Raw genomic sequence first — 72,089 nt, 5'->3', positions numbered from 1 at the left:
AGTTTGGAAATGTCTATCATGTGGAGTTAACTAAAGGTTTGCCACCAATAAGAGGAATAGAGCATCAAATCGACTTTGTGCCTAGAGCTGCGATTCCGAATTGGCCAACTTATCGAAGTAATTCGGATGAGACAAAGGAGCTTGAAAGGCAAGTGGACGAGCTGATAGCTAAATGGCATGTGCGTGAGAGCGTGAGTCTTTGTGTGGTTTCGATGTTGTTGGTGTCAAAGAAAGATGATACTTGGTGTATGCATGTTGATTGCCGCACTGTAAACAAAATGACAGTAAAGTATCGACATTCTATTCTTTGATTAGTTGATAGGTTGGATGAATTACATGGTTCTACTTTATTCTCAATGATAGACTTGAAAAGTGGATACTATCAGACTAGGATGAAAGAGGGTAATGAGTGAAAAATGGTTTTCAAAACAAAACATGGTTTATATGAGTAGTTAGTTATGCCATTTGGATTGATTAATGCGCCTAGCACTTTCATGAGGCTCATGAAACATGTTTTGCGTGCTTTCATTGTAAAATTCAAGGTTGTCAATTTCGATGATATCTTGGTATATAATAAGAGCTTGAATGATGATATCCATCATTTACGGCGTTTTATTCAAGCATTGTGACATCAAAAACTATATGTTAACTTGAAGAAATGTGCATTTTGCATGGATCGAGTTGTGTTTTTGGGATTTGTTGTGAGTGCCAAGGGTATTAAGGTTGATGAGGAAAAGGTAAAGCAATCAAGGATTAGCTAACGCTGAAATCCATAATCGATGTAAGAAGTTCTCATGGTTTAGCTAACTTTTATAGGCGATTTGTGCATGATTTTAGTACATGACTGCACCATTGACGAAAGTAGTTAAGAAAGATACATGTTTCAAATTGGGAGTGGAGCAAGAGCAAGCATTTAATTTGATTAAGGAAAGGCTTTGATCTACAACTTTATTAGTTTTACTTGATTTTTCGAAAAAATTTTAGATAGAATGTGACACTTCCTGGATTGGTATAAGGCTGTTTTGATGCAGGAAAAATTTCTCATTGCCTGCTTTAGTGAGAAGTTAAGTGGAGTTGCCTCGAATTATTCGACATATGACAGGGAGCTTAATGCTTTGTTGTGCGCATTGGAGGTGTGGCAGCACTACTTGTAGTTGAAAGAACTTGTCATACACATGGATCACGAATCATTGAAGCATTTAAAAGGACAAAATAAGCTGAATCACAAACATGCAAAGTGGGTCGAATTCGTAGAGATGTTTCCATACGTAATTTAGTACAAGCAAGGAAAGGAAAACGTAGTAGCTTATGCATTATCACGGAGATATGTACTCCTCTCTATTAATGCAAAATTTCTTGGGTCTGAGCATCTTAAGGAGTTGTACTTACATTATTCTGATTGTGGTGCTGTTTATAGCGCATGTGAAAGGGGTGCATTTGGTAGGTTTTATAAGCATGATGAATTCTTGTTCAGGGAGAATAAGTTATTCATTCCTAGTTTTCTATACATGAATTATTTGTACTGGAGTCGCATAGGAGTGGTCTTATGGGTCATTTCGGGGTAGTTATGAATTTGGATATTTTGAGAGAACATTTATTTTGACCGTATATAAAGAGAGATGTGGAGAGAATTTGCTCTAATTGTGTTACTTGTAAGAAGGCGAAATCTATGGTCAAACCCCATGGAATGTATATGGCTTTACCTGTTCCTAATGAGCCTTGTACTAATATATCCATGGATTTCATCTTAAGATTGCTTAGGTCTATTAAAGGTCATGATTCTGTTTTTGCGGTTATGGATCGATTTCTTAAGATGACTCATTTTATTCCGTATTGCAAAACTGATGATGCCATACATGCTGCTAACTTGTTCTTTAGGGAGGTAGTGCAATTGCATAGGATACCTAGAGCATAGTTAGTGATCGTGATGCTAAGTTCTTGAGTCATTTTTGGCATGTCTTGTGGGAAAAGTTGGGAACTAAATTGTTATTTTCTACTACTTGTCATCCCCAAACGGATGGGCAAACTGTGGTGGTTAATAAAACATTGTCCACTCTTCTTTGTACTATTATAAAAAGGAATTTAAAGTCTTGGAAAGATTGCTTACCGTTTATTGAGTTTGTCTATAATTGTACTGTGCATTCTTCCACTAACTTCTCACTATTGCAGATTGAATATGGTTTTAATGCATTAACACCTTTGGATGTGATCCATTTGCCTACGAGTGAGATTTTTAGTCCTCATGAAAAGAATAAAAAAGCATATATGGAGAAGAAGATTCATGAAGTGGCGAGGCAATATATCTTGAAGAAAAATGAGCAATATGCTGATCATGCCAACAAGGGACGGAAGAAAGTGACTTTTGAACCCGAAGATTGGGTGTGGGTTCATATGAGGAATGAAAAATTTCCGAATAAACAGAAATCCAAATTGAGTCCACGAGGAATTAGACCATTCCAAGTCTTAGCCAAAATCAATGATAATGCTTACAAATTAGATTTACCATATGAGTGTAATGTTTACCTAACTTTTAATGTTTATGATATTTCTCTTATTGATGTAGGTCTTGGTTCAAGGATGAATCCTTTTGAAGAGAGGGGGAATGATGAGGATTGCGGACATGTTGATGAGGTTGATGCACAAGAGCTTGAAAATCGAATCCGTGAAGAAGGAGCTGATGCACAAGATCTTAGAAACTTGCATGTACCAAGTGGACCAATCACACGAGCAAAGGCAAGACGAATCCAACAAGTTATGGAGAGCTTGATGGTGGCTTTTTGGGCCAAGAGGAATCTAATTCAATTGGGCATCCAAAGGGCTTTATTCAATGGACTTGCCATGAGATGGTCAATAGCTCGACCTAAATTGGAGTGGACGCATAAGGAAAGTCGAGAGGTGCTGAACTTGGATTAAATGAATGCCAACTATTCTAGGTGGCATTTCTTTAATTTCCTTTGTTGTCTCTAGTTTTAGGAAATTAAGGTTAATCTATTTATCAAGTTTATTTCTTTCTAATTGCTCATATGCTTATGTAAAAGAGGCTGAGTAGTTGATTATATGTTAGACTATTTTTGGTGAGATTTTCTCCTTTGTTCTTCATTGAACTCCTTCGAACGATCAAGTGTAATAGCTCGTGAGGTTCGGTATAATTTGATATTATTGATTCTTGTTTCTTCATAACAACATGTCAATAATTATTGTCTTGATATTATTGGTTTTTGTTTCTTTATAAACAGCGGGTCAATAATCTTCTTCATTTAAATTTGTATTTGACGATCTGGGAATTGATTCAAGTTGATTATCGGGTTTCATAATCCTTCGTGAGATCCGCATCACCGTCTTATTTAGATATTATGGTAGCAGAGGACTATAAGATGTACCATGAGTAATTTATTGTTTTGTACATGAAAATCTGATATAATATTTGATACATGATGAAATGAAGAATGGTTTTTGTTTGGCCCAAAAAAATTGCTACTTTGTTGTCTATAACAGTTGAATTCATGTTCTAATTTTTTTTTGCTCTTTCATTAATGCAATACCATATTGTATAGTTGTGAGATCCGTTTCTTATTAATCTATAATAACATGGAATGACATCCAATCGTTGGTATGCTGCCTTAGAGAATGTAAAATTAAAACATGAAAAAATATCTAGCATTCAAGTTTTGGTAGTCACGCGCTTCCCTACTAGTATACTTAAAAAAGAGTAGATGCAACTCTTTTAATCAGCTCTGTAATATGGGTTCAAATCCCACCACTAATGGTGCGTTTGGTTTCAAAGTTAAAGTAACTTTGATTTTGATTGTGGAAAAGGACAAAATGTTGTGTAGTGTGTTGAGTTAAAATTTTTGACTTGAAAAATATGTATTTTTGTTGTGTAGTGGGTTGAGTTAAAGTTAAAGTTAAAATTTTTGTGATTTTAACCCTGAAAACAAACGGGGCACCAGGGTCTGCAATCATCACTGTGGCCCCTATGATCACTGTTATTCGACTAGCTAGTTCGATCGGGAACCGTCACCCTCACCAGTCCGATTTAATGGGTTTATGGGTTTGCTTTTATTTTTTAATGAGGTATAAAATAAATATGTTGAAAGAAGGATTTGATCATGCGACCTCCCACTACCTGCTAATATAACAACTTACTCGTTAACCAACTACATTGTGCCACCACTTTATCTAATTTCTCAACTTTTAAACTTTTATAAGGCATCTCATAATTATTAGAGAAAGAGAGAGGTGTTCTATGAATGTATTTTCTTATAGTTCTTAGAGTTGTCGTTTGTTCAGCATCGATTTTCTTTATAATATCAATAGCATCTAATTTATAATTAAACCCGTGGTCTGACCCATCGAACATAGGCTTGACCAAAAAAACTCTGAACCCAAGCTTCGACCGATTCAACATCTAGTCTTATATTCTAAAAGCACTACCTATGATACACGACACAAGCCTATACTTTAGCTCTGAATACTAAGCTTGTGTTTCGTTTTCGAGTTGGATAATGATCCTTGATTTTGTGCAATGATTGCGAATATTGACAAAAATATTGATGTGTGAGAATATATATGTATATGTATATATAAATGTGAAAGTAGATGAAAAATTTATTATTAAAAAAATTATTATGCATATATAGATGTGAAATTAGTTAGAAAATTTATTATTAAAAAATTAAATATAAAATTATTAAAAAATGAGTAAGAGAATTTATTATTAAATTAGCGAAAAAGGTAAAAAATAAATGATTGTATTGAATTTATGAATAATAGAGTTGAGTTGGGTTGAGTAAGATATTTTACTCAAAAACCAAACGAAGCCTAACTGAGCTACCACCACATTAGTATCGATTGTTCATATTAAAATACTAACCCAATTTAATAACTCGGATGAAAGAAATTTGGGAAACACTATGGTATAATCGAATGCATAGTGCAATCAAAATAAATTAGTACAATTTATTAAATTAATTGAATTTTCAATAAATTTATTAAAAAGAGAAAATAAGTTCCACCCAAAAAGAAAAAACAAAAAGTAAACCGCACAATTTTAAAACAATTAACACACATTTCGTAATAAATCTTTTAATAAAATATTCAGGGCTTGTTTACTTTTAAGAATTGATTCTCACTTTTCATCTCTACTTTTTATTTTATTTTCTAAATTTATTTCTCCACAGAAAATTATAGAAATATGAATGTTAAAGTTAGTATAATATAATTCGTAGTAAATCAAACACTAGTTTAGTATTGAGTCCTAAATTTGGTAGAAATAAATGATGACTAACAAACAAAAAAGGAAAGTCAAATTAAAATTTGGAATTAGAAAGAATGGAATAAGGTAAAATTGGAGAACCAAAAAGAGAATATTTCTAATCTCTTACATAGTCGAAAAAATTTCTTAAAAAATCATTTCATTTTTATATAAGTAAACATATTTTACAATTCTCTACTATTAAGAAATTTTTCCTGAAAAATGCTTCAAAAGTAACTGGCTTTTAATTTTTATATGATCTTATTAATTTACTTAGTGCAGTGCAACCAAATTTATAAAATTCCCCAGGAGATTCATTGCTTGTTTGTTTTCAGGAAATATTTTTAACTTTAACTCTATTTCACTTATCTTCAATTCAACAATACAATCATTCATTTCTCTCAACTATTAATTATTTTTTTCACAATTCAACAACACAATTATTACTCTCTCAATTATTGATTACTTTTTCTAAAATTTAATGACACAAGTCATACAATCATTACTTTCTCTCAACTATTCATTAATTTTTTACATTTTTTTTCATAATTCAACAACATAATCATTAAAAAACAATTAAAATCAAAATTCAATTCTCAAACCAAACGCAGCATCAGGTTTCAACCCCATATATACGTGTATGTATATATATATACACAAATGGATTGCCCCTGCAATTTATGGAAAAATTAACAAATAAAATCATTCACAATATATATATATATATGATCAAAAATATATTACTTACTTCATAGTTAAATTCTACTTCAATTTGATTATAAAGTATGTGTAAAATTTGACAATTCAATATCCACCAACCATTATTATGCTATTACATTGATAAATTTTATCCATAATATTGTTAACTCATTCAAATTTCATAAATAACAATCCCTATTTAAATACTTTCTAAATTAAACTTTAAAATTAAATTAAGAATAGTTACATTACACTATATTTTATTTTATTATATTATTATTTAATAATATTTTATATTATTATTACTTACTTCACAATTTGAGTAATTTTTATATTTACATTAATTTATCCGTTTTTTTTAAAGAAAAGAAAAACTTGAAAGCATGAAAAGCAAATATACCCTCTATTAGAACTTTCAAAGTGCTTCCCATATATATATATATATATATATATATATATGTATGCATGCATAGCGGGACGGATATCTTTCTCGGTAGATATAGCACAACGGACATGAGTTTTGAGACGTGTCAAAATACCTTACTATATGTGGTAAAAAACGAATTAATTCATCGTTTTTGCTTTTCCATTATCTATATAAGGCAGGCCATTAAGCCTTCAGACATACTTTTTATCAGTGGCGAGTGCTTCATGTAAGATGCAAGACGATCGCAATGCTTGGGACATAGAAACTGCATTCCGATATACCTGTCAGTAACTTGCCAATCTGCACCATGCACCGGCATCCAGCTACTTTTCCGCAATGACAAGCGCAATTAATGGAAATACCATTCAATTCAAATCGCTAGCTATTGTGTCATTAGTATGACATTTAATCTTATGCAAGTTTCACATATATATGCAAAACATTGCCAAGACTGCATATCTTCTCAGCTCTCAGCAACTCTGAAGATTGTCAGCACAGCCAGGAAGAGGTTGATAATATCAATGTATAAAGCGACGGCCGCCCATATGTACTCATCGTATGTGAAGCGCTTGATGAGATTGTCCGTGTCATATATTATGTAGCCACAGAAGATAATCGATGCCAGCACCCCATAGATCATTAGTGAGATCCTGCCCAGAGGGAAAAGAATCTGCAGCCACCCAACCGCAGCAACAGGCATCTCAGAGTAAGATTAGAATCGCTACTAGTATAAAGGAACATACTGGGCCTGGCATGCTCAGATAGGTATTAGATATGGTACCTGTATAAAGGCAAAGACGAGGAGCACGATGATGGCACCGAATAAGAAGGGACCCAGGAAGCTGAAATCGTGGCCTCTCTTCGCTGCCCAGAATGTGTAGAGCGTGAGGCTCACCACCACGACGGCCGTCAGGATAACAGATTCCAATATGATTCTACCTGCCATGGATCATTCCCGAGGGTGAACATGAACCAATAACATCCGAATCATAAAAAAGAGATCTTGGAAAGGCAGCTGGGCTGCCTAACCGAATATTGCCATCGGAGCACACTGGTGGCAGAACATGGTGATGTCCATTAACTAAATGATATCACTCGACCCGCAGAAATTGAAATTCGCTAAAGATGGCACGATGGACATTTAGAAAGAAAGGATCATAGCAACAGAATGACGACTAGAGAGCATGCCCATGGATATTTAGAAAGAAAGGATATATCATACCGGCGGTGAAGGCACAAGTCAATCCCACGGCAAACGCAAGGCAAGTCGTGAAGATGCTGAGCAGAAGGTAGTTCACCGGGTGCTTCTGGTGATAGTAATACAATGGCAACAGCACTGCCAAAGTCCGAACCGACCAATTTCAGCACGATATAAAACTAACACAATAAATTGATCACAATCACATCTATATATCGCAAGGCGCAGTCTACATACCGAGGAGTGGCAAGATGATGATGAGGATGTAGAGGGCGAGGCCAGCGCCAGTGGTGACGAAGAACCGGGCAATGGGATGGACGAAGACGACGACGGAGGCGACAGCAACCGTGAGGAGGAGCTGGAGGGTGAGGATGGAGTATATCTTCCTGATGAAGGCCCACCGGAGCTCGGGACTCTCCACCATCGTTGGATAAAGCGGTGTCTCTCCCCCACCCTCCAAGTCGGTCTTCGGCCTATACACCGGCGTCCACATGGTTCGAGCCCGAGACAGGGTGAAGAACAAGCAAGTTCCTTCTACGCTAGTGTTTGCTTGCCCTGCTACTGCTAGTGTTGGTGCTTCTTTCTTCTTGGTTGCTTTGACTGGTGGGGTTTGGGAATACCCGACGAGGGGTTTTAAGGATGTTTGCGACTTACGAGTCTGACGGTGGGGACAGAAGACGAGGGAGAGATTGAGAACGTTCGAGAGGAATTGGGTTCCTTTGCAGTTTCACTGTGGAGGAAGAAGTTACTAGGACACTCTCGGCATCGAGTGGCTGACACGTGGCGGAATGTGGGGTTCTTCTCTAGATGTTTCTTCTTGGGTTGGGAAGAGGATTCTTCCTTGGTGGAGCAGCTAGGAAAAATTCTTAAATGAATGTCATGTATATTTTAAATTTATGTAATTATTTTTTGGGAAAAAATGAAAAAAAAGTTTTAAATTAGAAATAAATTTTAACTTTTTATCATTTTTGAATGTGTTACATAGATTTTAAATCTATGTGTCACTCATGGAAGCATTTCTCAACTGGTAGATGGCAATCCAAGTAGCAAATGAGCTTTTTTTGTGGGGGAAATGGTCACTTTCCAGGCGAAGATTTCAATTTGGGAAGTTGTTCGGTCTTCGGTCATTTTTTTTCGATTATAAGGGAGGTTTATAAGTCTAATACATTTAATAAAAATCTTAAATATCTAATAAAGAGATACAGGTAGTCCTACTGAGTATCGAACTTGAAATTTCTTGATCACGAGACGAGAGATGCACCACTACGCTATATTCTCTCTTGGTCTTCAAGCATGTTGGGCAAGTGCAAAAGGACTATACGAAATGTATATCTAATACTATTAATTAAGAGAATTCTCAGTTAATAAACCGTTATGTTAATGTTAATTCTTGAGAAAAACTACAAAAATTGCAAAATAATCCCTCCCCCCCACAACACACACACACACACACACACACACACACACACACACACACAACGTTCCGTTTACATTATTTCACTCCCCGCCCGTATCGCAACTCAGGTTAGAAAACGACTTCACTTTCTTACTTTTTTCATTTTGATTTTATTCCTCTGTTTATGAAGCTTCATTGTACGAAAAATCTTACTAATGAACTTCAGACAAAAGGCTTTCGCTTATTCTTTCACATATTTATACTTTTTATCTGTCAATTGCGATTTCTGAGAGGTTAACTTTTCGGTTTTCTGTTTCCTCTATAACAAAAAAAGGAATAAAGGCCAAGAAGCTATTCTGTGCACAATTAAGTTTTGGTACGCCAATAATTACTGATCAATCTGATACTGTGCAAGCTTCAAAATTCCTCACAAAGACAAATGATTTTGATGATCCCCTGACCTTACAGAGGTTCAGTGAATTCCACATCTAAGCATCATTATAATAGACATTACATTGAAAGGCTGGTGCTTCATTTTGTCCATAGCTCGAGTTCGAAAAGGACACCAGACTCTCGAATTTCATCTGCTGTACTTGTTTAAGCGCAAGGTTATTAATTAGTTTGCTGATCAATGGAGAGGCCGATGTTTCATTTGGTTCATAGCTCGACTTTTGAAAGGGCCACCAACTCATAATTTCACTTACTGTTCTTTTTGCATTAAGTAAAAATTGTTTAACTTTCTAGATCCACTGTTTCCAACTCTGATATTGCAAGCTGCATAAAAATTATGAGCCACGATGAAGGATTATATTCTCTTGGTGATGAGCTGTACATTCTCTGATTGGCAGGACACAAACTGGTATGTGATAGGGCATCAAAGTGGGGCTGTTAGACTGTGGCAGGATTGTCCATTGCTCAGAGGTTGAGATTGAGCTGCAGTGGGAGAGCAGAAACATGATAGAGGCTGATGTTATGTCTTTTGGTAATAGGGCAACCGAACACAGATTACTCCTGCGCGCTTCAAGTCCCATAAGTGTCCCGTGACTGCTCTCTGCCTCACGAGCGACATGAAGCAAGTGCTGACTAGGGATTCTGGTGGGTAATTGCTGTCATGGACTATTCCTGATGAGAGCACAAGAGGATCATTCAACTAGGGCTAATGTAAGAGAAATAACCTGTAAGTTTTGATCTTCTTGGTACTGGCAAATCTTGATTTTTTCTTGGGCTACTCAGCTCGGATTCCCAAAAGACTGGCTTAGTCCCGTAGAAACAGAAAAAAGGGTAAGTAAGGCAAAAATGTCATGGAGGAATTACATGAGAACAAGATCTGGAAGGGCAGTAATTGCTTTATGCTCAGGAGCTTCTCCTAAATTTTGACTTAGAAGACATAGTTAGGGCTACAACGGCACAAAAGGATCTGTAAGACATTTAACTGCCTCCACAAGAGAGAAAATTGACAAACAAGTGGTGTTATTATTAAGTAAAGAATTGCAGGGATGTTTCCGATTTTGCAGTTGAACCTCCTACTTTATTTGGTTGTTTCTTAACTTACAGTGTAATAAATAGGGAGATAGGTTTCAGTCGTGCAATATTTTATAGGAGGTAATGTGCTGTACTACAGAAAATTTGTTGTAAAAAATAGGGTTTTTACCCTATATATACCATGGTTTCACTTTTTGTTCAAATTTATCATCTGTTTTTAAAAGTGTTAAAAATATCCTATAATTTACATTTGTTTTTCAAATCTATTCTGCCATTGTATCTTCAGTCAACATTTAACGGTCTTGTCACTGTGGTCTTTTTGTTTGGGATAAATTTGAAAAAAAATTAAAATCATGTGATAGATTTGAAAAAATGATTAAAACTATATGATAGATTTGAGAACAAAAATTTAAAACCATGGGATAGATTTGGAGCTTACTTATGTTTCATTAATGGGATAAATTTGAAAAAAATATTTTTGACACTTTTAAAAGCATATGATAGATTTGAATAAAAGATGAAATCATATGATATATGGCATAATTTGCTATAATGTATATTTAACATTTGAGAGCACTGTTATCAGAATCGGATCGGACCGGCCAGTTCGACCGCTCGGACCGGAAACCGGACCTGTGACCGGTCCGGTTCTCTTAAAAACCGAAAATGCATAAAAAAACCGGTGAATCCAAAAAACCGGCCGATTTTTTTATAAACCCATCGAACCCATTCGAACCGGCCAGTTGGATGGGTTCTGGATTTTTAAGGGAAACCCGACCCAAATCTCTTGACCCAAATCGAAAATCAACCTAATTGCCACTGGAAACCCTAATTCATTTCAGCGTCTTCACCTTCGAGCTTCGACTTCCAGGCTCCAGACTTCAATCTTCATCTTCGACCCTCCTCTTCATCGGATTCCTCTTCATCTTCGACCTCCTCTTCATCGGATTCTTCTTACATCTGCTGGTGATTAGCGACTCGATTTACCTACTCAGTCGCCGGTTGCCTCGATCTCTCGATTCTCTCCCGTTGTTCTTCAATCAGTTGGTAAGTGGTAACCATCCTCCCCTTTTCCATCTGCTGGTGATTAGAGACTCAATTTACATACATTTTCCAGAAAATCGTTGCGAGATTTGCTGCTGATAACAATGCTTTGGAGTCTGGACACTCTGTTCTAATCTTTACGGGTCTGTTCTAATCTTTAGCATCGTATGAGTTTTGGGAAATGATCTTAGTCGTGTTTTAGTCTACTGATAATTCAGATTGTTGGCAACAAACATCAATCACGACTTACGAACTTTCAGGGTCCAAAATTTTTCTTGCTCTTCTCAGTAGTAGTCTTCTTTGATAAATGCTCCTTCGATTGGGTCTTGGATTCTCCAGTGTCTTGCTTTGCTGGAGTTTAAAGTTTAGAATTTCTCTGAAAGATGCAGACTTTATGAAACAGAATACAAATGTTTCTGCACCATTTGCTGTTGAAGTATATTTTGATTGCTGAACTCTTACTCAACTTAAAGCTGAGAGTCTTTATCTTGGAATTTTATTGAAGCACCTAACATGTGTGGACTGATACATGTGAATCCTTATGAATTATTTACCAGCTGCATAATTTAGAGTCATTCCATGTCAAGTTCACATTCTTCTTCTTTTACCATAATTTGATGTTTTTGTGCAAGTGCGATGTCTTTGAATTGAGGGTTACTTACTCTTAGCCATATCCAAAAAATAGAAAACTAGCTGACATGAACAAGGGAGAGATTAATTGAAAGGAACTTTGCCATTCTTTTGTGCCATTATTATGTTGTTTGCTACCTACTTTATTTTAAGACAGTTCTTTACTAACATTATAATCCATTGTTTTACAACTTTATTATTTGAAATAATTACAAATACTTGGACTTATCTGGATTATAATTTTGACACAGGATGACTGTTCATAACTTCATAAACATCAAGAATCCTAGGCAAGTTGCGGAGTTGTTGCGATGAATTCTACATAGTAGCGATGAACTTTCAAACTATTCCTTAAATGTGGTCGAGTTTGAGACCTTTATTGGTTGTTATTGCCCTGTTTTTCTTAATGTAGAGCTTGAAATATATATTTTTTTCATTGTTATAGACTGCTAGCTAGACATTGGGCACTGTCATAAATGACTATCAGTTCTCTTCTATGAGTCATTTGCAATTAGATGCAAATAATTTTTTTTTGTATTTTTTTGGACACATATTAATTATAATCTAATATTTATTTCTATTTTCTTGTATTTTATATTATTTTTTTTAAATAATAAATATTTATTTTTTTTATAATAAAACAAGCGGTCCGACTCATCGAACTCCCGGTTGAACCCATAAACCCATGAACCCATGCCTTGGCCGGTTCGATGTCCGGTCCGGCTCTGATAACACTGTTTGAGAGATGATGATGAGTAACCTTTGAGAGATGATGAAGAGTAAATTTGTAGTCTGCTCTATTCCTTTGATTCTTTCTGTATGTATGAGTTCTTTTTATTTTTTTTTTGGATGTATGCATATAAGTGATTATGCCAGCTGAACTTATATACGTATATAAGTTCAGTTTATTTTTATTTTATTTTATTTTGCTTGAAATGTAATATATCTAATTTACTAGCGCATGCGCGGTTGCTTTCGGGCTCGGGTGCAAACTCGAATAACGCTTTAACAGTCCAAATTCCTGTTCTAAAGCCAATGAAGAAACTCGATTATGGAATTACAGTACAAAATATTACAATATTCCCTTTCACAATAAACAGCTCCTCAAGTTTGTACGAAAATACACAAATAAGTTTCTAGGCACACCACACCACGGCATGTGTGTGTGTGTGTGTTTTTTTTTTAGATTTTAATAGTGTAGGCCGCGGCGTGCATAGCATTTTATTTGTGCATTTTCGTTAAACTTGAGTAGCTATTGATTGTGAAGGAGAATATTTTAATATTTTCTATTGTTAATTCCATAATCGCGTTTGTTTATTGGCTCCAGAACAACAATTTGGACTGGTAAAGCGTTATTCGAGTTTGCACCCAAGCCCGAAAGCAATCGCGCAGGCGTGAAGCGCGTGCATGAGGACTAGTATATATAGAAAATAATTTGAGAGATTCAATAATTTTTTAAGATATAAAACACTTTTTTAATTGGTCACTAAAAGATTATGTAGACATTTCATTTTGTGAAGTCCAAATGTCCTAATTTTTTTTCCCCGGTGAAATGTAAGGTTATACCAATAGATAACCTTCTTAATTATGATTTTAGACTTATTCAAACATGAATTTTTTCCAACTAATCTTTTATTTATTTATGCATTTTTTTTACTTTTTATATTCATTCCATATACTATTAAGATAGATTCTGGTCTTTTCTGCCACATCCGTGTATACTTTTCGAGATGAGGTTAATATCAGAATTTTCAATTAAGTTTGTAACTTAATAAAATTACAAGAATTATAATATTTGATATTTATATGTTTATTGTACTATTATAATATAGTTCATCTTCTCATCACTACAATGCACCCAATATATTTTTCGCCTTCTAATTGCTAAAAGAAAAAAATTCTTCGTAATATATATGAGGATATTCTAACCAGATATCACAAATATGAGACACTTAACACAGAGAAATTAGCTAGAATTATATGTTAATAAATATAGTGGCAATTTTATTTGTAATATAGATAGATATGGTATAGTTATGTATTAATATTTTCAATTGTATAAAAATAATTGAGTTCCTAGCATGTATATGTATATGCGTAATTCTCTCCCTTGTACATGCTATTTAATCACTATTTCTAATGTTTTATATGAACATTTGCTTTTTAGTTTTTATCATATTATCATATAATTAAATTTCTCATTTTTCCTCGATGGCCATATGTTCATTAAATTAAGACAATTTCGAAATTAAAGTTTTCTGTCAATTTTAAAATAAGTTACGCTATAATAATTTCTTAATATGTTAAGACTTTCTAACATTATTAATATCATTTGTCGTATTTCTATCGCATGGAAAAATGGTTGACACTATCCCAGTCATTGTATTTTTTTCTCAATATTATCACAGCCCATGGAAATGACACGATGCATCCCAATGTATAGGGTGACGTCTCAAATTCATTCCACCGTCAACATTCCGTCCATTTTAGATGGAAATTCTGACATGGTACATAGCAGTGCTGACATGGTAATGTGTGGGCCCATTCTATGTTGGCTGACTTGAAGAGTTCATCGGACCAACTTCGAGCTAACCGTCACCTTCGCTCAAGCCACCAATTTGTGAGTTTTTGGATGCTACGAGAATCTCATATATAGGATTACAATTTAGAAACAAGTTTTGAGTCAAAAAAGTGAAGATTCGAGCTAGAAAACTATTGTTCAAATTCGGATTCGGTTTTCATCACACAAGGCAAAAACTCTGCAGAGTTATATTTCTCGAACCGTACAACGAAATAACGAGTCGTCAACTGTTGTAGCTTCATTGCCGTTAATGAAGAGTTCATCGGGCCAGCTTCAAGCTGACCATTCTCATCGTTCATACCACCAATTTGCGAGCTCTTGTAGCTTCGTTGCGATGTGAGGAATATGACTAAGCAAATTGTTTGGACTAAAATCGATTCTAATGGAATTTGCCATTACATTTCGAGTTTTCTCTCTCTAATGGCGAATTCCATTAGAGTCATTCTTGGTCGAAAAATTTACATGGTCATATTCTTAATTTCACAAGAAAGTTACAGCAATTGACGGCTCGTAATTTCATTGTACGGTTTAAGAGATATAGCTCTACAAAATTTGTGTGTTGTGTGATGAAAACCAGATTTCAACAACAGTTTTCTAGCTCGAATCTTCACTTTTTGACTCAAAACTTGGTTCTAAATTGTAGTCTTAATAATGAGTTTTTCATAGCATCAAAGAACTCGCAAATTGGTGACCGCAATGGTGAGAATGGTTAGCTTGAAGTTGGCCCGACGAACTATTCAAGTTAGCCAACGTGGAGAAGCCCACACTGCCACATCAACACCGTTGTATGCCACATCAAATTTCTATCCTAAATGGACGAAATGTTAACGGTGTGATAGATTTGAAACGTCACCCTATACATTCAGATGTCTAATGTCATTTTCTTAGACTGGGATAAAATTGAGAAAAAGTGCAAATGTTATGATATATAATGCTATTTACGCTATTATCTTATCATCTAATTAAATTTCTCATTTTTTCCTCGACGGCTATATGTTTATTAAATTAAGACAATTTCAAAATTAAAGTATTCTATCAATTTTAAAATAAGCCACACTATATTAATTTTTTAAAATGTTATACTTTCACACATTACTAATATCATTTCTTCCTTCTATCATATGGAAAATGGTTGATTGAGAACTTTTTTGGAGATCCGCGGCATTATGTGGGCTCATTCATAGTAACATATGATTCCCTACTTGCATAAAATTTACTCAAATTTTTGAATCCATAATTTACATAAGAATACCTTCTATAAAATCTGAAATTATAAATTTCTTTTTTTTGTTGAGTGTAAATGGCGGACAATAGTGACGGCAACATGCAATGTTCTGGCTTTCATGTTCAATAACAAACATATCAGACGAACTAAATATAGCACCACCAAAGGCCTAATATAGTTTACAGAAGTCGATGTCCCCCAAGCCTAAACGAAGAGCACACTTCTAGCAAATGTTTTGGTACAAATGCATAGGAGAGATTCGAACCCGAGACCTTGAGATTATCAAACCACATAGGAGTACATCATTTGGTGTCAGAGCTTGAATTTGATACCTGGAGCATGTCATTTGGTATCAAAACTTGAATCTAGCACCGAGAGCACATCATTAACAGTCCATTACTAACTTGACTAGTGTAGCCTGATTCACTCTTCAGCGGGAACTTACCGTAGGGCTTCGATTATATCATCTCTCTTTATGGATCTCCTTCTCAACCTTTCTCTTGATCACCAAAGCAACCTTAGCTCCTCCCTCCAGCCACCACAAACCACCATCCTTCGCACCAATAGGTTAGCCAACCAACACTGGCATCTCTATACACTCCATTGACCTATTTTTCATGGTGGTGACCGGTAACGATTTTCGATGATGATGGTCAGTTCCTATAACATGTCACCATGGTAATGTGAATCACTAATAAAACTAACGAGATCACTAACAGAACAATCCGCTGGTATTCCATCGATTTTTTGTCGGAACAGGCCTTTGCCGATGGAATAATAATAACCGGCCAACACGAGTAAGACTTCCTTCTTTATCAAAAGGATTGAATCCATTTGAACAGAGTCAAAGCTGAACAGTACGAGGATCACCAGAAAAATCCAAGTGAACGAGGTCAAATAGCTTTCAAGATTTCCCATTAAAAGGATGACACATCATTTTTCGGCCGGTGATTCTCATAGTGTCATCTCATATTGGTAGATGAGGGGCTGCCGCATAAAGCCTTTATAATATGGGGTAAATTACAAAAAAAAAACCTGAATTTTGTAAATCATCTCAGTTTTGGCTAAATTTTACTTTGTAACAAAAAAACCATATGTTTTAATAATCGTCTCAAATTTGGCCTCAATTACTATTTCGTTAAGATTTCCATCTATTTGCCAACGTGAACTTTATGGGACCCACCAAATTTGCACATCATTTGATCATATTCTACTTTATTTACAAAAATAACCCAAGTTTTCATAAAAATCTTAATTTTGCTCTAGATTTTGATTTGTAATTTTTTAAAAAATACATGTCAGCATCTCCTTTTGGTTTACCGATTCCAGGAGAGAACATCAACAGCATTTCTGATTACAACCCGGAAACTATTACAGAATAAGACCTAGCAAACCCCGAATTACTATTCACAGTCGGGTCAGCTGGGCTACTTCCCACCGATGGATGATAGAAATGATGATTTTGCCCCTCCACCTTATGATCATGCTAGGTTGTCGATTTCGAATTTTCCTCGTGCTATGATCCTCCGTGCATTGCTCCCGGGGCCGTCCGGTTGACATGGCTAACCCGATTGTGAATAGTAACTCAGGGTTTGCTGGGTTTTCTTCTGTAATAGTTTTCGGATTGTAGTCAGGAATGTTGTTGATGTTCTCTTCTGGAACCAGTGGACTAAAACGGAGTGCTGACATGTATTTTTTTTAAATTATAAATCAAAATCTAGAACAAAACTAAGACTTTTATAAAAACTTAAGTTATATTTGTAAAAAAAAGAAGGTGATCAAATGATGTACAAATTTGGTGGGTCCCGTAAAGTTCACGTAAGCAAATAGATGGAAATCTTAACGGAGTAGTAACAGAGGTCAAATCTGAAATGATTATCAAAACATGTGATTTTTTTTGTTACAAAGTAAAATTTAGGATAAAATTGAGACATTTTATAAAAGTCATGCTTTTTTTTGTAATTTACCCTTATAATATAGGGATGAAAGGCAAGTGGTGCAATTATTTCTTCGGCTCTACCTTCTATTGCTCTTAGCATCATAACGAACCTTGTACCTCGTTTGGTTGTAGAATTTGCTCTTAACAACACTAACTTGTTCGCTTCGTAGAAAAACCTAGGGATGTTGTTCATATTTGGAACGAGACCTTGTATCAGTTCGAGGTCATATATTGCACCTTGTGCCCCATTATAATCACATCTCACGCTCAGTAATTTAGTGGCAATACTCAATGCTAAATGTTGCTCATAGCCATGCCATATGAGCTAGTTATAGTACTATAGAAGTTTGTAAAACTTAAATGCCTCCGAATTTGAATCTCTTGAATAGACATCGGTGCTTCGACACACATATCAATCCCATAACCCTGCCTCATCGCATCATAAACCATGTCCATGTACCTATCATTAGATGCTCAATGCCCCAAGATGTAGGGGATCTGATACTACAGCTGAAGTAAAAGCAACATAATATCAACCTCCCTATGATCAGTCCAATATCAGTAATTAGGTTTGAAACCAGACTCATAATAATGAAGACACACTCATTTGAGTCTTATCAAATGACCTTTATAATGGCACTTTAGGCATGGACATATAATTTTCCCTTCCAACTAGTAACTTTTGAATTTCTGAGCGTGCTTAATGAACTTGTCCGCCCCGGTAATGAACTCATCCCTAATACGTACACGGTTCAGATGATTCCTATTGTCTGTCCAAGACTGATGTGGAGGAATATTCATCTATAACCAGTGATTAAGAAACACAAAGAACTGGCAAACAACATGCCATCAATCCAGGCACATATAATTGTAATTCAAATCTCCTTATTACTCCGTAACAAAAAACAAACAAAACTATATCAGAATGGGAAGGCTGTATCACTTCCACAAATCCCATCCTCTCTCCATAATTCTAACATGGCGACTAATTTAGGGTCATATAAAATCATTGTAACCTGAAAAAGAATATTTCAATTATCAGTAATGTACTTAGGATGCTCGAGAGTTTGGGGGCGGGCAGTGGGTGGCCGAACTGGGCCGAGTTTACTCTTTAATTCGGATCGGGGACGGGCAGTAGGCAGCTGCACCTAGGAGCAAAGGGCGAATAGACAAGTTAGAGCTGAGCAAAAGTTGGGGGTAAGAGGGACTGAGGCGTGAGGAGGGGCTATAGGTGTGGCAGCCGAAAGGAGCGGCGACGCTCGGAGGAGCAGCGGTGGCAGAAGGATGGTGGAGGAGTTGATGGGCAGAGGGGCAGAGAAGCAGTGGGCAGCGCCGACATAAAGAACAGGGAAGGAAAGGGTTGGGGGTTTCTTCTTGTTTTTTTTTATTTTTGGGGTGGGGGGGGGGGGGGGGGGGGGGGGGGGGGGGGGGGGGGGGGGTGTGGTGGGGGGTGGTTGTGGAGGGAGGAAGTAACGGGTCAAGGGTCTTCACTCGTACCGGCGGGTTAGCAAAGGGTCGTTCCATCGCATCACTTGTCTTTTTTTTTTTTTTTTTTAACTTACCAAGGAAACTACCGACGGAATTTCTGTCGGTAACTTACAAATGAAATTAGCTACCGACGGATATTTTGCCGGTAGTCGGTCAATAGTTCCTCGGAATTATTTATGGAGGAACTACCGATGGATTATCAATGGAATGTTAACGACAGAACAATTGCGCCGGTAAATTTTGTCGGTAATCCCGGTAATTCTAGTATTGAATGGATACTCCTACTGCTGGAAACTCCCGAATGGTCATGGTAGCCATCGTCAGTTACGATGGCCATTGGCGATTTAACATATAGATTGTCGGGTATGTTGAAATACAACGACCACCGAGTTGGTGTACATATGCAACATGGTGTCCAATACCGCATTGATGGAAGCTGCCTGTGAACAACTATAATGTTGTTTTTTTATCGTTAATAAAAAAAATTGGAAATTCAATTTCCTATAATTAAGAAATAATAGTTTTTTATTATGATTACTTATTCCTAGAAATGAGGATAGAAAAAAGATAATCACCGTCTCTAAAACTAAAAGATATAGTTGTTGTCTATAATTCATTTATATATTTCCTTTCAAGTACTAGTTTTTTAAATTAATAAAATACATGTTACCAAAAAAAATGATGAAAGATAGAAGAGCATCCGCATTATATTATATAAAAGAATGTTAGTTGGAGTAAACCTTACTGTTGACACAAGCATTTATATATATATACATATAATATAAATATATAGAAAGGCATATTATTTTATGCGGAATATCCTTATTTGAACAGATGTTTTTGGGTAGAGCCCATTTGCATTGGCTCCAGCGAAGAAACAATAATTGTTAAAAATTAGGAAATTCTGCATAAAATAATATGCCCATTATATATTTTGCTTGTGCCAACTGTAATTCATTCTTTAAATAATGTTTTATGTAATTTTTTTTTGCTGGATGATGATAGTAGGGTCCTCATATCTTCATTTCCTTTACTTAAAGTTAAAATATATTCTCTTATTAATCAACCAACTCGTACATGGAAATAAATATATAATTGTATTTAGATGTCAACTATATCCGTTAATTTAGGGACAGTACGTTTTACTCAGCAAAAAAAGAAAAGGGATAGTACGTTTTTTTATCCACATTTTTATCCTCAATTTTGGAAAGTTGGTTAAATTTGGGAATTTAGTTAAATTTGAAAAGTTACTTAAATTTGGAAAGTTATCTTTTTTTGTTAACAATTAAAAAAATAATACAGTCGCTCAGGGCAGCCTCCATCAACCGCACTATAGGAAACCACATGCAGCAAGCGGCCACTACGTAATGCAATATATCTGACAATGTACAATAGAGTGAATCGCCAATGGTCATTGTTAGCCATCACCACGTGGTGGTCGTCAGCTTGCAATTTATCCGAAGAAGGCACATTACAGTGGATCGCCAGTGGCCGTCGTTCCATTCTCTGGCTATTTAACAACGTAAATCACAATGAATCGCCAGTGGCCAATTGTGATGTTCTCCGGCATGAAGTCTTAATTAATACGCGCAAGTATTAACTACGAACGCGTTAATGCAAATTCATGAGAACTCAATAAGCATGAGGACACTCAAATCATAATTTAAACAATCGCTCAACAAAATCTAAATGAGATATATTTAGATTTTCATACCTCATTATTGATCATCAAAATCTCATACTTAGGGCAAGAATAATAAAAATATACATTCCCCAAGCTTTTGTGGAGCTGGAGATGAGAACCGAGCCGATCAGCTTAAGCTTCACGATTCTTCAAGCTCTGTGATTGTGCGACTTCACTATTTTATCCTCGGATCGGCTGTTAGTCTTCTCCACTAGCCCCTTTTCCTCTCATTCGCAGGCCAAAACCAAATTCTTCCCTCTGGCAGTCCACCCTCTCTCCCTCTCTCTCTCTCTCTCAATAGAAACCGTTCTTCTAAGCTTCCCCATGACAAGAATTTTTAGGAATGGAAATTAATGGAATTTAATCCAGTTTCATTTTATCAGAAGGAGAGGTGGACCTTTTGAAGCATTTGATTGATTTGGACAAATTCGCACCTCTAATTTTTGGAAGGTGAAACAACAATGCACATCTTTTTCTTTTTTTAATGTGTGAATTTTGGTATCCGAAAACTCAATAGACCCTAATTAATTTAGTTAAGCCGGATATATCCACTAAGGGTAAAACTCTCTTAGCTTGGATTTTCTCCAATCACAAGACTCGAATCTGAGATCTTGTTTAAGGGGAATAAGCCTAATCGCTTGAATTAACTCTCATTGGTAGTCTTTGATCAAGCGAATAAGTCACCCCTAATTTTCTTTCTGATTCCATTCTTTTCTTCTTCTTTTTTTTCCTAATCTTTTACTGTTTATATTTTCCTTTTCTGATTTTCAGTCTTAATTTTGCCAATATAGATCAAGTGAGAAAAGTCAACCAGGAAATGGGCTCGGATATTTGGGCTTGAGCAAACAAAAATTTGGATAATGGTCTGAACTCTCAAGCAGAAACTAATGAGTTGAAACCTTACGAACAAGCCCTGATTGAACTTTGCCCTTCCCCATCACATGCACGCCTTACAAAAATCGGACAAGTCCTGCCAATTGCCATTGATTGTATTTGTATGAGATACTCTAGGGAACCAACCTGTCGCGTGCATCAATGCACCTACATCGGCGATCCATTTCTGATTCTAGATCAGCATAATTGAATGTCTTACTATATAGATGTTCATTTGACCTATTGTCGGGTCTAGTCAGGCTCAGTAGTCTCTAAAGCTAGCCCTCTTAGAAGGTCAGCAAATTGAGGCCATTGTACCGTTGTTTCTCCCTTGCCTGGGCAACATCTGATGATGTTGGGCCCCTCTGCTAGGCTGAGCACTTTGTCGCTCCTGTGCTTTTGCCTTTTCCCTTTTCCCTTTAGCCTTTGCTTTGTGCCCTTGCCCGACCATCTCTTGCTACTCTTCGTGAATGACCATGAAGTAGGATTGCCAAAATCTGGCATGGCTATCCAGACTAAAAATGTTTGAGCAGACCGTCTCGAAAGTTTCGGGAGTCTTAACTACGTTCTGTTCTACCCAAAATGTTCCGCGAGAACTCTCCGGCACACGCGTGTGGCCATTAGGATGTCAGGTGTGCCATAGCGCGATCCCAAGATAATGAGGTAGCGGAACCACCTGCTGTCCTCTCCAGTCTAGTGCGTAGTGCCTCGGTCCTTGAGGTCCAAATGACTAGCCGGTTGCTAGGTTTCCACGAAGATGAGTAGTTCGGGGTGCGTGATGGTTGGATGAACATCAAACGATGTCGCGGCCACGAGGGAAAGACCGCTTTGGTTCTCCCAATGTACTTGTGATTGTTGTAGCCCGACTCATAGTAAGAGATGGCCCGGATGCCGGTCTTGAGGCTAGTTGTTCACAGTCCAAGGAGGCCTGTGAGCTAGCGATTGTCGGCTACGGATAGCCGAGAGAATTGAGCTAAAGGCTGGAACCTTAGCTCAATGACCACCTTGACCCGAAAGCCATGACCAAATGTAGTAGTTGATGGATCAGCGGAAGGGTGACTTCAGAAGATCGATAGGGTTGCTCCGAAAAGCGATTTAGTGCATGAAAGATGAAGGGAGCGAAAGTGCAGTGTGATAAAAGTAGGGATATAAAAGATAAGTGCATTTGATTGATGTACCGAACGGGAATATAATGAAAGGACTCGACTTATATAGGCCAAACATGTGTGTGCCCAAGATAATAAAACCGGGAAACAAACGACTAAACTTAGTCAATAGTTAACCCTACGCTATGTGGAAATAATGTCCACTTATTTAGAGAATATTAATAGCCTAAGTAGGAGCAAATAGAAGAGAAATAAATCTTAAGTAAATTGGTAATCCATCCATGGCCGAGCCATACTTCTAGAAGTCGCCTTTTTTTTTCCTCATTGCATGTGCAATCTTCTAATTTCCTTTCCTTCAATGCTTGGACGTCCACCTCCTTGGAGATTCTTCCATTATTTGTTTCCATACATCTCCATTTACTTAATAGCCAATTAATAACTCAAGCAATTGCGACTTTTGGAAATTGGAATTGTCCAAATCTTCTTAGTGTGGAAATAATGCCATCTCCTTCGGCTGCCATATTCGCACGTTCAGCGGACCAAATCGGGTTGTGCTGCGAGCTAATAGGTTCAACATTACATGGGCCTTGGCATCTATCCATTGAATCGGTTCAATTGTGGGCTCCATTAAATCCATTACACGTCAAAGCCCACATTTACCGCGAAGTGCGAAAAATGGGTGTAAACACGTTCTTTTATAGGATTCTCATGTGTGTAGCTCTAGGATGCGGAAGAAATTCTCTAACTAATTTCGGAGACCCTTCAATTTCGAGTATTTACTCAGCACACTGCTATATGGACTTTCCTTTATTCAGCCTAATCACATTCACGGCAAGATTTTCATAATCGCGATTCTAGGTAGAATCGGTCGAGGGTCGTAGAATTGTGAATTGCGATTCGAATCGTGAATCGTAAGATTCTACCTATAATTAAAAAAAATTAAAAAAATAGCATATATATATATGTAGCATACTTTCCTGAGCAAAAAAAATCAATCCTTGTTCATTCAATCAGTTCGGGCTTATCGCACATTATGAACACTTGAGTTGCCATTTCCTTTTGGTAATCTATCAGGCCATTTTTCATATGATAAACGGAAAATAACCAGGACCTGGTGCTTACTATATATTCAATACGAGAAGTTCCACAGTTCATTCCCTTAGCATTTCAGCAGTCATAAAAATGAACGAAGTGCCTCTGCAAGCATCAAACGTTAGAACCGTAAAATATAGCAATCCCAAAACAAAAATAAAAAAATTAAGCAGACTGCAAGGTAAGATATATAGAATTGGGCATGCCTTCCGGTGAAGAGTTACAAAATTCTGAATGACTTTTGAGTTCTCGTAAGCGAGTGCTGAGGCCATGATAATGAGGTCCATGAGAACCCGATTACCCAATTCTCTTTTCGCAATCTTCCCCAGAGATACTAAATCAGTGCACTCTTCCATTGGGTTCATTCAAATCAGTCCTGGACGCTGGGCGATCGAAGGCAGTGGGCAGACTCTGGACTTTGGACCAAGCAACCGAACCGAGAGATCAGCTTGGACGGAAGTCGAGGCACAGTCAGCTTGGATCAGATCCTGGACGCTGAGCTCGAGGCACAGTCAGCTTGGACGGAAGTCGGTTGAAGCTCGGAACACCTTGGGTAGAAGTCGTAACTACAGACTCATGCTCGTCGGAGACTTGGGCAGTTGAAGCTCGGGCCGCGTCAGCTTGGACTAGTCTGGTTGAAGCTTGGAAGTCGGAACAACTTGGGTAGAGCGGAAGTCGAAACTACGGACTCACAAAGCTCGTCGGAGACTTGGAACAACTGAACAAGAAGAAATGGCTAAATCTTCACCTCGGACCGTCGGAGAGTCGGACGAATCGGAGACTAGGTAGTGGATTAGGGCACAGAATTATCGGGGACTCGGGGAGAAAGGGTACTGCCGGAGAAGAAAGGGAAAAGGAGGGGGCAAAAAAAAGAATCAGTCGGGCTCAGGGCCAATGGGCTGGGCTTCGGCCCGACTCTGGCTTGCCCTTCACCCAAGGGCCGGAATGAGGCCTGGGCTTCACCCGACTCTGGCTTGAATCCGGAATCGCAGAATCGGCCCGATTCCGCGATTCCGCGATTCACAGCCCGATTCACTTCCGATTTTAGATTTTCCGAGTCACCCCCTTGAATCGGAATCGTAGGACCCCCTTTGAATCGTAGAATCGTAAGATTCTACGATTCGAATCACGATTCTAAAAACCATGATTCACGGTACCGTAGATGGATCCTAACTGGTCCCTACCACGTAAGGCATTTCATATCACAAGGTACTAGGTTGGGTAATGATCACGTTGAGTTGGCAAGATGTCGTAAAAGTGTCGGATTGTCCGGAAAATAGAGGGTAAAAGCCTAACAGGGTATTAGCTTGTTTTGACGTGGCCATGTTTCCTGTGCTTTATGGTTCACTCAAGATGTTCTTAGATACGGTATTGTGATACTATGTAAAATTTTAATCAGATGAAATATATTGATCGTATTGATGAAAGATTATTGTACATATACACAAAAAGCAAGCCATATCAACATCAAAATACAAATACAGATATATACCCAAAATCTCATATTCTCCATGTTAATGAATTAACTTGTTATTCAAACATCAAAAGAGCGGCTTGCACGGCCTTGGTCTAGAGCATTATGCCCAAACTGGATACCAAACGTACAATATGAGGAATCGACTTCTCCTATGCCAAATGATGAAAATGGAAAATTGACCGATTACTATTCACATTACCTCTTATATGAATCAAAAGAGGATGCAGCGCAATGGCGCACGCTCTAGCCTGTTGACCTACAGGTCGCAGATTCGATATTTGGTGGAACTATCCATACTCTTATATTAGTTATTCAGAATTTATCTTGTATTGTACTAGTTCTCGTGCCTCCTTTATAATCGAATAAAAAGGAAGACAGTTTAATTAATTAACCACAGTATTCCTACTGCATTGCTCATTAATTCGCCTCTTCAAAAATATGGTTTATTGTAGTCAAACTTACCAATCAGAATCAGAATCCAATGAAATGCGGAGAAGAGAAGTTTCTGTTTCCATAAAAGCTGATCAAAAGAAGAAAAACACAGCTTGTTGATCACAAAATTAAAAATAAATAAATAAATAAAAAGAAGAGGTAATCAGACTTTTTTTAATCTAAAGGGAGATAGATAGGAAAAGAAGAAGAAAACCTGGGAAACAAGAAACTTTATTCCCATACACGAGATAAACATGGGATATGGTTTAATTCGTTCGAATGCATTCTTTTTCATTACATGCAGCTAAGCCAACCTGGCCTAATGGTCTCACAGTGCCTGGATTATTCAGTAAAAATCTTCTTGAATTTTCGGATTTCATGATTTTTTTTCTTTCAATATTTTATTTATTCAAAGTTTGAATATCAAACTTTCAATATTAAGTTAAAAAAAAAGTTGTAATGAACATGGATTGGTCCAGATAGTTTGGTGCATCTTCCCAATAAGTAACATATCGGATTCAAGTCGTATGAATGAGGAATTCACGATTGAAAAGAGTTTTACTTCTTAATGAGCTGACCCGGCTCGAATCTGAATTAATTGAGACTCATTGAACTTTCGTAAATTGGGTGGTGCAGTTGAAAAAAGAAAAAGTCGTGATATGTACGACATTTTCCATGGAACATTTTAGTAGAAGTTTTTCAACTTTTAAGTTTATCTCAGGCGCCGTTTGGATTCAGAGTTAAAATTACTTTGATTTTGATTGTGGAAAAGGACAAATGAGATGTGATTATAAATTTGATTTGTAAAACGTGTGTTTTTATTGTGTAGTGTATTGAGTTAAAGTTAAAGTTAAAATTTTTGAATTGGGAAATGTGTATTTTTGTTGTGTAGTGTGTTGAGTTAAAGTTAAAATTAAAGTTAAAATCAATTATCTTTGAATGCAAACGGATCTCAATATTTTTTGGGATTGGAACTTTTAGTTTTGCCTTTTTAACCAACACTTATTTGGACGGTGAAATCAGGAGGAATGTGGAAGGACGGGGTGGGGAAAGAAATCCCATATTTGGAAATTGCGTTTCAGAAAGGGGAAGGGATCTCAAATCCCTCCAAACTCTGCCAAATCTGTCATATATATATATATATATATTCGATTACAAGGGCAACAAATGACAGTATAATGAAATAAAATCCTAATATTTAATAAATGGATATATGTAGTCACACTAGGTATTAAATCTAAAACATTTTGATTACCAGATAAATGCGTGCGTGACGTTACTGCGTTACACCCTCTCTGATCAAATCTGTTATATTTTAATTTCGCCGTAAATCAGAAGGCATTTTGACAGAAATTGATAACTACAATGTCATCACGTCCCTCACTTTATTTGCTACCTAAACAAGGTTAGGGAGTTGGTAGATTATCTTTTCCCATCTCACCCCTTACTAATGCAAACCAAATATAAAATTCAAGAGTTTGGTCTAATAGTTAAGGAGGAGCTCATGTATCGACCTGATTTCGGATTCAAAATTCATTGTGGCCACCAGAACACCTTTGGCAATATCACTCGTTCCATGCTTCGTCAGGGATTAACGAAGCCTTTGGGATTAATCAGCACAGACACCCCGGTCAGGAAAAAAAATGCAAACCAAATATAAGTTATCTCCCTCAACTTTCCCATTCCTCCCTTTCCCGCCCCACCCCTCCATCATTTAATTTGGTATTTAAACAAAACCTAAATTCAACGAAATTTGAAGTGCTCGGCTTGTTTGGTTTGTGAAAATGATTTTAGAATCATGATTTTGATTTTAACTCTATCCACTACACAACAAAAACACACGTTTCCCAAGTCAAATTTATAATACAATCTCATTTGTCCTTTTCCACAATCAAAATCAAAATCAAAATCAAAGTTACTTTAACTCTGAAACCAAACGCCCCCCTATATTCCTTCTGTCGTAAATGATACGGTTTCCATCCTAGCCACATGTCACTCCTTTATTTTCATCACTAATTCCTGTGGTAAATTTTTTTGAGATTCATGAAAATTTCATAAAAAAAGAGAATCCCTGCCATTCAAGAAAATTCAATAGGGAGGATTCTCCGATCAAGTTGTAACCCCGTCAACACGCAAGTTGCATAGCTAGCATAAATTAGAGAATTAATTACCTTTCTTTTAGCAAATTCTGTTTAGCTAGGAAGCTAATTTCTAATATTTTAAGTAGCACAATTCCTTATATTAGAATTAAAGGTTTCGTGTTAAATTCTTGTTAGTAAAACTTTTTGTGCTTTTTATTAGTTTTTCATTTTTTTTATTAGGTCTATGAACTTTATAATTAAAAAAATAAAGTTATTTTATTATATAATGCATTTAATATTATGGTAACTTTCTTTTTTAAGCATCTAGGTTTATCGAGGCCAGGACTAAATCTATATACAGAAGACTCTTACCTTATATGAAGAGTTAAATAAATAAATTCGATACCCGATAGTACTATCCGTGCTCCTTTATTAATTATTTAGTCATAATATATTCGATATCTGGTGGGACTAAATCTAGTACAAAATTTCTCGTGTACTAGGCCTTTGTCTCCTTTGTAACCAAATAAAAAAGCAAATGAATAGGATTGAGCTGAGTGGTACTAGTAAGGTTATGGAATTTTCGATGAGAGATACTGGATTCGATTCTCTTCTTTGACTCCTAGTCTTTAGTATATGGCTTGTTGTAGAGCCTTTGTACAATTTGGGATATGAAGATTCGCCTCGCTGCCCATTTAAAATCCCACACTAATGAGAACAAAATCCAAAAACTTCTTATTTCCGGGATGAAAGTGAGCCATGCTGTCCGAAATACAACTTGTACTCTTTTACAAAAGGAATTTCATCCAAAAAGGGGAAGCCATAAAACTAGCGTTAATTTGAGATTGAAATGGAGGCGACCGTCACGGCGCTGTACCCCTTCATCAGCAACTTTTGACTGTTGCTGTCGGACAAAATAAATCCCTTGAACTGTCGCGTTTAACTCCAACAGTTGCTGGTTCAAGTTAAAAAGCAAAAGAGTCTAAGGAAATCATCAGGTGCAGATATTGCATCAATCTCCAAATCATTACATCCGGAGGACCGACACCCAACCCCACCACCCCCGCGCCCCCCCCAACCCCCCCCCCCCCCCCCCCCCCCCCCACAACAAAAAAAAAAAAAAAACAACAACAACACCAAAGAAGCACATGATTCAAGAGGTACTACTGTTAACCACTAAACTTAATAAATTGAGCTCTCAATGGACGGATTTCACTAACTGTAGAGCGATTCCAAACTCGTTCGAAGACACATTGTGGCTTTGGCTGAGTTGACGTTCGAACGTAATTAGTTTTAGTCGATACACTAAAAATATCTCGTAGTCTCACCCAAAAAATATCCTCCAAAAAATATATATAGACGCATACATACAATTTGCAAGAAAGAGAAGTGAGACGACAATGGACGCGGAAGAGATCAAGAAGACTCTGTTCAACAGCGCCATGAAAGGAGAGTGGAACAAGGTGGTCGAAATCTACGGGGAATTCCCGGACGCCCACGATACAAGGATCACTCGCACCGGCGAGACGGCCCTCCATGTGGCGGTCTCTGATGGCCAAGAGGACACTGTCGAGGATCTCCTCGACCTCATCATGGCTGCTGCTGGCGAGGGTAGCAACCGCACCAAAGCCGTGCTAGAGATCAAGAATGACAGTGGCAATACACCGCTGCATTATGCTGCCTCGGTTGGGAGCGTGAGGATGTGCCAGTGCATTGCCCAGCAGGATCCATTGCTGGTTGGGGCCCGCAACATCGAAAGTGAGACCCCTCTTTTCATGGCCGCTCTCCATGGAAAGAAGGATGTTTTCCTGAGGCTGCATTATCTCTGCAGTTCCAAAAACGAGAAGGATATTTCGTATTGCCGGAGGAAGGATGGACAGACTGCACTTCATTCTGCCATTAATGGGGACTACTTCGGTACAATCTGCTTATTTTATGCTCTTTGGATAATCTGGATTTCATATGTAACATCTGGTATGGACCTTATAGATCCCGAATCTTGCAAATTATAACATGTCCGGTGGAATATGCCTTGTAGCAGAAGCCGAATAGGGACGAACAGGGGATTTGGATCAGGAACAGGTCGTATATCAGTGGAAAATTGACCTGAGTGAGGAATCATCGTCTGCATTCAGAGAATGAGCTAGGACCTTATTGTATTCATGAGCCTGACAAATGCCGTCTATGAAACATTTGAGAACTATCTTACTGCTTTAACCGTGTTTTTATAAAGTAACGATATTTTATCCTTTTTTTAGATTAGTCTCTGATCTTTGGCCGGACATCAGTTGCATTCACTGTGATTGGTATACACTGAGATCGTTAATTTGGCTTGGATGGACTATTTTGTTTCTGGGTTACATCAATGGAGGCTTAATAAATTTGGGCTGAAGGATGCAGTGATGGTTGTATTGTTGTCAGATGAATGCGCCATCGGGCAAGAAATAAATCACTTGCATTTTGATTCTTTTGTGTGTTGATAACTAATTACCTTCTGTCAAATAAATGGATTTCACGCACAGATTTGGCGTTTCAAATTATACACCTGTACGAGGATCTGGTACACTACGCGAACGAGCAAGGGCTCTCCCCTCTTCATCTGCTAGCGACGATGGCCTCGTCTTTCGGAAGTGGGACCCACCTTGGATGGGGCAGAAGTACCATTTATCACTGTAAGCATCCCCATTCCGCATACCGAATTTAGTTGGGCAGAATATCGTCAACTCAGTCAGATTAAAGTTGGGCTAATTCTGTTGGAAGGTATATTTGTGGATCAACTCAAGGAAGAGCCATTGGATTACCAAGCTTTGTCGGTGAGGAACTTGGAGAAAGAGAAGAATTCTCATTTTCCGGAGAACTACAGGACTTGCGTCCAGTTCTTTCAATTGCTCAAGAGTTTTGTCGGCGTGAGTAAGTGATACTAAATCCACGATGTTTTGATCAAGCTTTCTTGCTCTGTTCTGTAATTCTCCATCCAAAGCTTGTAATGCAGTTTGATAAAAAACTATCAGCGTACTTTTATCCGTATGAAACTTCAATTCATTATCCATTTTTGAAGTATAAAAGCATAATAGATTTCATTTAGAAATGGGAGGATTCTGAATTTGCACTGACAGCAACCTTCGGGAAGAGACCATTGCTGGTATCTGACAAGAAAGCTCAGACAGAGAAACCAAGAATCGACATTGACCAACCGCATGGACAACCAGGTGAGCTACTGCAAAAGCCTTGCCGCCCAAGACTATGTTCGAAACCAAACTCTTCCATGACTGATGGACTGAACCGATATCCACTTGTACATGTTTTGTAATATGACAATACCCTATAATTTGGAGCAGTTTCAAATTCGCCTTGAAAATACTTTCTGAGAAATGCAGGGCAAGAAAAAATGTCCTATGGTTGATATTCATACTTTTTCATGTTCAAGTTTGATTTCTAACTTGTCTTTATTTCTGTTTGCTGTTAATTAGTACTTCATCAACGACCAACCATACATAAAGCTCGGGATAGACAGTTACTTCCATCGAATTACTTGACATGCCTCGAGTTCATCAAGTTCCTCTCCAAAATTATGCTGGTCATACTTGGGCTTGGTACACCTCAACTCACACGACCCAAACTAAGTATCAACATCTAGCTGCATTCCGCTTTCGTGTTTGGTTCACGGTGATTCCATGACATATTTGTAGGATCAGAGAAAATAAAGAAGATTCGAGAAAAGAAAGAGAAGAACACATGGTCTGCTCAGGTCATGAATGAGCTGATCAAAAGGGCTTTGGTGCATGAGTATGACGACAACGGAAGACACCCTCACCATGTAATTCACAGAGAAGGAAAGGAGGAAGAGACTTTGCCTTATCGAATTGTAGATGGCGGCTCTGCTGTTCTCTTCGATAACTTGGAGGATTCGGGACCGGAGACATCTAAGGGCAACTTTTCAAAGGCTAAACAAGGGGATGGTGCAGAAGGTAATCCAATCAACATCATAGACAACTCGCCAAAATTATCAATACAAAATAGTAAATCGAGTCATGTAGAGCTAGCAATAAGTAAAATAACGCATCATAAACAATGGAATTAGTGGCCATCTGACACAAGAAAAGCAGGTTTTTTGTTTCATTCAATGTGCTTTACGGAATTGTCAGGGAAGAAAGTGTTTACCGACGATATGTTGAAAGGGGAGACAGCAATACCGCTTGCAGCGAAGAACGGAGTCACAGAAATGGTGGAGAAGATACTTGAGGATTTTCCCGTGGCAATCCACGACATGAACTCAGAAAAGAAGAACATCGTCCTTCTGGCAGTCGAGAATAGGCAACCCCATGTATACAAGCTTATGCTCAAAAGAAACATCCTTAAAGACAACATATTCCGTAGGGTTGATAACAAAGGAAACAGCGCGCTGCATCTTGCAGCAATGCTCAGAGACTACAAGCCTTGGCTCATCCCAGGGGCTGCCCTTCAGATGCAATGGGAAATGAAGTGGTTCGAGGTAAGTTTGCTGTATTACTCTCAGTTTCAGATACGATCACATCATGGGCGCATTGCTTTTGTTTTGAATCTAAAACTTAATACATATTACCTATATCAACATAAAAGAAGCAAAACTCTATCAAAATAGGGATAGTACAGTGGAGCACGCTTTTATCCGTTGACTTAAAGATCGTAGGTTTGATACCTATGAGACTACTATTAAATTTCCATTGGGCTTATACGGGTTCGGGCCCATATCCACTTAAAAGCTCAAGCTAATAAGTGGTGGTACCCAAACCATATATTAACCTATGGATTTTCTTTTTTTTTCCGATGTGGAATTTATCCCATTTTACTCCTCAACACCCGCCCTCACGTGCAATGTGTGGTCTATTTCTGCCTACACGTTGTCACGTGCCCTTAAATACCCGCCCTCAACAATTGACCTCGAGCCGGGCTCATCTTCCGTGCTCGGGCGAGGGGGGATACTAACACGAGGCGCACTTTTGGCTGCACTCGGATATACTGGGCCTGGCATGGTGTGAATCCATGCGCATACGCGCGTAGGCATGCGGAAGCATAACCCGCTCTGATACCATATTAAATTTCCATTGGGCTTATACGGGCTCGGGCCCATATCCACTTAAAAGCTTAAGCTAATAAGTGGTGGTACCCAAACCATATATTAACCTATGGATTTTCTTTTTTTTTTTCCGATGTGGAATTTATCCCATTTTACTCCTCAACAACTATCATGCCCCTTTATCAGTTATTGAAATTTATCTTTCATTGTACTAAAGTTTTCTTTGTAAACGAAAAAAAGGCGAAGAAGCAAAACTCTAAAATTTTCACCCATACAAAACGATGACGTAACCTCCAAAGTTTAGCACTTCTGGTTGAGCACGACTCACCCTCCCGTGCATAGCATAAGAAGTCGCAGGGTTGTCCCACCCTGCAGCGAAAAAACCCTTTAAGGGCCACCCGTTACGTGTAGTATTGTGCATAGTATGCACCCGGTCCCATGGGAGGTTGGAGTCTATGGGCCCCAGGATTAAACCTGGGTCATAAAAAAAAAATCTGAGCATGAAGGAAGATTGTCTTTGAAAATGAATTTATGATATCCTTTTTGAACTTTTCTCTGTTATACAGCCATAAGAAAATGAAAATTACAATTAGAAAATAAAAGTAGAGAGCTTATCTTACAGAAGTAATTGTATAATCTTTCTAAAAGAAGTAAAAATGGTATTGGTCTGTTCTGCCCTTTTGATAGCAGCAAGTATCGTCAACTCCGATCACCGATCATCAACACACTAGAGATCAACATAGTTAAATAAGATAATAAGAACGAAGAGAGTAGGCGGAGCGAGCAACTCTGGCTGGGGGGTTCCCATCCAGGCGTTGCTCCCCTAGACAAGCTCATGGGAGATCCGAGAGGGCTCCGAAGACCTCGTCTGAAGTAAGTTGCGTGACCACCCCTGCTCCCTTCGCGTGTAATTTTTTCTTAATTATTTTTTTGAAGATTTTGTATATAACTTTTATTTTTAAATTAAATAATAATATGGATAATACACTAACTTATCGGCCCCCAATGCTGAGTTATTAACTGCCACGTTAGCAGAGTAGGGGTGTGAAGTGTTTTACTTTAAAAGGAAAGTGTCACTACATTATGTGAAAGTATATAGAGTGCACTTGAAACTTATCCTATTTTTCATTTTGAAAAGTCCCATGAATTTATTGAAGTTTGGAAAAGATGAAATATTAGAGAGTTGTGAATAAAGAAAACTTACGATTATGGGAGTTGTATTTCTTGATGGGCCGACCCGATTTGAATTTGGATTAGTCGGGATTTGTTGGATTTTTAAGTACCAAATAGTGTATATATATATATATATAAGATAAAATGAAAGAGGTACTATAAACCCCACTGACAAAAATTTTCAATTGAAGCACATATTTCCAATCAATTTAATAAAGAAGGCGCACTAAGCAGGTATACATCTAGTATATATGTATTTAATATTATGTTCAACTCGAAATGCAAAACATCCAAGCAATGTTATTAAAACCGGACCGGACGCTGAATCGGTCGAGGTATGGGTTCACGGGTTTATGAGTTCAACCGGGAATTTAATGGGTCGGACCGCACGTTTAATTAAATAATAAATAATGCATATAAAATTAAGAAAGACTATGATATATTAATATATACATAATAATTAAAATAATTGAAATAATGAATGAAAGAAAATTTTTTATTGAAGTTGTTTCTTCCTTTATTATGCTTAAAGAGATAAAAAATGATAAAAAGTAAACAAATATGGCTATTGCCTAAATGACTAAGAGGCTAGGCATGTGGCTCTTAATAAGGTTGAGGTTTTTAGTTAAAGTCTCCATGCATGCAGTATTAATTTTTCAATAAAAGCAAACCCATAGAATCGGCCGGTTTGTATGAGTTTAGTCAAAAAATCGCTCGGTTTAATGAAGTCACCGGTCTAAAAGTGCAATTTCGATTTTCCAGAGAATCGGACCGGACAAGGTACCGATTCCCGATTGAACCGGTCTGATCCGTTTTTGATAACAGTGCATCCGAGTCCTAAATATATGAATTTCTGAAGACATCTAGTCTAGTATATATGAATTTAATATTATGTTCAAAAATAGGAATGTGAGTTATCTATAAAGATTATTTAATATATGTGAGTACTAGTCATATTATCTATGCGGTACATAAAACTATTATTTGTGATATAAATTTATATATTATAATATGTAATTGGATTTTTTTTAAAATTAACTAGTTTACAATCGTAAAATTAACTTTTATAATCTTCAGGTTAACAATGAAAAATTTTCATCATATTGAGCTGACTCCACTATATACATTATTTTACATAAAAGGGCCATCTTATTCACTCAAAAGTGTTAATTATATAATTTATAAATTAGTAAAATCAAATGATTAAAATCATTTTCATCAAGATTGATGTAACTAATTAAATGTCCTTAGTTTCTCAAAGAGACTCTTAACAACAAAATTATAGAAGATAATTTTTATTTTTCAAAATACTTGCCTTTTATACAAATGAATCGCTCAAAAATTTAAATATTTTAACTTAAAATAATATTAAATTATCTTATAGATTATGTGGTTTACTAATCTTTTTTAGTGCATTTTGTTTGAAAAGCTGCATTTATAGCCTTGTATTTAGTGTTTCTAAGTTCTTTTTTGACATTTTCCTTTTTATTATATATTTGCTGATATTTTTATTTACTCTTTGATTTTGGTAAGTGTTTCTCATCAAATGAATGCTGGTTATTCAATGAAAGATTTATAAATTATGGGTAACATTATTGGCAAATTCTAATTATTATAGATTTTGCAGGCAGATTACTGTCCAATAAATAGATTTTTATTCATTAACAATTGACTCATAAAGTCAAATTCAAGATTAGTAAAATTCAAAAAGATTCTTACATTTTATTTTTTCAAAGGTTTTTTACTTTGTTTTGAGATATTTCTTTTCAATTTTACCTCACCTTTTATTAATTTACTCCGAAATGCTAACTAAGTTAAAGTCTAGTAGAGCTATATATAGACGTATAAAAGTATAAAAATATTCTAAATTTATCATTTCTTTTAGAATTCTTTTTTTTACCAATTCCCTATCAACAAACAAAAAATTCTAGGTGTATTTATTGTTAACATAAAAATTCAAAAACTTCTTAAATTATAATTACTTTCTCTTCTTTTTGAAATAAATTTTATTCATAATTTAATTACTTTCTCTTCTTTTTGAAATAATTTTTATTCATAACTTATATTTGTTATTTCACTGTAAAATAATAAGTGAGAGTCATATATATATACACACACACATATATATATATATATAAGTTATGGTATGAGTATAAAATACATAAAAATAAAATTATTTTAAATACCATAATGAATGATGAATATTATAATTATTTCAAACAATAATAATGTTTCTTTCTTTTCTGCTCTCTTCTTACATGTAAAATAAATTATGCCAATTAATAAATGTCTGAAATAAATATTATCAATATTCTAAAAATAGATATCATAGTTAATCTGTACAAACAACAACTAAGTATATTATTGAAGAAATAGTCTATCTATATCTATATTATATAGTTAAAAAAATGACTATGTTTTATAATGAATACTATCAATAGACGCAATAACTATAATTAAAATTATTTTTAAACCAATGAATTATTTGATAAACAAATATGAATAAAGATATAGACTAACTAATACTCAATAATAATTTAATTAATTAAATATATGTACAAATTATCACAAATCACTAATTATATAAAGTAACAAGCATATTAAAAATAAAATTTAAGGAATGAGGCTTTTGAATAGTACTATTATAAAAAAATGCAAAACAAAATTTGTATCTCTGAATATCTATAATATAATTTGTTATATATATATATATATATATATTGACAGTCCATAAATATGCAATACATACTAAATAAAATAGTTAGTTACATATACATGATTTGTCATAAAACAATATTAGAAGATGTTAATTATATGAAATAGGGCCACATAAAAAGTAAATATTTAATAAATGAGAGTAGGGGTATCTTAAAAAAAACATTATTGTCAAAAGTGAATTTGCAAAATTAAGTTTGTACACTTGTACTTAATTTCTATAATAAATCCATATTATGTTAATAGTTAAATAAATATGCAATGTACTTTACGTAAGAGAACTATTAGCAAAATTATGATTATATAACTTAAAATTAATATAATATTTTATGGGTAAATTTATTTTTAAAATTTTGAATGATTGCTATGAGAACAAACCCATGCAACACACGAATTAGAACACTAGTTATGTAGTAAAGTTGACTATAATTTCAATAAATGATGTTAATGAACACAATAAAAATATTTTTAAAATTTTATTATCATGAATATATATATATATCAAGATAATAAATGAAACATCAACATGGATATTTAAACATAGTCATGATGTCACTTTTCTCATTAATTTTATCATGATGTTATTTTTTTCCACTAATTTGAAAATTTACTATTATGAATATCAGAAAATACTGTTAAAAATTAGGGGAAAAAGTGACATCATATTAAAATTGATACCAAATTAATAGTTGGTGTATTTCCATGCAAACGAATAGTTGGTGCAAACATTCGTAAAATGTTTAAAAATATGATTTGATTTGATCTTTTTGTACCTAACTCTAAAACATATAAATTAAAAGACACGTAGAGCTTATCTTAACTTTTACCTTACACCAGAAATCTTTTTTAACGAAATAAAACTTTATTTTATGTCTGTTCTTTCTCTTTTTTTGCTACAAGAAAGGCACATGGCCTATCATAATAAAATAGAATTCTTCATAGCTATTTAAAGGAAATGGGTAGTCTGATGTATGGAACCTCTTCAATATTTTAGGTCCATTCTTGCCCTTTGATAGTACTAAGGTACATTCTCAACTCTATCGACCGCAAAAAATATTTATACCAGTGATGTGCAAATAGCAATCAAGGATGATCCTACATTCAGTACTTCACATTAACACACTTCCGATTGCAAACTGCAGTTCGTCAAGAGCTCCATGCCGCGGCACTTCTTTGTTCGATACAACGACGAGGGAAAGACTGCAAACAACATCTTCACAGAGACGCATAGTGAGCTTCTGAAAAACGGCAGCAATTGGCTCACAAACACATCTCAGTCGTGCTCAGTCGTGGCGGTACTCATTGCCACAGTGGCCTTTGCCACCTCCACTACTGTCCCAGGCGGTGTTAGGGAGGAGAGCGGTAAGCCCACGCTTGAGGACGAGCCAGCTTTCAACGTGTTTGCCATATCTTCGCTCGTGGCCCTCTGCTTCTCCGTTACCTCTGTCATCCTTTTCCTGTCCATCCTCACATCCCGCTACGAAGAAAGAGACTTCGGGCGAGACCTACTGAGAAAGCTTCTTGTGGGCTTGACTTCTCTATTTGTCTCCATAGCCTCGATGCTAGTGTCCTTCTGTGCAGGGCATTTTTTCGTGCTCAAGGACAAGCTCAAGTATGCAGCATATCCAGTCTATGCCGTAACTTGCCTGCCTGTAACGTTCTTCGCAATGGCACAGTTCCCTCTATACTTTGATCTCGTATGGGCTACCTTCAAGAAAGTGCCGCAGCGCAGCTACAAGTAGTGAAGCCTTTGTTTGATCCATTTGAGTTTTTTCAGGGTAATGGGCACTATTTTCCGGTTTTGTGATGATCGACATTCATTGTACTCAATGTTCACCTAATACGTGCAATTCCTTTTGTTTCCTTAACTTTGTTCCAAATTTGTCTCGTGTGAGCCCTCAGATGCAGATTCTAATAGAGGCTTGTGCCAGACTTCCAACGTACAGTAAGAGATTACACGTTCTATTGCTGTTGCTTCTGATATCAGTGAAATGAAAAGACACGCGAAAACAATGTGATGATGATCTTAATAGGTCTTCCATAATGAATAGAAGAACTCTACATCTGTTTACTAATTCAGTAGGATTGGTTCGCATGCAAAGTAGGAGATGTACTGATAAGGGAAGTCATCGGTCGGGATATATCTTTATTAGATTGATCTCTTCCCAAAGGACCATCAAATTGTTATTTGAACAACGGTTGCTACATGTTCATCACACAGCTATCAAATTAATTTTGCATGATCTCACCAAAATTGTGATGGGGCAAGTTCCAAGAGAGATTCATCATCTAGGTAAGTAACAATACCATCCTCACAAATATTAATGTGTAATATCTAGAATGTCCTCCAGTATTTCCCGATCTCATACATGATCGTGGGAATGGAAACGAGATCCTTTTAGCTCAGGCGCCGGCCACCACCGCCCATACGAGGTTGTCGGCAACCTTTGATGCGAACCCCACGAGACCTTCGCAAGACCCGACAACAAAGACTGGAAATCGAACCCGGATCGCCAATAGAGGTTAAGAGTGATGGAATACTGACCCGATAGTTATAAAAAACCAAGAACCAATATTATAAGTAGCCGAGAATTACAATCATTCAAGCTTACAATCTCGAAAAGTTGCCGAAGAACAATTTAGAGAAAATTCTCACAATATCCTGAAAATAATCATCCCCTCACCCTAATGACCTAATGGAGTTTATGTAAAGCCCTCCACCATCAGATAATTCCTAGAGAATAAAAGTCAAAACAACAATTCTCAAGCATGGGAAAGAGAAAACAATATAGAAAAGAGAAGACAAGCAAATGAAGGTACTTGGGAGTCTTCTTGTTCTTGCATGAGAAGAAATCTGCCACATTCCTCCAAAATTCGTCCAAAATGTAGGTGGCAATAAATAAGGTACCCACTCAAGTCAAATCTGGTATTTTACCACCTAATTTATGCACTTAAGTGTGGTAGTGGGATCCGACACTTGTTCCTCCATGATTCTCGGGCTCAAACTTGTGATTTGGTCATCTTCGAGCTGGACTTGTATAATGTTCACATTCCTGACATGTATCCCCGTCGACGGTTCATCGAGAATGCGTAGCACCAATCCTTGCATGGTCTGTTGAAGTTGCTGGGCACGTGCTCTCGTAATCAGTCCGGTCGGAATGTGCAATTCATCATCACTAGTTCGAAGTCCTTCCAACCTAAGCTCGTCGGTTTGACCCGGAGTCGTATCAGCCTCTGGTGGCATCGACGAGCTCGTCTGAGGTGGTGGTGGCCAGCGCCAGGGGAGCCACAACCCCCTCTCTTTCTCAAATCCATCTTCTTCTCTAAATTGTCCCCACTTTTTCCTCTTTATTTACATTTATTTTCTTTTCAACTTTAATTGAATATTTTTAAATTTATTTTTAACTTTATTTTTAATTATTTATAATTTACAATTATTTATTTACAACTAATAAAATTTATTTTACAATAGATATTTATTTAAGGAGAATTTATCTAAAATGGCCCATGGTTTACCCGTTTTGTCAAATCTATCATATGTTTTTTTTGTCAAATTTATCCCATGGTTTACTTTTTGCATCACATCTATCCCGGCATTATATTTTTCGTCGACATCTAACGGTCGTGTTGACGTAGCGCCCACGTGGCAAGTGTGACCCACTATCTCTCCACTTGCCACGTCAGCACGGCCGTTAGATGTCAAGGAAAAAGATAACGTCGGGATAGATTTGATGCAAAAAAGTAAACCATGAGATATATTTGACAAAAAAAAGTATATGATAGATTTGACAAAATGAGTAAACCATGGGCCATTTTGGATAAAAACCTCTATTTAAAATAACTATTTCAAAGTATTTACTTCGAAAATTTTGAGTTCATAATAAATTTTTATTTTTACAGTAGTTAAAAGTACTTATTTGTACAATATTTATTTTATAATAAATAGATGGATATTTATTTGTTTATTTGATAATATTTATTTTTCTAATTTACAATATTCATTTTACGATTATTTAAAAATTTTATAATATTGTGCAATCATTTTATAATTATAAAAAATTGTAAAACTAATCAACTTTATATAATTTTATTGGGGAGTAGCTCGGTGAATCAAAGAAATAGGAGCTGTCCCGTTCCTCCACCGCCCTTCATGGAGGTTTGCCGACTTGCTGGCGAACGCTTTTTTACTCCTCTTTTTTTTTTGAACCTTGATATCCAGAAGTTCAATTTAGCATCGACTAATCTAGTCGAGCCAAGGCAGCCCACTAGGAGTAAAGCTCTCATAGCATATATTTTTTTTGTATCTACAGGGACTCGAACCCGAGACCTTACTTAAGCGAAATAAATACTGAATCGCTTGAATCAATCCACATTGGTGATGCATGTTTTTTTAATAGTTAACGAAAAAAAAAGGGTGATCGGACTACGATCGGATCTTTTGGTATAAAGCGTCAACATTACAATTGGATCCTTTGGTATAACTCGTGATTGGATTACATGGTACTTTATTTGGTCGGACTTGAAAACGCTAAAATGGGGGGAAATTTTTAAAAATGAAAATGAAAAAAAAAGCTTTATGATGGATCATTTGGCATAACACGTCAATGGGATTACATAGTACCTTGTTCGGTTTAAATTTGAAAACACAAAAAATATGTAACGTTTGACCCAACAATCGAACCATTTGGTATAACACGTCGACCGAATTATGTAGAACTTTATTGCTAACGTTATTAATTCACTAAAAAGACATAATGCGTCGATCTTACAATAAGATCTTTTGACGTAATACATTGATTGAACTACATGGCACATCTTCAAATCGAATTTGAAAACACAAAAACAAAGGGACGAAATTTTAAAAGTAGAAATTACGAAAATAACAAAAAAAGGGGGGACGGGAGCAAGTAAAAAAAAAAACTCACCCACTTCCCCCTCTGACGGACGGACCCATAATAATATCCTTATATAATATAATATAATATAATATAATATAATAAATTGCTAGGTTTTTATTGGATCACTATCCAAAACTTAAGGGGAAAAAATGGTATCTAAAATTAAGGGAAAAAAGTACAATCAGTAAGCACAATTTATTTAACGAAGGTAGTATATTCCTTACATAAAAGATATATTTGTGCCTACAAAATATGTTTTTACCTAAAAACAAAAAAAAAAAGAGAAAAGAGATTATATTTAATAGAATGGTTGGAGCTAAAATCCGGTCTCGTGCAAGCTAATAGAAACTTATAAAGAGGCACATTTGTTATTTGGATTGCAACTTGAAAAATATTGATCTAGCACAATTGAGTAAAGTATTCATACCATTATTAACTGAAAAATTAAAAATTAAATATTGTTCTCTTTCCGAAAGAAAGTTATTTTCATAGACCTATTTTCTAATGGAAATCGTGCTGGCAAATATTAACATTAGCGGAAATGATGTATCAGAAAATGCAAATGTTTTGGCTTGGAACAATCGAGAAATATCTGTATGCTAAAAAAAAATGTGATATTGATGCTCCACTTATGGAGAATGGAGACAAGGAAGGGCATTGATAAGCATGAAAAGAAGAATAAAGTAATCATCTGTCGTCGTTTCACCATAATGTGGTTTTTATCTCTTCGGGATTTTAATTAGGTGGCCCTGATTGAAGAAGACTTGGCGGTCATTGATATGTATAAAACTCTCGGTGACTGATTGATGTATCAACAAGCTCATTAGTCTAAATAAAAAAAATAACTCGTTTAGATAAATAAATAAATTAAATAAACAGTTTGATAAGCTCACGAATTAGAACTTGATAAGAAAGAAGGGTGGAGGGTAGAACCAACAAAACTCACTCGATCAAATGACTCGTCACGAGTAAGAAAAGTCGGGTTGATTCGCCACGTTCAAGGATGAACAATAAGAATCAGGGTTATTGCCACTAAACAAGGGACTTGTTTAGATAAAAAAAAAATAGAGGAAATGCTCTAGGTAATTTTCATTCAAATATTCATCAAATTCGTATGTCTGATGTTCTCTTACAATAAGGTGCATATTTATATAGAGGGAAGATATCCCTTGACTCTAAAATAGGATGCTGATATCTAATCTCCTCTAGATTACTTTCTTAAAATAAAATAAGGTAATAATCTGAAATATGAAACTTAAGACTACTGACTCAAGCTAATATAGGAAATAATATCTAATTAAGAGAAACTATATTATAGTAATATATGAAACTTAATATCTAATTAAGCTAAATTCTTATTCCGGAATCATCTAGAATACCTGTTTGGACCCGTAAATTTAAATACGAGTTGGGCTGTAATATGAATCACATCACAGTCTGTATCTGATTGGAGCGGACTGACGCATTTAATCGCTCAGGCTAATAATAAGAACTATTGGTAGCAATTTACTAAAAACATTGTCTGGAGCCAACTGACTCATTAGTTCAAGATAGACATAAACCTAATGCCAGTAAATTCCAGAGAGCATGTGCTTGGGAGAACAATGTAATATTGGCCAGAGCTAAGTTAAAAATTGTTGTACGTATGAGCTTGGACCCTATCGAGATACTTTGTTAAATAAAGGGCAAATTACAAAAAAAAAACCCAAATTTTGTAAAATGTCTCAGTTTTGTCCTAAATTTTGTTTTGTAACAAAAAAAATCATAAGTTTTCTAAAATATCTCAAAAATGACCTCTGTTATAACTTCCGTCAATTTTTGCCTACGTGTGACCTACGTGGACTGTTAAAGGGATCCACTAGCCTACGTGGACTGTTAAAAGGACCCACCATCAGCAGCAAAAATTGACGGAAGTTATAACGGAGGTCATTTTTGAGACATTTTAGAAAACTTATGGTTTTTTGTTACAAAACAAAATTTATGACAAAATTGAGATATTTTACAAAACTTGGGTTTTTTTTTGTAATTTACCCTTAAATAAATAGAAATGTACAATGTTAATGTGATGCACTAACTACCAGTGCTTTCCCGGATGCTAGTCCACATTGGCCAAATCATCATTTAACAAATTCACGGTGTTGTCCCAATTACACTACAAGTTAACATTGTGTGTTTATGCATGATGAACATTTTAAATTTAATATTTTGTCCTCCATGAGATTCCATGTAAGTTTTGAAGTAGAGAGACACGAGCAACTAGCAGAGTGATAATGCAAAAGTAATGTGGCAAACCACTAAAAGCAACGCCGATTATATTCCTAAAGTTGGAGTCAACCAACAAATCAGCCCAAGCAAATAAATGCAGTGATAATAAAAACAATAAAATCTTAGATTAGTTTAACTGTAAATATTATGAAAATCTAAAGTACAACATGAGATTACAAAGAAAACCAATCGAGCACTAGATATGATAAAAGCCGCAATAGGAAACATTCATAGAGAGAGCTAGAGATTTTACTAGATCAATAAATCAGAGATTATAATCTTCGGAGATGTCTTCTCAATCCCAGCCCCATTACAAACCCAATCTCAAAAAATATCTAACTCGATCTTTCAATTCTCTCCATTCTCACTCTAAACCGAGACTCTAAGAAGAAAACCCAGAGAATATCCCGAGAAGATCACACCATCACCAATCCTATGATTACAGACTCTTGTTTCATCGGTCCCCAAGGGGCCCATGACTCTGCGGCACCGATGCACCTTTTGCAACTCATACAAGATTCCATATAAAGACTTACAAGAGAATATATCATAACATCTCTAGAAATATCATAATATCTCTCCTAGAATATTTTCGAGAATATTTCCTCTTACGAATATAATTTGAGAATACAAGAAATTCCGAAAATATATGAAACAATATTTTCCCTCGATTTTTTCCTCGCTTTGAGTCTTCGAGTTTTTGCGATTCGGACTTAATGCAAGGCAATCTCACAACAATGAAAGTTTTAATAAAATATTCTGGAAATCATACATCCCGCATAAGTAGTTGCAAAAGGTCGGATGAAATTGTTGCAACATTCCCTTGATTATATGGAACACATTATGGTAAATTTTGCGCTGATCGAGTTTCCATTAAATAAATAAGGTTGAAACGAGCGAATAAAGCAAACGGCCCAATGGAACAAAATAATTTCCTTTTACATCGATTAAATCTAAAGTATGTTGGCTTGAAAAATATCTATATATTTTGTGGGAGTAAAATTAGGTAAGTAATCTTACTGAAAAATTTTGGTAAAAAATATCCTAGAGAAAATTGCGAAAAAAAATATTAATATGGGAGTTGTAACCGCGAAAAAAAGAAAAAAAAAATGAAATGGCCTCTGAAGACCTCCATTGTTCACGGCCGTCAACGGTGGTTGGCTGATGCTGCAGTGACCATCAGGGATAATATGCAAACGGAATCATTAATATTTCCATCGGAATGAAAAAGATCGAAATGGCATGTTGTGGATGTTCGTGAGCGTCTGCTTGGAAAACAATTAATGATGGCACTTATACATGCCATCAGAATTGAACATCGTTGTCTTGAAAAACCGCATCATCGGAAGCATTGTTGGCTGATTTTAGATGAAACTAAATCGATTTGAATAACAAAACCGTTAACTCTATGAAAATAGAGTTATTTGAAACTTTCTAGGGGTATAATTAGGGCTAATTTATTGAGTTATCATTAGTTTTAGTATGTTTTTGGTTTTATTTTTATTTTTTTGCTTTTTGATAGTTTTAGGAGTTTAAATTAGTTTTGACTCGTTTTTGTTCGAATTGGAGTTAATTTAATGATCTTCTTCAGCCTCTAAGTTCTTGATATTTTTGGACATATTAAACTCAATTTTTTGGTGCAAATTGCATATGAATTAAAAGCTTATCGAGTTAGGAAAGCAGCGGTTCAAACGGTTCATCGATCGGAGCCCGGTTGAGGAAGATATGACCCGATGAAGTTCAGTGCACAGAAAATACTGAACCGAACAGCCCCAGCCGCGATGGAAGAGGGCTGCAGCCATCCAATTCAGCCAAAACCAGGCAGCATTCATTCTCTCGAAATTTTTCTGGGTCCAAACATGTTTAGAGAAGGAAATTTGAGGGACATATTTCGATTTATTACTGGTAATTGTTATGAGGATTTTGGGAGATATGTCTAGAGTTTTAAAGGAGGAAATCATGGATTTCAAAAATGTCAAATTACAAAAAAAATTTCAAGTTTCATAAAAAGTCTCAGTTTTATCTTAAATTTTGTTTTGTAACAAAAAAAAACCATAAGTTTTTTAAAATATCTCAAAAATGACTTTCGTTATAACTTCCGTTAATTTTTGCTCCTGATGGTGGGTCCCTTTAACAGTCCACGTAGGTCACACGTAGGCAAAAATTGACGGAAGTTATAACGGATGTCATTTTTGAGACATTTTAGAAAACTTATGGTTTTTTCTGTTACAAAACAAAATTTATGACAAAACTGAGACATTTTACAAAATTTGAGTTTTTTTTTGTAATTTACCCTTTCAAAAATGGGAAACAATATTTTAGGATTTGTGAGAGATTTTCGGGATTGAAGGGGTTGCCTTTAGACATTCAGGAAGGGGGAGGAGGGGTGCGGCTCAGACTTCTGGAGACTTTTGGGTGTGACTTCTTGGAGAGTTTTGGAGAGTATTTGCAATCAAGACCCGGTGGACACTTGTTCTTCTTCATGATTTCTTTTTATTATTATGTTAGAATCATGTTTAGGATAAATTTTTGTACTTTCATTACTACAATTATGAACTAACTTCGTCATTCTAGGGTTGTGATGGAACCCGATATGTAGCTAAATTTTTCATTCTCTTTTGTATTAATGCATTGAGAGTTCCTTTTACTTATTCTATCTTGAACTTAATACTTTCAATTGTTTGGTCATTATTGTATTGATCGGTTAACCTATTTGAACTTGGAAAATGAATTTTAGGTTTAGAACTGGGATAGGATAACCTAAGTTCAATCTCTAATTAAGCTGATTAGTAGATAAGGTAGGAATATACTTACACACATTAGGTAGCCAATTCACGTTAGAACTTAATAAATTTAGCTTAATTACAATTTACATTGGAATACAGGAGATTGGTTACGTTAGATACTTTTCCTAAGCAACTTGGAAGATACTTAGGAAATACTAGGGCAATTGAGGTTAGTAAACGGGTTTTTGATGAATTAAGAATAAAGAGTATTGGAAATTCTAGCAAAGTATAGGGGGGAAATCATAATCCTAGGTTTTCTCCATTAATTGAATTTCTATTGGGTTACTTCTTGCTTTTAAATTTTAGTTCTTAAAAACCAAATACTCGATTGGCTTGGCTTTAATTAGGTTGCTTAACATCGAAAGCTAGTGAGGTTTTTAGGATGAATCTATGAAAATGATACTCAACCTATCATTATATTACTTGTACGGCCCGTGCACTTGTAGAGTGTTAAATCGAAAACAAGTTTTTGGCGTCACTGCCAAGGATTTGCTTTATAAAATGTCTACTTCTTTTGATACTAAGCAACTTAGTTATCGATCAAGTTTTATTTTATATTTTAGAGCATAAACTAGTTTTCTCACTTCTATTTTTGTAGATATCCTTATAAGATATGGTCTGATGATGATGAACCGTCGATGGAGAGCTTGATGGCAAGACATATAGTCGAGGGTTTTGCGAGTTGGAGGAATCCATCCAGTTTCATGTGGCAAGATCAAAATGTGGCATGGCCAAATTCGTTCGGTTTTGAACTACACCAATGGCTTCCGGTACAAGAAGATGAGCCAAGTAAGGAGGAACGCTTCGTGCATTATTTACAGTTGCAGTTGACTCACCTAGAAAAATCTAAAACGATGTTTCAGATAATGGAGAAACAAGTGGAGCTAATTGCCTCCATCCTTCGCAACTAATCTTATGAAGAGTTGTCAAGAGACATCGATTTCGATTTGAAGGAAGGAAGTATCGAAGAAGCCACGATGACCATGACGCGGTGCAAGCAACAATTTGAGGAACACAAGATCACAAGCGTCGACACCTTTGAACTTGAGGACGACACCACAGTGATGGAGGAAGAAGTTCGAGAGGGACCCGATACCATGCCACCTGAGAATGCAAGTGAATCGGAATATCCACTCGAGGATTTATCGCTTCCCAAAAGAGAATTTGAAGATGTGAATTGTTTTGAAGTCTTGAAGTGGCTAGAACCTACACCATGTTTGCCAAGACCGACAAATCCAGATGGACTTCCAATTTCTTTCAATTACCCAAATTGATTATAAATTTCGTGCCTTTACCAAGAAATAAACAATTTAGTGATTGGGCTGATTTGCATAGATATTTATTGCAAGCACCTTATCAAGAATTGAAAGAAAGGGTTCGAGGATGAAGGAACGAGCTAAATGGCAATCGAATGAGCATGGTATTGAGCAATTCAAAAACAAGACCTACATCGATTCAAGGGAGTATACTATGAGTATTTTTATTTTGTCCAATTGTCTCGGTATTTATACAGCATTTTAAATTATGGAGTTTGAGCAAATTCAACATAATTTTTTTTAATCTTTTTTAATCTTTCTTTTCCTTTTCTTTTTGTTTTGAAAATTTTAGTCATAAAAGAAAAAAAAAATTAAAGAGAAGTCGAAGCCTAGGCCTCCAATTTGGACAGCCTCAGCCTCAATGACCCTGTTAAAAACAAAAGCAAAATATGAAAATATGAAAAAAAAAATTTCCTAATTCCTTCGATCCTTTGTTCTTCGTATTCTTTTCAGACTCACATCTCTTTGTTTGTATCTTCCTCTTCTCACAGGTAAAGATTGCTTTAGTTTACGGGACATCTTTTCCTATCTCACCCGCAGCTCTGACTCGACACCGCTGCTAGCCCCTTGACATTGTTGCTACTTCTGGTGCAAGTCCTGCAAGATTGCGACTTCTTTTATGTGGATAGCCCCTGTGTCACCAATGATCGACAATGGCCGCGTCCTTCATCCACAACAAGCTCAATTTAGAGACACACTGTGACCATGGTGGCCTTGGCCAATTGTTGTCTTAGCCCAACTAGCAACTTTCCTTGATTTTCCACGTCGGTGACACAATTCCAAACTTTAGTTAGTTGATTTTGGTGGAATCAAGTTTGTTGATCAGTTTTTTATTTTTTAGATTGGGAATAAACTAAATTTGCAATCGTCTTGAGTTAGGAAACACTTTGCCTCGGCTGCTGGAACATTTTTAGAATATTAAATATGATGTTGTGCTTGTGGCAGGTTAGATTGAATTGTGGAATGAATTGGTTGTATACTGAAATCAAGCTATTGTGGCCTTGGTGTTGATTTTTTATTGAAAGAATTTGTTTCATATTTAATGAAGCAGTTGGCAGTGATAATTAGGAACAAAGAAGTGTCTTTCGAATCTCAAGCTATTTTTACATTATATAGAGCTTCTTCGTTCTGTATCTTTTTCTTCAATTTTATTAATTACACTCAGATTTAAAAAAGAATGCCTTTGATGAGATTTGTATGTCGAGTGTAATAATTCAGACATGAGCTCGAGGTAACAAAGGAGAGAAAGACTCGATGACATCGAATTAGAGGAACAGAGCACCCAAGTGAAGTAAAACTCGAGTTACTTTTGTTTCAAACTGAGGGAGATGATGAAAAGAAGAGGAAGTTCAGGGAATTTTAGGGAGGAGAATAATTATACAATCCAGAGAAGTGCCTTTTTATTTCGAATTTTTCATTGTTATTGTAATTCACGCTAATTTAAACATTAGGGACAATGTTCAGTTCAAGTTTCGAATTTTTAAATTTGATGATCGCTACCATTTGTTTAGGTATTTTTTTGGTTTAATTTTTATTAGGTTTTCACTTTTTAGGCTTAGGTTTGTTTCTTAGCTTGACTTGATCAAATCGATGTGAACCGTGTCTTGTTTGATGATGATTTTAGTGGTCTGCATTCATACTTATGGTTGGAGGATTTCCTAAACTTAACTTATGGTTAAGTTAGATTGCAATTACCATCTGGGTTTTATAAACGAATTTAAAGAAACAAACTGATTTCTTAAGCTCAAATTGTTTTTAAAACATTGCATATTTTGAATATGGTGGATTAAGTCGAAAAGAATATGACTTAATTAAACATATGATTCACCACTTGAGTTGACTCTGGTATGATTTTTGATTTGGGAGTTGAAGGATTTTAATGTAGTAGATCAATTACACTTGGTGAGGTTTTGAGCCTTCTTACGGGATTGATATATTTATATCAATCAGTTGTCTTTCATGAGGGTCATTTCATGTTTATGTCACTCTAAAACTTGCTTCATATACTCATTGAGACTACATTCATATGCATTTATTAGAAAGACGAAAGTAATTAGGTTGAGTTTGAGCCGAAAAGCTTACATATTTCATTTTATTCCCTAGTAAGCCACTTTGAGCCTGGTAAATATCTTATTCCTTTTCTTCATAACCATAGGGCTTTTAGATCATTGACTTCTTGGGTGAGTATTGGTATTCATTAAAGGGGTGGAGTGAATAGGTAAATTGAGTAAAAGTGTCAATTATAAGTTGTTTATTTGTAGCTGGTACTTCTCTTCTTCAAAAAAAGTTAAAAGAAAAAACAAAAGCAAAAAGAAAGAAAAAAGTTAATATGAGAAAAAAAAACAATAAAGAGAGGAAGAGAAGTCAAGAGAAGCTAAGAAAAAAAGAGATACTCGAGACTGACGGCTAAATATAATAAAGGGTAATAGAACTAGAGAGTGATGGATGTTTGAAATTCTTTGTTTGAAAAGAGAAATAAATAAATTAAGCCTTTGTGTTTGAGAGTAAAGAGAGGAGAGATATTATATCACAGGGTGTTTATCTCAGGATTTCAGTTATATAGGTTTTTGCCACTTTCTTCCTCTTTATATTTCCATCGAATAGTTGGCTGAGATACTTAGCAACATTACAACTCTTTAAAAGACCCATTGATCCAAGTTTGCATTTGAGCAGAGTAGTGGAGGTTGCAAGTCACACGGAGCCAACAGAAGCGTAAAAGGAACATAAATTTAAAATTTTATACCCGTGAAACTAATTTCAAGATCTACTAAAAGAATAAGAGTAAATAAAGCGTACCTAAAATATTTCAAATTGTCGACCGAGCGTCTCATGCGTAACGCTTCTATTGGTATCCACATCGATTTTGTCGACGAGTCTTCAAAATCGACAGTGCTAGTGGCCAATACTCGAAAGAAACACCGGTACGACACCTGAAATTTTCAGACTAATAGACCTAATTTGAGTTGAACAATTCAACCCAAATTATATATACTTTATATGCATGCACATATATGCACGCACACATATATCTATTATATTGATACATATATGTTTTTTTTTATATTCAAATCCCCTAAGCTGTATATATCTATATATATAAAGCTTGGGGGAGCATTTCAAGTCCCTGACCGGTTTTGGACAAGGGGAATTAATGCTACGTTTGGTTTCAAAGTAAAATTTTAAAATCAGATTTTGATTTTGAAAAAAAGTGGTATAAATGGGCCCATCATTTGACTTTGTATGAGTTATTTTGTTTTGTTATGGAAAAAAATGGTATAAATGGGGTCCACTCTTTGACTTTGTATGAATTATTTTGTTTTGTTGTGAGTAGAATTATGTTAAAGTTGTGATTTTAAAATCACATTTGCAAACCAAACAAGCCATAAGAATCCCAAATTGCCATGTGTCCTTACATGGATCGTGCATCAATTGGGTTCATTTAATATAATAAATCGAGTCTAATTAATCGATAAATTTAATTTCATTAAATATTCGATTAATCGGTCACACCATAAATCATCTAATCTCTATTAGATGATTTTATTGTTTCAAAATATCTCATCAATTTAGTCGTAGTGTGTGACCTTGTAGATTTCCAATTACGTTGACAGTAATATCGAAATCTTTATTTCAATATTACAAACAGTGAACGGCATCAATGCATTACTGTTACTCAAGTAATCGAAAAGTCAATTTCTCGACGAACCTAATGACCTACGTTACCGTGTAATATAATCCCTTTGTCATCTATATTTCTATTGAGCCCGAGGCATGGTAGATATCATCCTTGTATAGCTCAATTTCTCCTTTTCTTGGTTTATCGGGTAAATCTATCAGAATAAATGAGCTTGATATCGCTATATCGACTCATTTAGATATGCATACACTTTTAGACTTTACCATCAAGCGGTCATGAGATATCGCTCCCGTTTCATAGGAGGGACAAATCCTATCTTGGTCACTCACATTCCTCTCCATGCTCTGTAGTATACCCAATAACTGTCTTTATAACCAGCCTGTTACGGTGACGTTTGACAGTATCAAAGTATATGACATTACATGTAGGAATCCATGGTGGCCTCAAAGTCAAAGGACCACTACACTATAGTCACTATGAGATATGCTAATGACAGTCACATAACAACCCATGTAGCAATCTCATGGCGGGTCAGTCTAATACACATTACTCCTAATGTATACCTATGGTGTGACTTGATGTCTCCATATCCATGACCTGTGAGACTTGGTCATTAATCAACACCCGCACTAGTCTAACCGTATTATCGTTGTCCTAATTAACGATAATACTTTGACTAGGGACATTTAGGAATAACGTTCGGTAATTATAGGATCTCACAATCAAGTCACACTTGATGCCTATTGAACCTACTATTCTAAGGAGATTATTGTGTGAAATCATATTTAAGCGCAATCTATACAATAACAGAAATGCCTCGTATTATAATGAAATACATGTCATATTACAGAACTGATAATAGATTGTTTCTAGGGCATACACCAATTCCCAATAGAGGTGACATGGAAAAGCAAACTTATGGCAGTACATATTCATAAAATTGAATTTGAGTGTGAACACATAGTCTATACACATGAGAGTTGAGTACGTACACATTGACCTGTGATGATCTACCATGTTGATATGTTAAACTCTTCATTGAGATATTATGCAAAGACTTTTGAGTTGGTATGGTTAATTTGTTTACAAAAATTTATTTTCTCGAAAAGCTTGATTTATTTCCTACTTTTGGTGTGTATGGTTCTTATATGGAATTTTTATGAAGATAGTAATGCATTATTTCTTAACTATGAGTTAAGTGATGAAGGAATGAGACCATAGGGTTCGGTGCAGTCACTTCTAAGAACATTAAAGGGATCATTTACTTCAATTGATTTGGGTCTTGCTAGGGAAAAATGGTTATTTGTTGGCTTTTGTTTTTCTATTTGCTCAAGGACTAGCAAATATTAGGTTTGTGAGCGCGTTAACTCCATGAAAATAGAGTTATTTGGCACTCTCTATGGGTATAATTAGGGCCAATTTATTGAGTTTTTGTTAGTTTTAGTACGTTTGTAGTCTAATTTTCATTTATTTGCTTTTTGATAGGTTTTAGGAGTTTTAATTAGTTTTAATCTGTTTTTGTTCGAATTGGAGTTAATTGAACGATATTCTACAGTTTCTAAATTCTTGATATTTTTTGACAGATTAAATTCCAGTTTTTGGTGCAAATTACATATCGATTAAAAGCTTATCGAGTTAGAAACTCAACGGTTCAAATGGTTCGTCGATTGGAGCCCAGATAAAGAAGATAAGGCCCAATGAAGTTCAGTGCGCAGAAAGTACCGAATCGAGCTGCCCTAGCTGCAATGGAAGAACGTTGCAGCCGTCCAGTTTAGCCAAAAACCGACCAGCATTCATTCTCTCGGAATTTTTGTGGGTCTCAAGCATGTTTAGAAAAGGAAATTCGAGGGAGATCTTTCGATTTATTATTGGTAATTGTTATGAGGATTTTGGGAGATATTTCTAGAATTTTAAGGGAGGAAATTATGAATTTCAAATGGGAAATAATGTTGTAGGGCTTGTGAGAGATTTTCGAGATTGCCTTTAGACTTTTGGAAACTTTTGGGCGTGCCTTCTTGGAGAGTTTTGGAGAGGATTTGCAATCAAAACCCGACGGAATGCTGTTTTTCTTCGTGATTTCTTTTTATTGTTATCTTAGAATCATGTCTAGATGAATTTTGTGCTTTTATTACTACAGTCATGAGCTAACTTCATCCTTCTAGGGTTGCAACGGAACCTGACATGTAGTCAAATTTTTCGTTATCTTTTGAATTAATGCATTGCGAGTTTTGTCTACTTATTCTATCTTGGGTTTAATGCTTGCAATTGTCTGGCCAACTATTGTATTGATCCGTTAACCTACTTGAATTTGAAAAAAGGAATTTTATGTTGAGAATTGAGATATGACAGCTTAACTTCGATCTCTAATTGAGTTGATTAGTGCGTAAGATAGGGATGTATTTACATAACTTAGATAGCCAATTCAAGTTAAAACTTTAATGAGTTTAGCTTAATTACAATTTCCAGGAATATAGGGGATTGGTTAAATTAGATATTTTTTCTAAGCAACTTAGAAGATACTTAGGAAATATATAGGGAACTGAGGTTAACGTATACAGGTTCTTGATGAATTAAGAACATTAAAGTGTATTGGGGAGTCTAGCAAAGTATTGGGGGAAATGGTAACCTAGGTTTTCTCCATCGATTGAATTTATGTTGAGTTACTTCTTGCTATTAAATTCTAGTTCTTGAAAACCAAATACTCGATTGATTAAGTTGCTTGATATCGAATGCTAGTAAGGTTTTTGGGATGAGTCTCTGTGGAAACATTACTCAACTTATCGTTATATTACTTGCACAATCCGTGCACTTGCGGGTTGTTAAATCGAATACAACCATTCTCCTAAAACAATATTTGTTGGGGTCACTTAACCCTTTTTTTTGCCAAATATTAAACGGAGTTATTCAGTTTGGCTAAAATACATGGTTTATTAGGTTGGTTTATAGAGGGACACGTGTCATGCTATGATTGGTCCATGTATTAAACGAATCGAGACGTCTCGATAATATAGTTGGTGAAAAATGCAGAATAAAAAGGAGGAGTGAAGGACTATAATTTGAGGGGCAAAATATATGAAAATTATGAATATTCTAGATTGAAAGTTAAAAAAATCTAATGGATAAGATGAGTACTCCACCATGCACATATTTGGAAATAAAATAGCGAAAATGGTTGGTTAGCTAATTGCTTAATGCGTGAGTCTAGACATAATGGTACTTTTGAGGTTAGGTGTTCAAGCCACACCTCAACTATTCATTTTTCTAATTTATAATGAAGAAAGGAGAACCCATTGGTCTTTTAACAGACCAAACCAGAGAAGGTGCCAGTCCGACTGGTCGAATCAGTCGGTCCTATTCGGTTTTCATAACAATGCTTAGGAGATAAAGTACTTGAATTTGGCCATAACTAGAATACTACCCGTGCCTTACACGGGCTTGTAATATACCTAATTTATTCAAACTTGTACTTAGTGGAAAAATTATTCAAATTTTTTTTATAAAAATACTTTAAATGAAGAATATTATAATCAAACCATTGTTTTTTGATAAATTTTTATTCTTTGGTAATGTTAATAAAAATTTAAAATTATTTAAGGTTATAAAATCAACATATTGAGAACATAAATTTAAATATTACGTTTAAATGTTTTTACCAACTGATTTTTCTAATGTACATCCAATACTTTCAATTATAAATCAAACATGTTGGTATGACTAAATCAATTCTAATATGAATTATTTAGTTTAACTTTTCTAATTATATATCACAAATAAATAAATAAAAATGTTGATATGCATAATAAACTATTCCGAAATTAATCTCTTTCTATCAACTTTTAAATTTTAATAATGTTTATAGATATGTAATTGTCGTGAAATAATAGATAGCTACATGAAATTATAACGAAAATTATTATTGATATTGAAAGAGTCTTTCTTGTGTAAATTAGCTACTAAAATTATTAATTTTATTTTTTCTATAACAAAATTAAAAGAAAAATTAACTAAATTACAACATGTATGAATTTCTTCATTATCTCATTATTGATATAAAATCTACATATACTTAAATTGATATAATAGAAAAACCTATATACAAAGTCTCTCAAAAATATTTTAGAGTGTCAGATTTAATAAAAAAACAAACTTATATAACCGGTTAATAAAATATCAAGATTCTTTTATTACAAAACATTATGTAGATGACAAATTTAAATTGATTAACTTTATATAGAAATTATATTCATATTTTTTTCACATTTAATGCATGCATAATTAATGTACCAATTCTACTCTACATCATTTAATTATAGATTAAATGATAAAAATGTAGTCTTTACATCATTAATGTACCAATTCTACTTTTCATAATTAATGTACCAATTTACTTTACATGCAAGGGTACTGATTGCATGGATTTGTTTTAAGTATTATTGACAGGGGCGGACCCAGGAATAATGTTTAGGAGGGGCAAAGTCAAAGTTTTGGAGCAAAAGTCAAACAATAAAATAATTCGGGGGGGCATTGATTTTTTTAGGGGTAAAAGTTGAAATTTTTACAAATTTGTATGTTAAATCTATAACAAATGAAAAAGTCAGGGGGGCAATTGCCCCCCCTGGAGCCTTAATGGCTCCACCCCTGATTATTGATTAACTTTATTGCTTATGATAATTGAGTTAAATTGTTTCATTAATATAATCTTGCTAAAATAAATTACTAATTATCGCCAAAATGAGAGGGTAATCATAAGATCCTCAAAATTTTCAAAATTCATACTTAAGGATATTTTTATGAATCGCAACATTTTCTCTGAAATTAAAATTGCATATAATATGAAGAGATTAAAAACTTTGTTGAATCCTATGTTTTATGAAAGTACATTATCTTATGAGGTTGATTTTCACTTTTAATTCTTTGATTCCAATGTACCTCATCGTAATTCTATAAAATTTTCAACCTTTTTGAAAATACTACCATTACTCTGATTTTAGTTAATATTCTTAAGTATAGCTTATAATCCTTATTTGCATTTTTTTCTAAATTTTTTATTTCAAATTGTAGTTTAGGATCTTCTTTTGACATGTTGATTAAAAATGCCTCTACGAATTGGTTATAACTTATAACTGATTTTTAAGTATTATTATTTATTATTTTTATGTTTGACTTTTCATGAAATCTTCTTTTGTTAATAACCTATTATTAATTTCATTAATTTTTAATTTGGAAAATTGAGGTAAACTTCTTTTACTATTTTTGAAGTGCATCAACTTCCCACCAAGAAAAGTGCATCAACTTAAGCTTGGATTATTAATATGATTTTTTTAAAAAAAATTTATAAGCACATTAATTTCAGCTCATTTAATCCTACTTAATTTATTTGGAAAATTAAAATAATTTTTATTTTTTAAGAGCATTAACTAAACTAATTTTTAATTTGGAAAATTGAGGCAAACTTATTTTCCTAATTTTGAAGTGCATCAACTTCCGACCAAGAAAAGTGCATCCACTTAACCTTGGAAAAAAATAATTTTTTAATTTTTAAGTGCATTAATTCGAGCTCAGTCAATCCTACTTAAATTTTTGGATAATTTTTAATTTTGAGAATTACTATTAAATTTACTTTTATATTTTTCTTTCTTGTCAAATGCATATGCATATATATATGGATGGACATATAATATAGTTTTTTAACTCTTAAGTAATTTTCTAATTTGAAAAAATAAAGTAATTTTCATTTTCTATTTTTGAATGCATAGATTTAAGCACATCTATTGGTCTTCAAGTGAATTTTAATTTATGTATAGATCTATATTAAGTAATTTTTTACTTCCAAAATTTTAAATTAATTTATTTTTACTTTTTCAAGGGAATTAATTAAAATTATTTAATGCTATTTAATGGTACCAAGTGAGTTTTACATTATTTATAGAAATTTGTAAATTAACATACATGGAAAATGTTCTGTTACTAAATTGATTAGACATTATTATTTATATATTTGATTTTTCATAAAATTTTCTCTTGTTCTGGTTGCATTTTAGTTCACTTAATATAAGTTTAATCACAAATTTGATTTGAATTATTTTTTCATGTTATATATATGGGGATATATAATATGTTTTAGTAACTAATTTTTTATTTGAAAATTTCAAATAATTTTTAATTTTTTAAGAGCATTAATTTAACTAACTTTTAATTTGGAAATTTGAGGTAAAATTTATTTTCCTATATTTTGAAGTGCATCAACTTCCGAGCAAGAAAAGTGCATCAATTAAGTTTGGAAAACTACAATGATTTTTAAATTTTTTAAGTGCATTAATTTGAGCTTATGTAATTCTATTCAAGTTATTTGGAAAATAAAAATAATTTTTTAATTTTTTAAGAGCATCAATTTAACTAATTTTTAATTTGAAAAATTGAGGTAAACTTCTTTTTCTAGTTGATCCTGTTCGAGTTTTTGTATAACTTTTAATTTCAAGAATTACTTTTAAGTTTGCATATAATTTTTTTTCTTGTCAGATGCCCATGTGTATATATATATATATATATTTGGACATGTAGTATAGTTTTTAACTCTTAAGTAATTTTCTAATTTGAAAAAATGAAATTATTTTCTTTTTCTAGTTTTGAATGCATCAATTTAAGCACATCTAATGGTCTTCAAGTGAATTTTAATTTATGTATAGATCTATATTAAATAATTTTTTTAATTCCAAAATTTTAAATTAAATTATTTTCACTCTGTCAAGGGAGTTAATTAAGATTATTTAATTCTATTTAATGCTACCGAGTGAGTTTTACATAATGTATAGGTATTTGTATATTAATATATAAGGAAAAAGTCTTGTTACTAAATTGATCAGATAATTGGCCATATTATAGATTAGATAATATATATATATATATATATGTATAGATTATATCATACATTCCCAATATTCAATAATAATATCAGAGGAATTCTTAAATATTATTACCTAAGAATGTACGATATTTACACTTTTTCCTAAATATAGCACGGCATTTGAAAAATAATACAGAAAGGCACGACATTTATATTTTTTCCTAAATGTAGCACGACCTTTAGGAGTAGCATGTAAATGCACGATATTTGTATTTTTCCTTAAATATAACATAACCTTTAGATTTAGTTGAGTATTTAGCATAATGTAAATTATTTATTCAAATTGTAATGATATCAGCTAGTTTGGAGTTAACGATGCAATGTGGCACAACATGATTAAACGAGTAACAGTTGGTACCATTAGTTTCATGTTAGTTGTTATCATCCAATCATGTGGGTCTACTCGTCCTATCATGTTCTGTCACGTGGCATTGTTAGCTCGACGTTAGCTGTTATGGTTACAATTTGACTGAATAATTTATATCATGCTAAATTCGCAGGTAAAATTAGAAGCTGTGTTATATTTAGAAAAAAAGTGTAAAAGTCGTGTTACATTTATGAAAAAATGCAAATAATGTGTCTTTATGTACTATTTTTCAGAGGTCGAGCTATATTTAAAAAATAAATATAAAGGTCGTGCTTTTTTTGATAATTAACCCAAATATTAGATTGTTTGCTTGGTGGGTCTACAAGTTCTTCTACTTGGCAGGCCTCGCTGCAATCTTGTTGAGCTTAAATAAGTTCTGCTCGAGTTTGAAAGTGCTGATTACGAGATTTCGAAAATTATATATGAGCATTTACTACTATCATTATTATAGATTGCATGTCTTTTTTACTATACATATGTATACATAGATATATAGATGATATGGGGGCTGTATTCGGCTCGATTACATGACGTATGAGCATCAGATTCAGACATGCGTAGTCGTCTCCCCTACTTCATCGCACTATGACAAATCTCATCTCGACCTAATCCAAGGGCGGAGAGTGTACCGCGTGGCAGGAGCAGATTGACTCCTGCATCTTCCCTCAGGATTGATTGCTCCCTTTCTAACAAAAAAATCTTAACCCCACAGGCAAGCTGTGTCTGTGTCATTCGTTCTCTGCCTCTACTCGCAACGTTGAGCCTGTGTGGGCTGTGCAACACTGAGCTCTCTCTCTCTCTCTCTCTCTCTCTCTCTCTCTCTGTGGGGGGGTGTCTCGTCAACTAGTTTGCCGGTGAGTTCATCTCGTCCTCTGCTTACCCTTCTAGATTTTCTTGGTTTTGCTCAGTCAGTTGTTCAATTGGTGTCAGCAAATTCAGATAATCTGTCCTGTTCTTTGCTTGTTCTTGTTGTCCGTAGGTTTCTTGCATGTGGGTATCTGTTAATTCACTCAATCCTTCATAAGCAGAGACCCCTAAATTCGTCCTCAGTTCAATGGCTTCCGCCGTTCTCACCGGAGCTGACAACCTCGCCCTGGTCAGGGCCGTGTCCCCTAAGGGTCTCGGCTTCCTAGGTTCGGATTTCCACGGGAAGCACCTCCCCCGATTGGCATTAGCTTATTCAAGAACTCCGAACATCTGCAGCTTTAGAATCACGCGGTTAGTGCCCAAATGCAGCTTATCGGCTTCGCGGCCTGCATCGCAGCCCCGGTTCATACAGCACAAGAAGGAGGCCTTCTGGTTCTACCGCTTCCTGTCCATCGTGTACGACCACATTATAAACCCTGGCCACTGGACTGAGGACATGAGGGATGAGGCCCTTGAGCCTGCCGACCTCTACGATCGGAACATGATAGTTGTGGATGTCGGCGGTGGCACGGGGTTCACCACACTTGGGATCGTGAAGCACGTGGATGCGAAGAACGTTACTATTCTTGATCAGTCTCCGCACCAGCTCGCTAAGGCCAAGAAGAAGGAGCCCCTCAAGGAGTGCAAGATTATTGAGGGGGATGCCGAGGATCTCCCCTTCAATACCGATTATGCTGATCGGTACATCTCTGCTGGAAGGTGATGGAGCTTTCACTGTCTTTCATTGAATTCGCTAAATTGGTCTGCCTGTGGAATCACCTGACATGAATTCAGTTGAATTCACTATTACTTGTGTTAGGATTTAACAACTTTGCAGGACTTGAGGTAAAAGCAATAGCATTGCACTGAAATTACGAAATAGCTAATCCAATGAAACATGCTTTGAATCCTTTTCTAGGCAAACTTGTTTGTGCATCAATGCTGTCGGAAAGAAAACGGGGTTTTCCATGTTCTTCTTCGTTTTTATGTTTATATTTTTGCAATGACGTATATTTCGGACATATCATGTCCTTCATGATTATCTCCTGGTTATCAGTGCTCATCACTAAACCATAAAGTGACCAAAAAGGAAAAAACCATTACCATGAGTTCCTTTTTAACTTGTCGAGGGCGCCATGGAAATTACTGAATTATTCTTCGCACACGGCTTTATAGTTTTCTCTGTTTCTCATTCAGCTAAATTCTAGTTTTGGTACTGTTTTGATTGATAAAGTATTGGTTCTGTAATGTCAATGTGATTCTTCTTAGCAAAAGCATATCTTTTTGGGGTTTCGCTATTGCTGTATTCGCCTTAAAAGTAATGTACCTTATTTTCTAATTTAATTAAGCTTTATTGTATTCGCTGCATGCATAAACTATTCTGTAATTTGTCAAACCGATTTCTCAATATGATTTTTTTTCCCCTTTTCATTTTGAAATTCTAGATTTAAATTTACCTTTGAGACAGACGATGCTATTGCTCAATCAATTCAGTTTGTGGTTTCCTTTTCTACCTAAAGCAAGCATCATAAGCCAGTCTGCTGTTGTAGAAATCGTATCTCATGCATGTGGTAATAATGATGTCTGGGGACTTCTGGATTTCCTGAAGCAAGGAAGAGATTTATGTGATGACTTCTCATGGATAGTATTTCTCCAATCTTCAGTATTGAGTACTGGCCTGACCCGCAGCGAGGCATTAGGGAAGCCTACAGAGTGCTGAAGCTGGGAGGAAAGGCATGCATTATAGGCCCTGTGTACCCAACATTTTGGCTATCTCGATTTTTCGCGGATGTTTGGATGCTCTTCCCAAAGGAGGAAGAGTACATTGAGTGGTTCAAGAAAGCTGGATTTAAAGATGTCCAGCTCAAGAGGATTGGCCCCAAATGGTACCGTGGGGTCCGTAGGCATGGCTTGATCATGGGATGCTCTGTCACTGGTGTAAAACCTGCTTCTGGGGATTCTCCTTTGCAGGTTAGTTTTCTTCGTAACTGCCACAGTTGATTCCTTTGGTTTGTTACGGTTATTACCTTCATCATCTAAGTGCCCCATCACCTTAATCATCATGTAAGTGTTGGAAGCCTGAGAATCAATCTCTCCCATACCTTTCAACTTGACGCATTTTGCTTCACGAAATTGATTTATGGGTCTCTTATATTGTTTAATCTTCATAGTGCTGGTAGTCTAGTACTTCTATTCGTCAAATATTCTTAACCGACTTGGGGCTACAAATTGCGCTATTTATTATTGGTTTATTTCTAGAAATCTATGTGTGTAGGTTATGGCCGTTTATCCAACTCTGCTTTATTCTCGTTTTGGTAATCTAATCAGAAAGTCTGCTCACTCTGTCAGACCTCATTGATTTCTAACTAATTTGACATATGTTCTCTATCACTTCAAGTCGTGTTATATGGGCTCAATAAAGTTTTGCGAACTAAGTAACACTATCTGTCATCTTGGCTTTGGGACGAGAAATGCAAAATGATCGTGTTAGTGAAATGTTATATAGTTGAGTTGTTAGAAATAATTATTATCTTGATGCCAAACCTTTGCCTACTTATTCTGATTAGTGCTGAAACTCTTTTTTTTTTTTTAACTTAATGTGGCTAAAATTTCTAACCTCATCGTGATGCTTCCGTTACTGTTATATTGGCTGATGAATGAAAATTTAACATCAAGTTAGCACATCTATCTATATCTATTTACATTTATTTATCTATTTTTTGGGTCAATGTATTTATTTATCTAGTTACTTTTTTTATTATTTGACCCACAAACTTTATATTTTACTTTATTCCACCCATAACACGCCTCTAAGCTCGACTGTTGATATTCCATTGTCCCACTAAATTATATGTTAGTGGAAAAAGTTCTGCCTTTTGGACTTCTCTTCTAAGTTTCAAATTGTATGCAATGGAACTTTACCAATGAAACTTCTCTTCTAAAATCATCATCAAATCTTCTTCTCTCACCCAAAACTGTCATCCTGGGTGGAAAGAGGTCAAGCCTTCTCCTGCAAAGACCGGTTGATTATGTGATAGTAGTTTGAATGGTCTCAACTTGATATGCTGAACATCTGTGTTCGTTGAGAACTTTTCCTTCTTCAATTTAATACTTTGAAGGATCCATGGAGAACTTGTCCCTGTTCAGTTTAAGAATTTCAAGGATTCCCTTGTGCCTTTCTGCGAAACACTGGACATCACTGGCTATTCATTACCGTATGTTGGTTCTATGCATCACCTGTTTAAAAAAGTTAATATAATATTACTCTTGAAACCAACACTGTTGCATTCCTTTCCTGTATTTGGAATTAACGTGCACTGGTAAATCTCAATGCAGTTGGGTCCAAAGGAAGAGGATGTCTCGAAGCCCGTTAACCCATTCGTGTTCATGCTGCGCTTCCTCTTGGGCGCAATGGCTGCGACGTACTTTGTCCTAGTCCCGATATACATGTGGATCAAGGATCAGGTCGTCCCGAAAGGTCAACCAATTTAAGAGGGCAGAAGGGAGCAGGAGGGGGGAAGCTGTCCGTAGGTTGCAGTACAAAGAACATTTTAGTGTCTTCTTTCTGACTGGTTGTGTCAATGTAACTTGGTATGATGAGTATTTTCAGTGAGAATCCTTTTCATGTTTATCTCAATTAACTAACAGACTAAGATCTTGAAAACTTTCTTCTTGGGAGCAGAGAAAATCGGAGGGAAAGGATTTGGGGGGAGATGTGTTATTCCTCAAAATCTCTTCATCCGAATTGAGTAGTTTTCTATCTCAAATGAGCACAAAACTTTTCCTTTTTGCATCATTGTGAAAAGATTTTCCATGCGGATGGATGAAGTCGGAGGAATGAGGTACACGTCCCTCTGAATTCACTCCCTCTAGTTCCCTGTAAATCATCGGTCCAAAAATCGGGTTAATTTATCTTGGCATCTAATTTGGCCAGTTACCCACGCTTGAATATTCAGTTTTCTGACCTGAAATTGTTTTATTTTTTGGTTATCTTCTCCAAGCTACTTGACAAAAGTAAGATTACATATAAAGATTAACAGTGAAAAATAACAAAATATTAGATAACATAAACAATTAAGGTGGTATGTTAAATTTCCAATCAAATCTATATATTTATATCTATATATCAGCATCTATAGAAGCATATTTCGTACTTTTGAGCAACGTGAATAAGAATATGAAAGTTCTTTGTACTCCAAAATTAAAAGGTACATATAAAAATTGAGGTGGTATGTTAATTTTATGTTACTTCAATAATTTATTTTATTTAATCTCTAATGAATAAAATAAGAAAAAGAAAGAAACTCACTCTGTATACTTATTTTATTTTATTAGACGATTTAAAATTAAAAATACATATAATATTTAATTTTAAAAAGTAAAATAATCATTGCTAGTACTTTTTTCTTTTTCTGCTCGATTTACCTCGTCACCTTTATTAAAGTTACCTTTCTCATCAAAATAAAAAGTACACAACAATAAAGTGAGAGATCTAAGATGAGATCGAAAGTTTATGATTTTGTAGGTGATTTATCATATTATTCTTTTCCGTCATATCCTAAGAATTGAAAATATTTTAAAAGAATTATTGAACACTAAAAAATAAAAAATAAAAATAAAAAATCTTCGTTAGTAAATTACTGAGTTAAAAAAAAGGAAATATAAAGTCCAGTGTAAAACTTAATTGTACACCCTTCACAAAGCACATGTAGCAAAAAAACAATATATGTATATAAATATATATAAAGTTGTGTTCCCTGTAATAAATAGGGTTGAAAATGTAATTTTATGTATAGTATAATGTCATAAAGGTAAATGTATAAATAAACAATCGTAAATGTATTTACAATTAAGACAATATTAGTAAATGCATATAAATTTATAAATACTTAATAATTTTATTACATTATTTATTTAAAATATGTATTCTCAAAATTTACTTATAAAAATACAATTTCTTAAAATAAATATCTATAAAAAAATTCTCGACATAATTAATAACTAAAAGAAAAATCTATTATATGCAATAAGTATGTTTAAATATTGAATACTTTTGAAATAGTAATAGATAAATTTATTTAAAAATTAATAAAAATAGATGATTTGCACTTTTTTTTTTACAAAATACATGGAGGTCATCTATTAAAATTTTTTAGAATTTGATATTTAAGAAAATGTAATATTTTTTCTTAGTAATATCATTTTCTCCATTCATATTTGGTATTATAATTTTGAATTTGTTATTATATGCACTAATATTTGAATGCTTTCAATTTACAAATATATATTACTTAATGAAATTAAAAATTTCAATTGTGATGTCAAATTTTTTAAAAATCCATTTAAAAATAGCCGTTCTAAACAAATAATCCGTCCATCACATGGGCAAAAAAGTTAGTATATAGATACTATATATAAATATTATATAACATTAATTTCGACTTCTCTAGCGAACACCTTTTTCTTCATCTAACAAGAAGCTCCATGCAGGAGTTTCGGGTAAACTTTAGCCATGGTCAAAAGTCTCTTCATCGGGAGATTCTTCAGTGATCCTACCTCGTCACGTGACGCGAGGAAGTACCAATTAAATTGCAATAAACAAAATAACGAATGTTAATCACTTGATTAATTGTGATAAATATTTTTAATTGAAATAATTTTATTGATTCTTCTTCACCATATCATTGTGAGAAAAGACCGTTTAAAATTTTCTCCTCGTCATATCTCCTTATCAAACGTATTGGGGAAGGAAGCCTTCAATCTAACTAAACTAAAGGGGTAAGCCCGGAAGCTTTGAAGTTGAAGCTTAGGCCATCCTTTGCAAGTACAACTCATAATCAGGTTCGTTTGGGGAAGATCATAATTCATAACCAAAGTAACTTACATGGAGAGACCGGAATATGAATAAGTAATTAGAGCACACCTATAGATTTTTCAATACCACCTATTTTTAATCAGAAAAAAGCATGGAGATGAACATTTAGCCGAGAAGGAAAATTGAATTGCCTGTTGTTGGTCGAACCCTCGAGCGCAAGAAGGTCAGTCGATATGAGGACTTGAGTCAGACCGTCCTTGAACTCTTTCCCAATCTTGTCTCTATCTTCCTGCCTGAGGGCACCTTCTATGGTGGTCATTTCACACCCGAAACTATACAGTGCCTCATCTAACATGCTTGCACTATCTCTTGTGCGGACAAATATAATCGACTGACCCATTTTTTTCTCCAAATTCAAAAATCCTCATCTTTATCACGCGAACCTTTACAAGTTCGTCCGGGCAATACACCTTGTACTGCTTCACCGACTCTAAAGAGTTTCTTTACAAAAAGTTGATTGTAATATTTAACTATCCTTGTCATGACATTCTTAACGGTGTAATTGAGGGTTGCAGAAAAGAGAAGAACTGAAAGAGGAAACACAAATAAATTGGAAAACATCATGTCTGGTTAACTGATTCCTCACAGATGCAACCAAGCCTATAAATCACTGACCAACGAAGGGTTGGATCCGCTAGTAAGCTAATAACAAGCAGTAGGTCAGGTTCAGGGTTCGATTCTCTCGGGGGTCGGCATCTGGGATTTAATGGCGGGCCCCAGGCTGTACAATACACCATCTGGTGGACTAGTCGGTTGTTACGGCGTCGGACACCATAGACAGTAAAAAACAAAAACAAAAAAGCGAAAAAAGAAAAAAAAAGCCTATAAATCACTGATATGATAAATCACTTGAAAGCATTCACAAATTGATCACGCTTCATTCTATCTGGCTACTCCTAATTTGAAAAATCAAAAGTAAAGAAGCAGAGAAGTAACCTAGCTTGAATCTTTAAAATCACAAGTCATTCCAAAATGAAAATCCCAAATCATTCCAAAATAGAATCTTTAAATGAAAATCCTCAAGTAGAATTCGTGAAACTTCCGGAAAGTCTCTTTGTATAGCCAAATCCACCTTTAGTAGAAACGTACGTACAAGCACTAATCCACTGATTTGTCTGCATAGTGACATCATTCCACTAAGAACTACAAAATCCAGCACCCTTTTTATATGAAAAAAGAAAAGTTCTTTCAATTTCACCAAACTTAATAGAGTCTTAGTCATATCTTCCTAGAAGTGTATAACATCTAACACACATATACAATATACATCGGCAAACCCAATTGATCTCAAATACCTGGCACGTCGAGTTCACTCACTCAATATCTTTCATAATCTTTAGCGAGAAGTCCTTAAAGCCATCCTGCAACCCATGAAATCTCAGTAAGAGGTAAAGGGCGCGAAGAATGCCACCAAAAGGATAATGCCAATATGTTCCCTGGCCATATTATATTTTGATATTTTCCGCCTTTGTTTTTGCCACGTTGCAACCGATCGGAAGGCCCTTTGCGCAAGTATGTCGAGACAAGGATTACCGTTTGATGCACAACATAGGAAAACGGAAAGATTGCCCAAATTAAGTTATATGTCGAAAACCATTACCTCATCCAACATATGATCAGCTTCATCAAAAACAAGGATCTTTATATAGACGGCGCTTAATTTCTTCGCTGACATCCACTTCTTCATAGTGCCAGGAGTCCCTATCAAAACTTGGGCTGCTACAGGCGGCTGCTTAGTTATAGGCAGGTCATTGGAACCGCCCATTGGGATAGCAACCTGATAGGTTATCCCCGTGTACTTGCCCATCTTTCGCAAAACTTCCATATTCTGCAAACAATTGAACTAGCGCACATGAAACTCATTCTTGTTATATGCTGATTAACATAAAACTGAGTTCTAAATTTACGGTCAACATGAGATTGTATCTATTCTTCTCAACAAGAATGTACAGGCAGTATAGGATGTTATGCCCCCAGAGCCGCCCCAGGAACTTCCGCCGCGCCGGGCGGTAGACCACAAGAGAGTTGGAGCCCTGGGCAAAGCCGCCAGCTCAAGGTAGGTTGGTGTGGCGGATGGCCGCTCCTGAGTTGGCAGAACTTTTAGGAGTCACTATTCAGGGGTTGTACTAGTCAACTAGCATATCACAAACATGCATCCTCAAATGAGAACTCCCTTAGCAGGGACTATGGAACACCTCAATAATTGATCGTCGCTTCGTACTGGATCACATCGTCCATGATAAGAAAATTATAGAAGCACGGGGACAACTTTCATCACTTTTCTATTTGTTGATATACCCATTTTTATTTTTAAAAATTGTTTTTGCCTTTTCGCATTGTGAAAAGGAGAAAATGACAGCTTTGTGAAAATCGTTGCAGATACATTGTCTGATTGACGCAGCGGAATTAATTGCAATCTGTTGATTCGCGCACGAATACCAGAAGACAATCTTTTATTACCTGTTGATTCTACGAATATCAGGGAATAGGCATCAAACTCGAATCAAATCGGAGATTGGGCGAAAGAGCACGGTAGCTCTAAAACTTTATTGATAATCCGAAAAATAACTGTCTTCAACTCTAGGGTTGTACAAAGCTTAAATAGAATTAAGACGCCTAAATTGTACGAAAAATATAAATTTTTCCTAAAATTACAAAAACACCATAATAACATTAAAATGCCTGTTTGAGGCCCTAAACGATGAGATTTGCCTCAAATCTCGTAATTTCATGGCTGGAGGCGGTGAATTTTGCTCCGGAGGCCGTTTCCCTTGACAAAGGGTCGTTAAAACCTGTTTTTCTCCAGATACTGAATTGTTGTTTCTTCTACCACATCATTCTCCCATGGGTGGAGAGAATTCACCCTCGAATCGTCCTCGTCCGAGCTATCACCTGTGTAAGGAATCAGGTGCTTCACATTAAACACATCAGCAGTACGAATGTGACTAGGAAGTTTAAGCCGATAGGCGTTCGAATTGATCTTCTCTATGACCTCCACCGGCCCAATCTTCCTTGCTGAAAGCTTGTTGTACTCCCCAGCAGGATATCGTTCCTTAGTAAGAATAGCCCACACAAAATCACCTACTTCAAATTCCACAGAACAATGCTTCTTATCTGCAGCTTGCTTATACTTGGCGTTAGCTTCTGTCAAGTGATCATACACAGCTTGATGGATCTCTTGCAAGCCATTCACAAAATTTGCTGCCTTACTATGAACTTTAGATCGGTTAGGCAAAGGAATTAAATCCAAAGGACCCTTGGGAATAACAGCATACACAACCTGAAAAGGACTAAAACCCGTGCTACGATTGATAGCGTGATTATGGGCGAACTCCGCTTGGCACAACTTGAGATCCCAACTCTTCACATGCTCCCCTATCAGACTTCGCAGCAAGTTACCCAGGGGTCGATTCACGACTTCAGTTTGCTCATCAGTTTAGGGATGATAAGCATTGCTGAATTGCAGTTGTGTATCCACCATCTTCCATAAATTTCGTCAAAAGTGGCTAAGGAACTGGGTATCCCGATAAAAAACGATGGACTTCGGTAATCTATGAAGACGATACACCTCGCAAAAGTACTGCTGAGCCACCCGAATAGCATCTGTTGTCTTCTTGCAAGGAATAAAATGCACCATGTTAGAAAATCGATCAACAACGACATAGATGGAATCATTACCACGCTGTGTTTGCGGTAAGCCCATCACAAAATCCATGCTAACATCCTCCAAAGGTTGCGCTGGAACTGATAACAGCATATACAACCCAGCATTGGTGGCCGTCCCCTTGGACATGTTGCAGACCCGACACCTTTGCACATACTTTTCCACCTCCTTGCGTATGGTCGGCCAAAAATATGAGCCCCGCACTAACAGTAACGTCTGATCTCGCCCAACTTGGCATTCTCCATGTAACTCATTAATAATCTTCAAACGGAGGCTGCAATTTGGGATACACAATTCGTTGCCATTGAACAGAAACCCATCATGCAACAAAAATTCTAATTTCTCTCCAGCACGAACTTTCCCCAAAACATTAGAGAAATAAGGATCAGTCTCAAGCAAATCACGAAGACAGTCAAAACCAGGTACCTCTATACGCAAGCTGACCAAGAAATTACTCCTACGACTCAATGCGTCGGCCACCCGATTTGTCACCCCCGACTTGTGTTTCACCACGAAGGTAAAACGCTGTAAATAAGCAATCCATGAGGCATGCCATGGGGATACCTTATCTTGGCGGTGAAGGTGTTTTAACGCCTCATGGTCAGTATAAAGCATGAACTCCCGATGAAACAAATAATGCCGCTAATGCTTGACTGCTTGTACCACTGCATAGAACTCCACATCATAGGTGCCGTACTTTAACTTAGCCCCAGACAACTTCTCACTAAAATATGCGACAGTCCTGTTGTTTTGGCATAAAACTGCTCTAATGCCCACTTTAGAAGCATCACTATGTAACTTAAAGGGTTAGGCAAAATCAGGCAAGATTAATATTGGGGCAGTCGTAAGATGCATCTTGATAAGTTGAAATGCCTTCTCTGCTTCCTCCGTCCACGCGAACTTTCCACCCTTCATGCAATATGTTATAGGCGCTATAATTGTGCTGAAGTGAGGGATGAAATGCCTATAGAAGGAAGCAAGTCCATGGAAACTGCGAACTTCAGTAATTATCTTTGGTTGCGGCCATTGCTTCACCACTTTGATCTTGGACTCATCTACTTTCAATCCGTCGCCGGAGACCACATATCCAAGGAATAAGACCTTCGATGCCATGAATACACACTTCTTAAGGGCAGCATAGAATTTCTCCCTGCGAAGCACACACAAAACTGCCCGCAGATGCTCGACATGCTCTGCTTTGTTAGCACTATAAATCAGAATATCATCGAAATAAACGACAACACACTTGCCGATGAATGGTCACAAGGCCTGGTTCATCACATGCATAAAAGTGCTTGGTGCGTTAGATAGCCCAAAAGGTATCACCATCCACTCATACAACCCTTCGTGTGTCTTGAAAGCTATTTTCCACTCGTCGCCGGGCTTTATGCAAATCCGATGGTATCCACTCTTCAACTCCAGTTTCATAAACACCGTTGCACCACTGACCTGATCAAGCAAATCATCCAATCATGAAATTGAAAATCGGTATCGCACCGTAATTTTATTAATGGCTCGACTATCCACACACATGCGCCACGAGCCATACTTTTTAGGTATAAGCAAGGCCGGAACTGTGCAGGGACTCAAGCTTTCACGGATATGTCCCTTGGCCAGCAACTCCTCAACCTGCCTCCGCAACTCCTTATGTTCCCTAGGATTCATCCTGTAATGGGGTCTATTTGGCAATGCCGCTCCTGACTCCAGGTCAATTCGGTGCTGAATATCACGCAAGGGTGGTAAACCATTGGGAAGCTCATCGGGAAAGATGTCCACAAACTCAGCCACTATGGGTGCGGCTGTGGTTGGTATGGACACTTCAGCGGCCACCCCTTTTTCGATAAGCACATAAACTAGTTGTGATTCGTCCACCTCTTCTTTGAACCTCGCTAATGACAAGAGCTTTGTTTCTCCACCCATAGATGTTGGTTTCTCCGTCTCTTTGTTGGGCACTAACACAATCTTCACATTTTCAAACATAAAACTTTATGAGTTAGTCCGCCCGTCATGAATTACACGGCGGTCATACTGCCAAGGCCTCCCCAACAATAAATGACATGCATCCATCGCCACCACATTACACCATACAACATCTTTATATTTCAAACCAATGGAGAAAGAAACCAATGCACGTTCTAATACATTAACCTCACCCCCCCCCCCCCCCCCCTTTTTCAGCCATGCCAATTTATAAGGCTTATGATGTTTCTCCGTCTTGAGGCCCAATTTCTACATTGTCTCTATAGAGACAATATTCTCATAGCTACCAGCATCAATAACAAAACGACACACCTTTCCGAGGATAGTGCACGTGGATTGGGAAATATTGTGTCTCAACCAATTGTCGTCAGCAACCTTAGGCGTCAAGCATAAACGCCTAACAACCAGTGCCGTTCCTGTGTCTTCCAGTCACCACTTC

At 35.7% G+C, this 72,089-nt stretch overlaps 3 protein-coding genes across 4 annotated transcripts; 2 read left to right on the top strand and 1 right to left on the bottom strand.

The window, feature by feature from the left end:
* Positions 1–6,501: 6,501 nt before the first annotated feature.
* On the bottom strand, positions 6,502–8,237 carry LOC116210147 (protein LIFEGUARD 2). The gene is made up of 4 exons (XM_031543967.1): positions 7,816–8,237; positions 7,603–7,716; positions 7,162–7,319; positions 6,502–7,050 (listed from the first exon to the last, which is right to left on the bottom strand). The coding sequence occupies exons 1-4, from the start codon at positions 8,069–8,071 to the stop codon at positions 6,844–6,846; spliced, it is 735 nt and encodes a 244-aa protein (XP_031399827.1). The 5' UTR covers positions 8,072–8,237; the 3' UTR covers positions 6,502–6,843.
* A 21,097-nt stretch (positions 8,238–29,334) lies between these two features.
* LOC116210315 lies at positions 29,335–39,008 on the top strand. The gene is made up of 8 exons (XM_031544175.1): positions 29,335–30,025; positions 30,631–30,780; positions 30,869–31,018; positions 31,225–31,317; positions 31,579–31,701; positions 31,798–32,076; positions 32,254–32,600; positions 38,195–39,008. The coding sequence occupies exons 1-8, from the start codon at positions 29,509–29,511 to the stop codon at positions 38,792–38,794; spliced, it is 2,259 nt and encodes a 752-aa protein (XP_031400035.1). The 5' UTR covers positions 29,335–29,508; the 3' UTR covers positions 38,795–39,008.
* Positions 39,009–59,914: 20,906 nt separating this feature from the next.
* Positions 59,915–63,920, top strand: LOC116211303 (2-methyl-6-phytyl-1,4-hydroquinone methyltransferase, chloroplastic). Of its 2 annotated transcripts, none has more exons than XM_031545621.1 (4): positions 59,915–60,079; positions 60,205–60,851; positions 61,796–62,102; positions 63,468–63,920. In XM_031545621.1, exons 2-4 carry the CDS (start codon positions 60,280–60,282, stop codon positions 63,621–63,623), a joined length of 1,035 nt encoding a protein of 344 aa, XP_031401481.1. In that variant the 5' UTR covers positions 59,915–60,079; positions 60,205–60,279; the 3' UTR covers positions 63,624–63,920. The 2 variants fall into 2 exon arrangements, with proteins under 2 accessions (XP_031401481.1, XP_031401482.1); XM_031545622.1 differs by having other exon boundaries at positions 59,927–60,079; positions 60,254–60,851.
* Positions 63,921–72,089: the final 8,169 nt, after the last annotated feature.

The sequence above is a fragment of the Punica granatum genome, chromosome 6 (genome assembly GCF_007655135.1).
Source record: "Punica granatum isolate Tunisia-2019 chromosome 6, ASM765513v2, whole genome shotgun sequence".
Lineage (NCBI taxonomy): Eukaryota > Viridiplantae > Streptophyta > Magnoliopsida > Myrtales > Lythraceae > Punica > Punica granatum.
The sequence above is the reverse complement of the archived record's forward strand: the minus strand, read 5'-3'. Positions and strand labels throughout refer to the sequence as shown.

Coding starts and splice junctions, on each gene's coding strand:
- LOC116210147 (XM_031543967.1), bottom strand. CDS start 8,071: ATGTGGACGCCGGTGTATAGGCCGAAGACCGACTTGGAGGGTGGGGGA. Junction 7,717..7,815: donor CATCATCTTGCCACTCCTCG/GTATGTAGACTG, acceptor GGACTTTGGCAG/TGCTGTTGCCATTGTATTAC. Junction 7,051..7,161: donor TCGTCTTTGCCTTTATACAG/GTACCATATCTA, acceptor GGGTGGCTGCAG/ATTCTTTTCCCTCTGGGCAG.
- LOC116210315 (XM_031544175.1), top strand. CDS start 29,509: ATGGACGCGGAAGAGATCAAGAAGACTCTGTTCAACAGCGCCATGAAA. Junction 31,019..31,224: donor CAAGAGTTTTGTCGGCGTGA/GTAAGTGATACT, acceptor TTGCACTGACAG/CAACCTTCGGGAAGAGACCA. Junction 31,702..31,797: donor GCTGGTCATACTTGGGCTTG/GTACACCTCAAC, acceptor ACATATTTGTAG/GATCAGAGAAAATAAAGAAG.
- LOC116211303 (XM_031545621.1), top strand. CDS start 60,280: ATGGCTTCCGCCGTTCTCACCGGAGCTGACAACCTCGCCCTGGTCAGG. Junction 60,852..61,795: donor CGGTACATCTCTGCTGGAAG/GTGATGGAGCTT, acceptor TCCAATCTTCAG/TATTGAGTACTGGCCTGACC. Junction 62,103..63,467: donor CTGGGGATTCTCCTTTGCAG/GTTAGTTTTCTT, acceptor ATCTCAATGCAG/TTGGGTCCAAAGGAAGAGGA.